At 35.4% G+C, this 72,089-nt stretch overlaps 1 protein-coding gene across 2 annotated transcripts; it reads left to right on the top strand.

Moving 5' to 3' along the window:
- Window positions 1-36,054: 36,054 nt before the first annotated feature.
- On the top strand, window positions 36,055-69,651 carry LOC131155087 (cyclase-like protein 2). 2 transcript variants are annotated; one of them, XM_058108007.1, is made up of 6 exons: window positions 36,055-36,679; window positions 47,990-48,034; window positions 50,563-50,635; window positions 52,395-52,492; window positions 55,698-55,768; window positions 69,356-69,651. In XM_058108007.1, the coding sequence occupies exons 1-6, from the start codon at window positions 36,307-36,309 to the stop codon at window positions 69,479-69,481; spliced, it is 786 nt and encodes a 261-aa protein (XP_057963990.1). In that variant the 5' UTR covers window positions 36,055-36,306; the 3' UTR covers window positions 69,482-69,651. The 2 variants fall into 2 exon arrangements, with proteins under 2 accessions (XP_057963990.1, XP_057963991.1); XM_058108008.1 differs by lacking the exon at window positions 69,356-69,651 and adding an exon at window positions 57,363-57,930 and having other exon boundaries at window positions 36,205-36,679.
- Window positions 69,652-72,089: the final 2,438 nt, after the last annotated feature.

Genomic DNA, 72,089 nt, shown 5'->3' with positions numbered 1-72,089 from the left:
TGAACACCCACAAACACACACACTGAAACACCAGCAAATATATGTAAAAATGTTTATTTTTTTTTGTTTAGTTATCCACATATTTATTTAATTTTATTATCATCTTGTTTTTTTTATTATTGTAAATATTAACCGGTTTGCTCTCATTATTGTAGGATGTTTTATTTTATTTTATTTTATTTTATTTTATTTTATTTATTTTTTATTACGGAGGAATTTTAAGGTCATAATATTCATGCATGTTTAAATTCTTTTTGTTTTTTTTTTATGCATTTTAAATAATAAATATTTTTATTTTCCTGTAATAATATTTGTTCATGTGGTTAATATTTGTGTTCATATTTTTTTTTATTGTAAAGTTTTGATTATAGAAATTGGTTAAAGTTCAGATTTTCACTACATATATAATATTGTTGTATATTTGTTTAAAGTACTTATATTATCGTTGTATTTTTTTTTTTTTGTTTGTAATCATTTTTATTGTTACATATTATTTAGGGTGTTTGTTTTATTGTCTAGACATTATTTAGGCTTTTTGATGTATTTAGGATATTTATCATGATTATTGTTTATGGGATATTTAAGGATTTTGTGTATTATTGTTCATTATTTAGGATTGTAATATTTATGTATGTTCATGATTCTTGATTATTTACATTATTTTCACGATATTATCATTTAAGATTTTGGTTATTGTTTTATGTTAGGGTTTTGACTATTTTACGTTATTAGGGTTTGGAGTGGTGTTTTATCCGTCTCTATATTGTTATTGTGTACTAACTTTAGGGATTCCATACCATTGAATATTGATCTTAAGGGTTTTCATAAAATGTATATTACTTCTTTGACTTTTATATGACTTGGAAGAATTTGATTTATTTTCCATATTTATGTACAGCATTTCCATATTAAGGTATATTAATATTTTAGAGTTTGTGTATATTTTATAATAGATCCATGATGTGAATTATTGTCCATAATCTCATCCTATCTCTTTACATGTTTACAAAAAGTACATAATTTTTAGGGTTTGATTATTTCCATTTTAGAGCATATCATTAGGGTTTGATTATTAATACTTGGTGTCTTATGTTTGAAAATTTGACTATTATGATTAATAATATTTACGGGTTTTGATTTATATTTTAAGTAGTATATTATTTTTTGTTATTAGCTATTTGAAATTTTTGTGATATACTAAAAAGTAAAGAAAAAAAATAGAAAACTAAGAGAAAATTCTAAAAACATTTTTGACTTGACTTTCACTATTTTCTTTAATTATATATATATATATATATATATATATATATTATTTGTTATTTCAAAAACCTCCCAAGCTAGTAGTTTTATACTTAGAAAAAAACCCTATAAGATTTGAAATAATTTTGGGAGTGTATTTTTGTAAATTATTTTCGATTTTATCCCTATGATTTTATTGCGGGGGTATGAGCCTTCGGACATCACGTACCCTAAGCTCTGAGGGAATATATATATATATATATATATATATATATATATGTATGTATGTATATATTTATTTATTTATTTATTTATTTATTTTTTGCATGTATTTATAAATTCATAAAAAGGAGTAATTTAAAGAATTATTAGATTAACTTAGGGATAATTTCAAATTAATTAGGTACCGTTCGTAAGAACGGGCGCGTAGGGGGTGCTCGTACCTTCCCCTCGCGTAACCGAACTCCCGGCCCCAAATCTGGTAATGTAGACCGATTCTACCCCTAACGGGGTAGTAATCATGTGTTCTAACCGCACTAAAGGTTAGTGGCGACTCCGATATTCCATGTTTTTCCTTAAAAATTAAAATGATTTTTTTTTATTTCGCCGTCCGGGGCACACGCACTCCCGGGACGTCGCGACAACGACTTCATGGCATCCTAGTCTCTATAGTTTCAGATCAAGATCCACGGTTCACCTCTCGATTCTAGAAGAGTTTACAGGATGCCTTGGGATCTCAACTCACCTTCAGTACCGTGTTTCACCCGTAGGCAGATAGGCAGTCCGAGAGGACCATTCAGATTCTAGAGGATATGCTACAGGCATGTGTGCTCAATTTTGCTCGTAGCTGGATTAGATATCTGTCGTTAGTTGAGTTTGCATATAACAATAATTGTCAGGCCAGTATTGAAATGGTACCATATGAGGCTTTGTATGGTCGCCAATGTCGATCTCCATTGTACTGGGATGAGGCAGGTGAGCGGTAGGTTTTGGGGCCGAAATTAATTCAGCAGACCTCTACAAAGGTCAAGACTATCAGAGAGAGGATAAAAGCAGCTCAGAGTCAGTAGAAGAGTTATGCAGATACTTGCTGATGAGAACTAGAGTTCAAGATCGGGGATATGGTATTCTTGAGGGTTGCTCTAATGAAGGGAGCCCTCAATACATTGGGCTGTTTGAGATCTTGGAGAGGATTGGTCTAATTGCCTATCGAGTGGCGTTACCCCCAGCATTTTCTAAAGTTCACTACGTCTTCCACGTATCAATGCTAAGGAAGTATGTGTTAGATCCTTCGCACATGATCAGCTATGAACCCTTAGAGATCAGTGATGTTTTGACTTATGAGGAGGTACCAGTTCAAATTCTGGATCGGAAAATACAGGAACTACGTACTAAGGAGATATCGTTAGTGAAGGTGTTATGACATAATCATGTAGTCGAGGAGGCTTCATGGGAGTTAGAGACAGAAATACGCCAGAAGTACCCACAACTTTTTAGAGAGGATCAGTATTAGACATACTAGTATGGTTGCACGAGTGGGTGTTAGTTTTATTTGCAGGTAAGGTAAGGTAAGTGTGCTTAACTTGTTAGTTGTTTATAAGTTTGTGTATGGATGGTCTCTGGGAGGGTTTTGTATGGTATTGTAAACTCCTGAGATAGTATAAGTAACCATGGTATTCCTCCATCATAAGTGAAGGTAGTTAATAAACTTGGGACGGGGGCGCTATGTGGGTGGCTACTGACTCTTCGGTAGAGATGGAAAGTGAGATAAGGACATGATAGAAATTAGTTAGCAAATTTCGGGTATGAAATTTTTATAAGGTGGGAGATTGTAGAAACTCGAACCCAGAAAATAAAGGAAATAAAAAAGAAAAGAAGAAGGGAAAAATAAAAAGGGGCAAACAGCAGGATTCATCGATGAAGCCCCTAATTTCGTCGACGAAGGTTCTTCTGTGGCTCGTCAATGAAGTTCAGAGCGTTGTCGACGAAGAAATCCTGAGCGATAGGAAAATATCAGATTTTAAGTTCGTCGATGAAAGCGCCAATTCGTCGACGAAGATGATTAGGTCAACAACTTATAAAAGGATTTTTGGGTTGCTTAATCATTAGGAAACTTATTTTTCTCACTCTCTCTCTCTCTCTCTCTCTCTCTCTCTCGCCAATGCCACACACTCTCTCTCTCTCTTAAGTTTCTTCGTCATTCGTAGCCCGAATCGGCGATCGAAAGTTACCACGAGGATCAGAGGGAAATTCTCTACAAATCTAGAGGAGTAGATTCTTGAACGGGGTCTTTCCAGGCACCACTCAAAAACCAGGGTAAGTTGGTATTATGGAGTTTTAATGTTATTTTGAAGTATAGGGGGGCCTAGGGAGCATTTAATGAAAAGTATTATATGGGTTAGGATGATTAATTTGGGGAAAAATATGTTTCAGGGTTTTGAGCTTTGAATGCCGTAGGACATGGATTAAATGCGTCGGAAGGCTTTTCTGTAAGTTAGGTAATGAGATTAAGTTAAGTTAGAAGTTTCATTAAAGTTGAACCTAATAAAATGCCATATATGTATATTTATATTTTCAGTTGTTATTTCGAAAACCAATCGTTCAAATGATCTTTTCAAATCTAGGATATATGATATGGTATTTTCAGTAAAAATGAATAGTGGGAAGTATAGTTTGACGTTATAAATATATGGAAAATTGTGTGGCAGATGGATGAAATTGGTTGTGAAATACTTGGAATGTTTGTGAAACACTAAAATATTTGTGACATACTATAACTATTTGTGAAAATGCAGGGAATTTTTTATGGTGGCTACAAGGGTCGAGATTATGTTTAGTGGTTTTAAGCCGAGTTTAACATGATGGTCGCGAGGGCCGAGTTTTACATGATGGCCGTGAGGGCCGATTTTTATATGGTGGTCGTGAGGGCCGAGTTTTATAACATGACAGGTTTTATATGAAATGGGTTGAAATGTAGTTTTAATTACTTAAATTGCATGATATGCTTTAAGAACCCTGAGGACCAATTATGTTAAAGTCACGATACTATTGCTAGAGTTCCAATATTAGACCATGTGCGCCCACACTGTTCGCGAGGAGGTGTAGGGTGGTCTCAGCAGATTAGCCTCAGTAAAGGGGATACCTTCCCTGGAAGACCAGACTTCCAAGATGTGGTTGGGCAATCGGACCCCCAAGAAAGTTGTGGATGCCTGCGTAGTTGTTGTAGATGCAGATGTTTGTTTTGACTTAGTCTGGGTTGATATCCCCTAGGGCTAAGTCTAGCCTTCGGACCGCACAACCCTTGCCATGGGGGAAGTAAATGACGTTAGTCACAGGGATGGTCTCTTATGCATATTTGTAGATTTATGTAAATGATACAATTTATTTTACTGAATTGTTTAAGCCATGGAAATGAGATGAGTATTTTTCAACAGTATAAAGAGAGTACAATGTATAAATGTTATTTTTAGTTAAATGAATGATGGATGTTTTCTACAAACACTTAATGCATGCTGACCACACACTGATATTAACTTAATCTTCCTTACTGAGAAGCTTCTCACCCCAATATACAAATTATCTTTTTAGGACCATCTCGAGGCCAGGTTTAGTGTAGTCTGGGGCGGGTTGATAGCCAGATAGATTTTTGTGAGTGTCAGTAAGAACTCTGTTGTATGTAAGCTGGGTTTGAAGCATTGAGCATGTACTATGATTGTATAGATTGAGATGGGTTTTGTTTAGTGTTGTCCTAAACATGGCTTAGGACTCTTAATTTTGATGATAACGAAGTAAGGTTATTTAATTTGCTTCAAAGTTGTGGTGTTTTAGGAAAAATACATATATTGAAGTCTAGCATACTTCACAAGGAATCATTTGAAAGCTTATATCAAATTTAGGTGATCAATATGGAAAGCTCAAGGATCAATGGAGCTCAGAATTTAAAAAAATAAAGATTTGAAAGCTTATATCAAATTCAATATTGAAAGATCAAGGATCATTGAAGCTCATAAACAAAGAGAACTCAAAGAAGCAATGAAGAGTCAAATGTGTCATTAGGGAATGCTTTGTAAGTACTTCAAGTATATTTCAAGTATGAAATTTTTGTTGAAGCTTATTAGGCAAAAGAGACTTAGAGACCTTATTGTAAACTTGGAAAATATTTTTCAAAGAAAACAAATTAACATTGCAAGAAATGAGGAGCAAAGAGAGGTAGTTCAAGTATATTTTGAAAACCATAATTTTGTCTTGACAGAAGCCTGACTAAACTTGTAATAACCCAAGAAATTCTTCCAGGCCTCATCGACGAACATAGGGGTTTTGTCGACTGGGGTTCTTCAGGATCTCGTCAATGAGAAGATACTGAGAGAGGGTTTAAGGCATACTAAAACTCATCGACGAGGGTGTAGGTTCGTCGATGAACTTTCTACAAGACTCGTCAATGAGATGACGTGTCTCATCGATTAATCCGGCTCTATAAATAGCTGAAACTTGGATTTTTAACTCAATTTTCAGCGCAGAAAATTCCTCTCTCTCTCTCTCTCTCTAAAACGCACCCCTCCCCTTCTCTCTTCGATCTTGGCTCCATTTTTTGCCGGATTGAAGATCTGAGGTCACCACGACGCTTCTGGCGAAGTTCTTTGCAAGTCTTCTGGAGCTTATCGTTGGTGGAGATAGTTTGAAATTCATCACAGTTTCAAGGTATGACAATTTATTCAGGATTAGCTTTCCCTATAGTTATAAGAAATGTTGTATGCAGAAAAATACTGATATTTTGTTCTGGGGGATGTTATTTTCAAGATGTTAAGCAGGGAACCCTGCGGGTATAGGGCCAGAGTACAGTAGGGGTTCTCCAGAGTTTAGGTAAGGGAAATATGCTATGCTAGAAATTTCGTTATATATTTTAGAAGATTATGAATATGTATTTACAAGCATGCAAATTAGATTATTTTTCGAGAATAGCATGAATATTACTTTTATAGCAGAATTACATAAATTGAACAAGAGATTTTGATTACCCAGATGTGTGGCATGAGTTTATTACAGTATAGTATGTAGATTTTACAATATTACAGATATTCAGTTATACAAATTATAGCAATGAATAAGACTTACAGTATTTCTCAGAATAACATGATTTCTAAATCATTACACTCAGACAGTTTATTCAAACTGATTATACAATTATAGCATCAAGATGCTACAGTTAGATTATTCAGAGATTACATATATTATATATAGAGTATACAGATATTTTATACAAATATTACAGATAGTACATACATAAATCACAAATGATACAAATAGATATTATATATATATATATATATTAGTCAGATATCTCAGATAATACAGCTCAGAATTATAGTGTTATGGTTGTTTTGGAAATCATGTTAAAAGCAGTAAGATGATTATATATTTATATATGTATACAGTATTACACGATATCAAACCCTTGTGGATATTACAGATAAAGATATACAATAGAGCACGGTACCGTTGCTATTTCAGACACGTGCAACCACATGACTTAGATAGTATGTGGATTCCGTCTAACTGTGCGAGGAGAGATTGTAGTCTCCCCGGCATGCTGGGTTGAGGTAGCCGGTTAGATGATGACAGAGGTTAGAGATGGCCCGGAGTGATTGCAGTGGGCTAGATTGATATAGATTGGCGGATGTTAGAGATTCAGATTGACTTGCCTGGTGGGCCAACCAGAGTAAGTCCAGCCTACGGGCCGCATAACCCTATCATGAGGGGATATATCAAGATATACAGATCCCAGGGTATAGCAGAAGTTCCTATGTACAGATATATCACACAGCAGTAGTTTATACTATTATATTAGCAGTACCTTCAGATAGCAAACTCAGATACATAGCTATGTTTTAAATTATATTTCATATATTATGTACAGTTTATCAGTTTACTCAGATTACAATATTAGTACTATTTTAGTATTTCAAATGTGTAACTCAGCCGCCACACACTAGTAATAACATATTTCCACTTACTAAGCATTGTCTCATCCCAGTGACTTAATGTTTTTTAGGAGATCCAACTAGGCGAGCAGATCGGGCTCACAGGTAGAGGTTGTCTTGAGCTGCCCTTATGGGAAGGGTAGGTATATTTAAGATACCAGTATTTTGGGATAATTTTTAGATTATAGTGACGTCACTGGGTATTTTGTATTCTAAACATATTTTAGAGTATTATAGTTTTCTAGTATTGTGTATAAGACAGTGTACAGTTTTTCAATTACCGCTGCTTAGTTATATATGATATACAGAATTATTCTCAGCACTCCTCGGAGCCTGAGTTTATCACTAGTACTTTAGACAAATGACATTTATTATATTCAGATAGAAAGAAAAAAAAAATGTTAAATAAATAGCAGGTAGTTACAAAACTTGTCAGCCGGCTACCAACTTGAGGGTTTTTTAAATACACACATAGAAGGCCGTCGGCTACTGCGTGGACCTTAACAAGCGTTTGACAAGGTAATCTGAGAAGCCTGTCTAGGTTTCGTTAGGCTACTGTCACCCTACTGCCCGTTTTTTTAAAACTGAGAATTTCAGTGACAGAGGCGCCTGACCATAAGGTGATAGGTGACAGCCACCCTACTGCTTGCGAAAAATACCTGTGTATTTTATTGACAAGCGCCTAACCAAATTTCATCATGTTATTTCCACACGACAGATTTCAAATTTTATAAGAGACAAATTTTTGAAAAATTAGATTGCTTGGGGTTCACATTTGGTTAAAACTTGGACACCACTCCAAGTAAACTTGGGGAACAAGTTAAATGATTTTCAATATCTATAAATAAGCCTTAAAACCAATGAATTCAATACCAAGAAAAATTCAGCATTCAAACTCCCTCAACTGCTATCAACACTCAAAGGCTCTCTCACCCTCATCTTGTGCACGAAATTTTATGAGGCTTTGCTGATTCTAAATTAACAATCTTGTGCTACAATTCTGAATTCTTTCAATCATTGAAATAACTATTCGGCGATACACTCTCTTGAGCTTCAATTTAAGTTTCATATTTGAATTACTTTGAAGTATATAGATTGAATTTGTACTAATCAGCTCTTTTGAGAGCATCTCTTGTACACCTTCTTTTGAATCTTGTCTTGTAGATTGATTGACGGTTCAGGTGCTTGAATCGTTAAACCGAACGAGAGGATATCGATTAGATAGGCACACTCTAACCTAATTAAAGGAGTGGTTATAACAGTGTTGTTCCACCTGGAAAGGAACTGATACAGTGGAATCCTTTGGTATTTGCCAAAGGCGAGGACATAGGTTGGGGATAAGCCGAACCTCGTAAAAAGTTGGTGTTCTTTTGTAACACCCTAACCCTGAAGGGTCTGAGATATTTACTTTTTACTATTGATTTACAGCGGAAGTAAATAAACTCAATTATTATTAAACCAAAGCACTAATTATCCATATTACAATCATTTATTTCAAAAGAAGAAAAATTACACAAGCATAAATATCTGACATCATACTAATATTTCTAATAAATCTTTATTTTTTCTATCCCCACCCACATGCTTGTTAAGCCTGATTTCCGACCTGCCCTTCAGAGTTATCTGAAATAAAAATATAATTGGGGTGAGACGATGCTCAGTAAGTAAATAAGATTATTATTAGTGTGTGGCCAAAATGAGTTTTTAAAAAATTTCGTAAAACAATATTTAATACTACAACTTCAAAACTGCTTTCTAGAATAAATATAAATTTAAAAATTTTTACATAAAACTTTTACCATCAATTACAACAGTAAAACTTTATAATCATATACTATAACTATTAAATTAAAATTTTAACCTTAAAACTAAAAAAATATTTAATGATAAACATACATATACTTTTCCTTATACGTTTTCCTTAGATCGTCATTTAAGCACCAGAATGATCCTTTCCATGTAAACTTACACTTTTCCTTCAAATCTTCAGTAACTTTGTACACGTAATTAAATATGTATAAACATATATTGTAAAAACCACCCTTAGGCCTGTTTATCGTAAGTCATATTTACCCCCATAACTGGGTTGTGCGGTCTGAAGACTGGACTTAACTGGCTGGCCGATCAAACTAAATCAATGTACGTAAACATTAAGTGAGATTTTCCTTATTAAGTCCTGGTCCAAAACCAGGTGTGCACTCAGGAGAAGTCCACTAACATAAATAACCACTCTGTAAACAGTGTGAGTGCACTCTGATCCGTATAAACTTTAAGCTGCGGTACCAAGCATCTGTAACTTTGAACTTCCTTTGCCATAAGAGTTTTTAAAACCATCTTATTATAATTTATGCAAATTAAAATAATCTCGTGAAAATCTCATCTTTACTCATATTTTCATAAAAAATGTAACGTTAAAATAAACTCATGCCACACAACTTTTGTGTTAAAAATATATATAATTTTTGTTTTGATTAGAAAGAAATGCTGAAAATTTACCTGAGGGTATTAGAACATTTCTTAACCCAAAAATAAATGCAAGTATATTAAAAATAGAATTAGTATAATTAAATATTCGTAAAAATAAACTCATGGAAATTTATGGAACTAAGTAACATAATTGAAATTTACTTACAAAATAAACTCGGGTATGAATTTTAAATAAAAAAAGAAACTAACATAATTAAATTTACTTACCTTCTTTTTTTACCTTGTGTTACGAACACAATAACTATCTCTAAGAAATAAGTTCGGAAAGAGTGGGTGAGTGAGAACTTACTCAAAAATTCTCTCTCCACCACAAATTCTTTTACTCACTAATCCTTCTCTTCCTTGAAAAAATTGTTGTGAAAAATGAAGGCTGAGAGCTCCCTATTTATAGGAAAATTTTGGGGAAGAAATGTAATTTGTAAAAGTGTGGGAGAGGGGTGAAATTATAATTTTTTTTAAAATTATAGAATGGGCAAGGGATGAGCAAAGTATGGGTTGAGTATGAGATGGGGATGGAGGCCATGTGGGAGTGCTTGCCACCATTCCCAATAAATAAATTTTTAATTAATTACTTACCTAATTAATTAATCAATTAGTTAATTAATTATTTTATTATTTTATTATTTTATTATTTTTCTTAATCATTATTATCATTATTATTCTTATTGTTATTACTTTTAAACTATTTTTAGTATTCATTTATTTTATTATTTATTTTTTAATAAGAATTAAATTTGAATTTTAAAAACTCATATGGGCCCCACATGGTCTTGTAGGCCCCACACAACTTCGAGACCCAAATGGATCCTACGTAACTCGAATAATTCTCATACGATTTTATGCGTCCTACATAACTTTGAGACTCGTGTAAACCTCTACATGGCTTCGGGACTCATGTGGGCCCCACACAGTATTGTGGGCCCCGCATAGGATACTTAAATTATTATTATTTTATCATATATTTCTACAAAATTTGTCAGTCAAAACATTATTTTATGTACTTATTTACGTATATAAACAGTGTCTACCCTATTTTATCCTATGAAATTCCATTTTGACCAAGTCGACCTCCAGGGAGCGACTGAACCGCAATGGTCTCTGAGCACTCGCTTAAACAAGGTCTTTCTTAGGCATCAAACATGGAATCAATGATCCTAACAGAGAAACATTTTCGTTTTGATACTAACTAAATTACCATCATTATTATTATTCTTTTTTTTTTTTTTGATTATTACATCTTCTCTGCCCTACTCTTTAATTTCTACACTATATTTATATTTTTGGATGCTAAGTACAGGTTGCAGGGCTTAAACATTGAAATTCAAAGAAGATTCTTAATTTTAGAAAGTATGTTTCAATTATTCATTTATGGAAACCCACAAGAGAGTACGTTGATTAATTTGCGGAAATCTTGATTAAGAGAATGCAATACAAACCAAATCAAAACAGAGCTTGCATTCATATTACAGGGCTATTACCAAAAAGCTGAAAGCAATTCAATAAGTTGCAACCTCTTGGTTATTTTGGTTATTAGCATTGATCATTGTGTGGTTGGTTTGATTGTTTAAATTTTCAAGCAAATTGTTGTGTGTTTTGGTTTTTGATTGTTAATTGATTGAGTTACTTAAGTTTTTGTTATAAAGTACTAAACAAATAAGTAAAGGATTTAAAAAGAACTTAAAATTTTTAAAAAGCCCAATTCAGCCCCCTCTTGGGAACACTATTCTACTTTCAATTGATATTAGAGTTAAGTTGTAACAAATCCTAAACAATAGTTACACAAAGATCTACATGGCAAACATAGGAATAGCTCCCTTCGGAGAAGGTCAATCATTAACCCGACCACCAATCTTTTGTGAACTAAATTATACTTTCTGGTAATAACGTATAAGAATCTACCTTCAAACTATGGATTGGAAGGCTTGGAAGGTTGTCACGGATGGTGACTTAATTCCTACCAAATTAGTAGACGGAGAACGAGTTCCTAAAGAAGAAAAAGAATTAACTAAACTTGATCATAAATTGCTTCAAACAAATGCAAGTGCAATTTATACCTTATATTGTGCACTAGATATCAATGAATTTAATAGAGTCATGGCTTGCAACTGCTAAAGAAATTTGGGACAAACTGAAAGTAACCTATGAGGGCACTAAAGATGTTAGAGATAATAGGATCGACATGCTAACTAGTGAATACAAAGCTTTCAAAATGAATCTGGATGAATCAATCACTAGTATGTATACTAGGTTCGCCCACATAATAAAATTTCTTAATGCATTAGGGAAAACATACTCTACCTATGAGATGATCCGTAAGATTCTTAGAGGTCTTCCACCCATATGGGAACCAAAGGCTACGACCATAACTGAAGAAAGAAATCTTAAAACCACATCTCTAGATGAACTCACAAGATCTCTACTCACTTATGAAATGACCTTAAAAGAAAGAAATCCTGAAAATAAAAATAAAAAATCCATAGCTCTAAAAGCATCAAAAGAAAGCTCAAATAATGAAGATAGTGAATCAAGTGACTTACATCAAGATGAACTAGCTTTTATCACTAAAAGACTTAGAAAGTTCTATAAAAGAAACAAGAAATTCTCTAGAAAATTCAAAGGTACAAAAACCAAAAAAGGTGAAATAAGTAAGAAAGAAAACAAAAACAGGATTGATCCACCTACTTATTATCACTACAAAAAGGTAGGACACATCAAGCCGGATTGTCCTCATTTCAAGAAGGAGAAGAAGAAGAAGAAGAAAACAACAATGATAGCCACATGGGATGACACGAGATCAAGTGAATCAGATAACGTAATTAGCGAGCAAGAGATGGCGAACCTATGCTTTATGGCACACAACGAAGAGGTAAATTCCTATTACTCCTCCTCAGAAGAATCAAGTAATGAGTCATGCAACGATTCTTGTGAAAGTATGCCATCTTACAAGGAACTTCAAGCTAAGTTATTTACTCTTCATAAAAGATTTATAAAAGTTACTAAAAGGAATGTAGCGTTGAAGGAACAAAATGAAAACCTTAAGAGCCAACTAGAATCCTATAAATCTATTGAAAAAGAGAAAGAATCCCACATTGAAATTCTAATGGAGAAAATAAATGTTATGTCACAAGAATTAGACAAGTTACAAGAAAATGATCAAAGCAAGAGAGATTTAGAAATAATTGATCTTGAAAAGACAATTGAAGATAAAGAGAAAATAATTTATAACTTTACTAAAGGTAAAGAAAATTTTGAAAAGATGGTTGGACAACAAAGAATGCATGGTAATAAAAAGGAATTGGTTTTAATGGAATCACTAATAAAAGAAAGAAGAAATTGTTCATGGGGTACTTTGTAAAAGAGGCAAAACACTATGCTAGTACATCCTCAACTAATATACATAAGCATACAACATCCAACTTATGTAAAAACAAGGGACATATCATGTTTAATTGTCCTCTTAAAAAGATGTGTAAAATTAAAAATGAATGGAAAGTAAACAATGGAACTAGATATAATTTAAAGAAAGTTAAGAAAGTTTGGGTTCCAAAGAGTAACACCATGAATCCTTTATTGTAGGTATGCTTTAGGACAACACCATTAAAGGAAAAGTGGTGCTTGGACAACGGGTATTCGAGACATATGACCGGAAATAAGTCCAAGTTCACTACATTAGTACAAAAGGATGGGGGATACATCACCTTCGACGACAATGCTAAAGGTAAAATTGTTGGAATTGGTAAAATAGGCAAAGAACCCTCACTCACTATTGATGATGTGTTGTTAGTAGATGACCTAAAACATAATCTTTTGTGCATAAATCAACTTAGTGACAAAGGGTTTGACATAATCTTTAAGCAAGATAAATGTTTAGTTCAAAACCCAAATAAACAAGAAATCCTTTTTACAACTTATAGGGTTAATAATGTGTATTGCATAAACCTTGACAACCTAGTTGATCAAAGTGTAACATGCTTGGCTGCCATGAATGAAGCCATTTGGCTTTGGCATATAAGACTAGGACATGCAAGCATGGAGTTACTATCCAAATTATCTAAAAAGAATTTGGTCGAAGGACTACCTAATTCGAAATTCATAAAGGATAAAATTTGTGATGCGTGTCAACTAGGAAAGCAAATTAAAACAAGCTTTAAAAAGAAGAAACATATCTCTTCAAGTAGACCCTTAGAACTCATCCATCTAGATTTATTTGGTCCCACTAGAACTCAAAGTTTAGGAGGTAAGCAATATGCCTTTGTAATAGTAGATGACTAGTCTAGGTACACTTGGGTATTATTTTTATCCTCCAAAGATGAAGCTTGTCACTTACTAATAAACTTATGTAAAAAACTTCAAAATGAAAAACAATATAATGTATCAAACATAAGGAGTGATCAAAGTAGAGAATTCAATAATAAGGATGTTGAAAGATTTTGCAATGAACATGGCATCAATCATAATTTTTCAGCACCTAGAACTCCATAACAAAATGGAGTTGTAGAAAGAAAGAATCGAACACTACAAGAAAGGGCTAGAACTATGTTAAATGAACATAATCTACCTAAATATTTTTGGGCTGAAGCAGTAAACACAACTTGCTATGTAATTAATAGGGTATCCATAAGATCAAAGTTAAATAAAACACCATATGAACTTTGGAAAGGTAGAAGGTATAATATTTCACACTTTCATGTGTTCGGATGTAAATGCTTTGTATTGAACGATAAAGATAAGTTAGGTAAATTTGATGCAAAAGATGATGAAGGAATATTTTTAGGATATTCATTAAAAAGTAAAGCCTTTAGGATATACAATAAAAGGGCACTTAATATTGTTGAATCAATACATGTCACTTTTTGATGAAGAAAATCCTTTCAATAAAACACCAAAAGCTGAAGAAGGACAACCTACTCAAAAATCAGAAGACTTAGAAATAGGTGAAGCAAAAGAAGAAGTAAAAGAAAAGGAAAAAATCATTGAAAAGACTCCAAATGATAAACCTATAGAAAATCTTGAATTACCAAAAAAATGGAAATATGTTAAGAATCATCCAAAAGATCAAATAATTGGAGAACCATCAAGAGGTATAACGACTAGATCATCCTTGAAAAATTTATGCAATCATTATGCATTTTTATCTCAAGATGAACCTAAAAATATAGAAGAAGCATTAAATGATGATTCATGGATTATGGCTATGCAAGAAAAACTTAATCAGTTTGAAAGAAGTCAAGTATGAAAATTAGTACCCAAACCTAAAGATCATTCAATCATAGGAACTAAATGGGTCTTTAGAAATAAGAAGGATGAAAATGGGATGGTTGTTAGAAACAAGGCTAGGCTAGTAGCTCAAGAATATAATCAAGAAGAAGGTATCGATTATGATGAAACCTTTGCCCCCATAGCAAGAATGGAAGCAATTAGAATGCTTTTAGTCTATGCAACCTATAAGGAATTCAAGTTATATCAAATGGATGTAAAAAGTGCTTTCTTAAATGGATATATAAATGAAGAAGTATATGTAAAACACCACCGGGCTTTGAAGACTTAAAGTATCCCGATCATGTATTTAGGTTGACTAAAGCTTTGTATGGTTTAAAACAAGCTCCTAGAGCTTGGTATGAAAGACTAAGTAAATTTTTACTTTAAAATTATTTTTTTAGAAGAAAGGTAGATAGCACTCTATTCAAAAAGACTAAAAACAAAGATATGCTAATAGTTCAAATATATGTAGATGATATCATATTTGGTGCTACAAATGAAGAACTATGTAAAGAATATGCTAAATGTATGCAAGAAGAATTTGAAATGAGTATGATGGGAGAGTTAAATTACTTTCTAGGGTTACAAATCAAACAAGCCAAAAATGGAACATTCATAAATCAATCAAAATATATTAGAGACATGCTGAAAAAGTTTGACATGGAAGGAAACAAACCTATAGGAACCCCTATGAGCACCTCAACAAGCCTTGATAAGGATGAAAAGGGAAAATTAGTTGACACAAAACATTATCGAGGAATGATAGAAAGCTTATTGTATTTAACAGCTAGTAGACCTGATATTATGTTTAGTGTGTGCATGTGTGCTAGATTTCAATCAGCACCTAAGGAATCTCATCAAGTTGCTCTGTCAAAAAAATTCTAAGATACTTGATAGGAACCCTTGATCTAGGATTGTGGTATCCCAAGGAAACTGATTTTGAAATGATTAGCTATTCAAATGAGTACTATGCCGGATGTAAAATAAATAGAAAGAGCACTAGTGGTACTTGTCACTTTCTACAACACTCACTAGTCTCTTGGTTTTCTAAGAAGCAAAATTTCGTAGCATTATCCACAGACGAAGCTGAATACATAGCAACTGGGAGTTGTTGTGCACAAACACTATATATGAAACAATAGCTAAAAGACTTCAATCTTGAATATCAAACAATCCCAATTAAGTGCGACAACACGAGTGCTATAAATATTTCAAAAATCCTATATCTCACTCAAGAACAAAACGCATTGACATTAGACATTATTTCTTGAGAGATAATGTTCAAAAGGAGGAAATAACTCTTGAGTTTGTCAATACAAATGAACAATTAGCAGATATATTTACAAAACCATTTTCAGAAGATTGATTTGTATTTATTAGACCAGAATTAGGTATGTTGCACATTTGAGAAGTTAATTAGAAGAGGAAACAAACAATTTTGCAAGCCGCATGCTTGGCAGGCGACTACCAGCTGCTTGTTGAAATATAACTCAATAGGCCCCTGACACTTCTAAGAAAGGCACCTAACAAGTGGCTGTTCAGTTTTAAAACATGCGAAAAACACATCTTTTTAAACCTCAGCCACCTATCTACTCTTTTCCACCTCTTAAAAAATATTTTCTCTCTTTCCTTCCACTCAATCCTCCTCCTCAAATCCTTTCCTTACTCATTCTCCACTTCACCACACCAAAACCATAAACCTTCCTAACCTAGGGTCTTAGGATTCCAACCAACTTCTCAATATGCCGAGAACAAAAACAACCGCAAACAAGGACAAGGCTTCCTTCTCACGTCAAGCAAGTAATGATGAAATCATGAAATGACTGACCTCCTCGCACGAAAAAATCATTGTATCGAAATCACATTTCGACCATCGATCCAAAATTCAATAAAGTCCTAGATATCCCTTTCAATCCGATTTTTTTGAAATCTTAGCATTATTCAAAGACATTGGTTGAGATAAATTTATTCAACACCAAGCCAAGGGATACTATCTTGATTTGACAAAAATCTTCTACTCAAACTTGGTGAAGAAAGAAGTAGGCATTTCCACCGACCTCCTATAACAAACAATTACCCTCACACCTCAATCGTTGGGAATATTACTTCGCATAAAAAGCAGTGAATTTCACTGCAATCCCATTGAAAAACAATGGATTATGGAGCAAGGTTTCACTCCACAAGAATTTTTTCCGCTTGTAATGAATGATCCCCCCGTATACTTTTGAAATCCTCCTCTCTACAAGCAACTCAATTTACAAGCCTTAATCCGACACAAGCTCATTGCCTATAATATCCTTCCTAGAGCAAGCTCATATGACCACATTTCCTTCTTGGATTGTTTTGTAAAGTGGTGCCTGCTCAAAGGCAAGAAATTGGATTTGGCGAGCTTAATGTTTAAGTGGATGGTTATGGAGATAGAAGCTCCTCGACTTGTACTTCCCTATGGAGGAATTTTATCTTTGGTCTTTGCACATTACCAAGTCGTCGCACCCTCTTCCAAATTCATGAAAAGAACCCATTATGATCTATTCTCCTCCACTACTCTCAAATTAATGGGTTATAAAAAATACACCCAAGGATGGCTTTATAGAGGAAATAGGCCTGCTCAACCAGAACCAAGGGACCCTAATCTAGTTCCAGAGGAAACCTATATGCCTGCATGGTTCCTCCCTTTCTACCAGCACTATTCTAGCTTTAGCTCTGACATGAGAACTGGACTCACTTCCCTTCAGGACAAAGTCACTACTATGGAAACCCAATACTCTTCACTGAATCAGCACCTTGAAAAGCTAGAACAACATCTCACTAGTTCCTCCCGGGGTGCAACTCCCATGGATATCACTTTAGCACCTCTTAGTGATGTTGAATCCGATGAAGAATCAGAGGAAAGTGATGAAGCTTCCAAAGAAAAATCTGATGAGGAGTATGAAGACACTGAGAAAGAAGATTAAGCTTCTAAGAAAGGCTCCAAAGAAGAAGAAGATGGTGAAGATAGTACTACTAGATTTGATGCTTGATTTTGATAGTCTATAATGTTTTGTAATTGTTAACACTATGAATTTTTGTTCACATTTTTCTGGATGTATGGTACACTTGGTCTTTGTATGTTTGTTATATGATTAAAATTCTCCTTTTTGAATGACGTCAAAAAGGGGAGTATGTTTATGAGCAAAAGATGGTATGAGAGAGTATGTTTATGTTTATGATATCTTTTATGAAATGATGATTATGAATGAGCATGCATGATGTTTAATGACTATGAATGAGCATGCATGATGAAATAATGAATTTTTAAATATGCATTGTTGGCCTTACAAGGCTTAAAACCTTGTTATCTTGTTTTGATACTAACAAACAAGTGAAATTTAATGTATTTGTGTGAGTAATGATGTTTCAGGGCTCATATATGAGAAAGCAAAGGTCAAAGTGCTCAAGAGGATCAAATGAAGCTTAAAAGAGTTCAAGCATGGATTTAAAGATGATATATTGAAGAATATAAAGACATGAATGAGCTGTTGAAAGCCAAGGCATATTAAAGTCCAAAGAGCCAAAGAAAAGAAAAGTGATAAAGTTCAAAGAATATGAAAGCTTGAAGCTTGAAGAAACAAAACATGAAGACTCAAGAACCTAAAATGAGAAAAGTTTTAGAAGTTTTCATGTAAGTACTTTAAATGTTTAAAATATCGTTTGCAATATTTTGAAGCTCTTAGGTTAACTTCTTGGACCTAAATACCTTTTAAAATATCTATAAAATAATTTTATACAATCAAAAATTATTTTAAAAGGGTTAGAATCATTTTTGGAATAAAAAGCACCAAAAAGGGTTTTTCTGTTTACTGTCAATTTTTATACAGCCGTATTCAGGTATATTTTTCACTATCAAAACTTAATTATTTTAAATAGTGATGAACATAAAAGTTTTAGGATTTTCTCTTAGCTTTCTTTTGACACCAAGAACACCTAATTTGGAGTTATATATAAAAAGTTATAGCTAAAACACTGAAGTGGGGTTACTACTGTCAGTCAACTGAACACTGTCCACGGAGGGACTTCAGATGACTGAACAAATGACTTCAGAAGACTTAATATTAAGTTCAGTCGACTGAAGATTTTTTGGATAGAATATACAACAGGCAGTAGCAGTTCAGATGACTAAACTTGTAGCTTCAGTCAACTGAACACTGTTCAACGGGCAAAATTTTTTTTTCTCATGTTTTAAAATATAGCCGTTTGAGCTCTAAACTTTCTAAAATTTTCGGAAACTCTCTAAGGAAACTTTTGCAACATGGAAACAAGTTTGAAAGCCTATAAATACATGGTTTTGCAAATCAAAACTCATCCAATAATTGAAAAATCTGCTTGTAAAGGTGAAAGCACTCTTGTTCTTCCAAAAGCTCTCTTGCTCACTCATTGCAAATCTATTTTGCTGAGAAATTCTGAAGTGCTAACTATTCCTCCTTTGAATTCCTACTTCTAATCCTCTTCTAAGAAGGATATTGGTGAATTCTACACTTGAGCTTCATTGTATTTCATATTGGCATTTTACATTCAAAGTATATAGTGCTGAAATTGTACTTGTATGTAAATCTTATCTTATGTTTCTTATAGTTCTTTGACGTTCCAAGGATCATTTGGATCGTTGGCTAAGCAAGGCGATATTGCTTATAGAGGCGGACTCTAGCCTATGTAAGGAGTGACCAAACGAGGGAATATCGTTTGGAGAAGGCGGACTCTACCCTTAACCAAGGAGTGTTGTAATCGGCGTTGTTTCACCTGTCAACGAAACTGAACTAGTGAATCCTTTGGTGGTTTACCAAAGGCGAGGATGTAGGCTGGGTATAAGCCGAAACTCGTAAAAATCTCCGTCTTATTCTCTCTTTCCCTTACTCTTTATTTTCAGTATATTTAAATTGTGTAGATGGTTTAAATTTGAAAATCATATAAACTACATATATTTGGAAATCAAACAAACTTAAGGTTTAATTTTGATTTGGGTTGCAGAAACCGAAAGGGAGTACGTTGGTTACACCATATCTTACGGAAACCTTACGGGAGTACGTTACTTGGTTAACATCCCAAAAATAAATTTACCAAGAGTTTATTTGAGTTCTAAATATTTGGAAAGAGTGATTTGATTCATCTATACAGGGCTTTACATCAGCAAACATAAATTTTCATTCATTATAGGGCTTGGTTCAAATTTGGCAAATATAAACAAACAACCATCTTGAGTTGTTATATTACCAAAGTGCTGAATACTTTATATCTTGGTTTGGTTGTTTGTTGTTTGACTTGTACTTAGAAAGTAAATTGATTGTTTGGTTTGAAGATTGTGTTTAATTGATTGGTTGTTTAATTAAGTTGTTGTGTGATTGGTGAAATTAAACAAATAACTTAAAGAATTGGTTAAGTGTTTAAAGAAGTTAAGGATTCTTAAAAGAAGTTAAAAGAAAGTTTTAAAACCCAATTCACCCCCCTCTTGGGAAGCTATTCCTAATTTCATGCATGATAAGCATAAAACCTTTTGAGTTTGTGAAATGAATGATATAATAAAATTATGAAGTATATGAAACTATGCTATAATGTTAACTTTGAAGTTTTATGCTTATTGTAAGGGGGAGCCTTTTAAGGCTTACCTATTTTTGCTCCTTATTTATCATCATAAAAAATGGGGAGATTGTTGGCCTAAACATGGCTTACGACTCTTAATTTTGATGATAACAAACCAATGTTATTTAATTTGTTTCAAAGTTGTGGTGTTTTAGGAAAAACATATATTGAAGCCTAGCATACTTCACAAGGAATCATTTGAAAGCTCATATCAAATTTAGGTGATCAATATGGAAAGCTCAAGGATCAATGAAGCTCATAATTTAAAAAAATAAAGATTTGAAAGCTCATATCAAATTCAATATTGAAAGATCAAGGATCATTGAAGCTCATAAACAAAGAAAACTCAAAGCGGCAATGAAGAGTCAAATGTGTCATTAGGAAATGCATTGTAAGTACTTCAAGTATATTTCAAGTATGAAATTTTTGTTAAAGCTCATTAGGCAAAAGAGACTTAGAGACCTTTTTGTAAACTTGGAAAATATTTTTTAAAGAAAACAAATTAACATTCCAAGAAATGAGGAGCAAAGAGAGTTAGTTCAAGTATATTTTGAAAACCAGAATTTTGTCTTGACAGGAGCCTGAATAAACCTGTTAGTCGGCTGCCAACTTAAGGGTTTTTAAAATACACAGACAGAAGGTCATCAAACTACTACCTGAACCTTGATAGGCGCCTGACGAGGTAATCTGAGAAGCTAGTCTAGGTTTCATCATGATATTGTCACCCTACTGCTCGTATTTTTTTTAATTGAGAATTTCAGTGATAGACGCCTGACCACAAGGTTACAGGCGACTGCCACCCTACTGCTTGTGAAAAATACCTATGTATTTTATTGATAGGCGCCTAACCAAATTTCATCAGGCTACTACCACGCGGCAGATTTCAAATTTTATAACAGACAAATTTTTGAAAAATTAGATTGCTTGGGGCTCACACTTGGTTAAAACTTGGACACCACTCCAAGTAAACTTGGGGAACAAGTTAAATGATTTTCTACATCTATAAATAAGCCTCAAAACTAATGAATTCAATACCAAGAAAAATTCAGCATTCAAACTCTCTCAATTGCTCTCAACACTCAAAGGCTCTCTCACTCTCATCTTGTGCATGAAATTTTTTGAGGCTTTGTTGATTCTAAATCACCAAACTTGTGCTACGATTCTGAATTCTTTGAATCATTGAAAGAACTATTCGGTGATACACTCTTTTGAGCTTCAATCTAAGTTTCATATTTGAATTACTTTGAAGTATATAGATTGAATTTGAACTAATCAACTCTTTTGAGAGCATCTCTTGTACACCTTCTTTTGAATCTTATCTTGTAGATTGATTTACGATTCAGGTGCTTGAATCGTTGGACCGAACGAGAGGATATCGTTTGGAGAGGCACACTCTAGCCTAATTGAAGTAGTGGTTGTAACGGTGTTGTTCCGCCCAAAAAGGAACTGATATAGTGGAATCCTTTGGTATTTTCCAAAGGTGAGGACATAGGCTAGGGATAAGCCGAACCTCAAAAAACTTAATGTTCTTATCTACCCTACTCTATAATTTTTGCACTATATTTATATTTGTGGATGTTAAGTGCAGGTTGTTGGGCTTAAACATTGAAATTCAAAGAAGACTCTTAATTTTAGAAAGTACGTTTCAATTAACCGTTTATGGAAACCCTTAAGGAAGTACGTTGGTTAATTTGTGAAAATCTTAATTAAGATAACGCAATACAAACCAAATCAAAACAAGGCTTGCATTCATATTACAGGGTTGTTACCAAAAAGATGAAAGCAATTCAATAAGTTGCAACCTCTTGGTTATTTTTGTTATCAGCATTGATCATTGTGTGGTTGGTTTGATTGTTTAAATTTTCAAGCAAATTGTTGTGTGTTTTTGTTTTTGATTGTTAATTGATTGAGTTACTTAATTTTTGGTTATAAATTACTAAACAAAGAAGTAAAGGATTTAAAAAGAACTTAAAATTTTTAAATAACCCAATTCACCGCCCCCCCCCCCCCCCTCTTGGGAACACTATTCTGTTTTCATTTAGTATTATGGATTGTAGTATGAATGTTTAGAAACCTTTACGTATAAAGGGAATTTAGAACTCTGGTAATGTATGTTTAGAGAATGTTTCATTATTCCCGCTGCATTTATTCTGATGATTATGGTATCAGGTACTCAGACATCACTAAAGTAGCACCCTGGGCCCATGTGGCGGGTTAAGGCATTACAGAAATACTGTTGCTAGTTAATTGACCTAGGTGAGAAAAACTTTAAAAATCCAATTCACCCCTCCCCTCTTGGGATTACGGTAAAGTCAACAGTTTTATTCAAATATGCAATTTTATTTAAATTTACCGAATATATATATTTATAAGGATTTTTCGAGAAATTCATAAAATAGTAATTATTATATAAATCATGTGATTAAGCATGTTGGGATTTTACAAAATTATATTTATTATGTGTTTTATTGTGAATTTTACGGTGATATATTTACTATGTGTTTTATTGGAATAATGATGAGAGTTTATTATGAATTATAAGTTGAGAAAATGAGGATATAATTATACCGTGTTATTGCATAAATTGCAATTATATGTTTTAAGAACCTTGATAGGCCGGATGTGGTGGATGCTCAGTACCGTAGCTAGAGATGGGTATTAGTGCAGCCACACTGTTGTGGAAGTGCTGGCGGTGGACAGTCTATTTGGCCTGAGTAGAGATGTGGAATACCCACCTATTTCTGGATTAGGATGTAGTAGGCAAATCAATCTTACAGACATATGATATTTGACTTAATTTGTGAAATAAGGAATAGCTTCCCAAGAGGGGGGGTGAATTGGATTCTTTTATAGTTTAATGATTTTTAAACTTTTGATTTTAATACCCAGAAAACAAAATATATAAATGATAATCACACTTTAAAAATATTGAAATTTAAATTCACAAATGAAATCAAAGTAATTCAATCACTCAATCAAGAATATTAGAGCTTTTGTTGATTTCCCTATAAGCTTTTAGTATGCACTTTACTTGATCAAGATTTCCGCAGATTAATCAACGTACTCCCTTTTTGGTTTCCGCAAACAGTTAATCAAAACGTACTTTCTAAATAACAAGTACCTTTATTTCTTTCTCACTTAAAAACTTGCAACCTACACTTTTAAACCATACAACAATAGCAAGGAAAGAATATAAAGTAAAGTAGAGAGAAAGACACAAGATTTTTACGAGGTTTGGCTTCAACACAGCCTTCATCCTCGCCTTTGGCAAAACACCAAAGGGTTCCACTATATCAGTTCTGTTACCGGGTGGAACAACACCAATTTACAACCACTCCTTCTGTTAGGTTAGAGTCCGCCTCTCCAAAACGACAACCCCTCGTTTGGTCCAACGATTCAACAGCTCTGAATCGTCTAAGAATGAAGATAACAAGATTTTGTGTACAAAAGAAATACTCTCACAACAGAGTAGATTAGTACAATAATTAACACAATGATACTTCAAGGTAATTTAAATATAAAAGAATTTGAAGCTCAATACTTAGTATGAATCATCAAATAATTTTCAAAAATAAGAGATTCTGACTTTTGAAAACTTTGCCTCAAAGTATAAATCATCAGTAAATCATCAATTTGAACACAAGAGACTTTTAGATACTTTGAGAATTTTGAATGCTTGAAGATTGCTTGATCTATAAACCTTGAAGATTGCTTGATCTATAAACCTTGAAGGTTGTTTGATCTAAAAACTTTTGAAAATTTCTAGATCTGAAAACCCTTGAGATTTCTTAATTTCAAAAACCTTTGAATATTACTTAATCGTGCATTGAACCTTTGAAGATTTGAGCTATTTATAGATGTTTAGAAGCCATTCATTACTCCCAAAGATTCCCAAAAATCGTTTCCAATTATTTTAAATTAATTATATCCAAAGACGTGTTTAAAAAATCTTCCTGTTGAGAGATTAATGCCAACGTTCGAGTGGCAGTCGCCTGCCACGACTTGACAGTCGCCTGTCACAAAACAAACTCTCAACACAGAATGCTGGCAGTCGCCTGCCAGAACCAAGGCAGTCGCCTGGCTTGTTCACGCAGGGGCCTGACATGTTTAGGCAGTCGCCTGTCTAGCTACTGACTTTTTGAAAAACCTTTTTCTTAATGTGGGAGTCGCCTGCCATATCATAGCAGTCGCCTGACCCTTCAATATTTGAAAATTTTCTTTTTCAAAAACTTTTCTTTTCATTGTTTATAAAAATATTCTTTAGAGTATATACATATATATTCTTGAATTTCCAAGAGCTTCAAACCAATTTATACTTGAAAATAACTTTGAAGTACTTGCATCTAGAACATCCTTAAAAATGTAACTCTTTGATCTTAAATCTTGTTCTTCCATCATCTTTGTTGTTCCAATCTTTTCTTTGAACTTTTCACTAGTATAACTTTATTCCTCATGCTCTTTGTAATCCATAAACTTTACTTTGTGTTCTTCAAGAATTCTTTTGTAATCCATAAGCTTCCTTATGCACTTGAGCTTTGTCACTTTCCTGAAAAACTTTTACTTGAAACATATTAAACACATCATTGATTTGTTATCATCAAAATAAGATTTGTAAGCCTTATTAGGCCAACAATCACCCCCTTTTTGATGATGACAAATCAAGAGCAAAAATAATAAGATTGTAAAAAGCATGGCTCCCCCTATCAATAGGCATGATGTAATTCGTGTATATAAGTCCAAAAGATAATCCATGAATAAACCATACATACAAGTACAAAGATAATCTTCATAAAAGACCCATCCATCCATTTAAAGTTTTACAAACCATGATATATCATATTTTTGCACTCACCTTATCGTATTTTTGCACTCACTTCTCTTAAACATTTCTCCCCCTTTGGACATCAATCAAAAAGGAGAAAGAAATACAAAAATAGAGAAATGCTGGAAGACAAAGTACTATTTTTAGAACATTAAGAACAGCCTATCCGATAAAGCTTAAATTTACATAAGCACATAAAAATGATAAATATCTTATAGATCAAAACAGATCAATCAGAAGCTTCCATAAATCCACTTTCATCATCATCTCCTTCCTCTTGTTCATCAAATTTATCATCATCTCCTTCCTTTTGGTCACTAGATTCATCATCACTGGATGTAGCAGAACTGATACTTATAGGAGATTTTCCTTTAGAAGAACTGGCCAACTGTCGCTCAATCTTATCAACTCTCTTATCAATATGTGAACAATGAGTTTCTATAGAGATAACCTTCTCTTGTAGAGTACCAAGGCCAGATTTCATTCCATCACTGAAAGTCATATAATGATTAAAAAATGGAACAAACCATGAAGGAGTATCTGGATCAAGCTGAATTGAAGGTGTTGGGATGGAAGATAAAGGAGGTGGTGGAGCAGATGAGACATTTCGATGTCCTTTATGAAACCACCCTTGAGGAGAATTCTTATAACCCATCCGTTTAAGAACGGTATCAGAAAAGATATCATAATAAGTCTTGCTAGTGAAGTTGAATGATGGTGTTAAAACATTAAAATGAGCAAAAACCATATTCAACATCCCAGCATATGGTAGAACAATGCGAGGAGCATCGACTTTCATGATAATCCACTGGATAATCAAACTTGGAAGATCCATCTTCTTTCCTTTGAGAATACACCACATTACGAAACAATCCAGAAATGAAATATGATCATGAGAACCAGATCGTGGTAAGATATTGTTTGTAATGAGCTTGTGCAGAATCAGAACATTCAGATTAAACTGCTTATAAAGAGGAGGATGCCCAAAGTTAACAGGAGTTTTAGTCATGACCAGAGGCAAAAAATCTTGTGGAGTAAAACCTTGAGAAATAATCCATTGCTTCTCAACAATATGAACCTCAAAATCCCCTGGCTTGATTCAAAGAATCTTTCCCAAGGATATGGAAGTTAAATGGATATTTTGCCTAAGCAAACTGGTTTTGATCCCATTATCACATCGTTCCATGTTTGCATAAAAAATTCGAACAACATTGGGATAATATCATTTAGCTTGATAGGTAATAAACTTATCCCATCCAATGTTCTTAAAGAGTTCCATGATTTCAGGAAAATCGAAATTAAAGAATGTTACGTCAAGAACCTTACCTAAAATAGGTTCAGCTGAAGCAATCTGATTCCGGTAAAATTGCTTAGCGTGTGGAGTCATTAACTATTTCTTCACCTCATCGTTATTCATCCTTGTTGAAGATAAGGACCCCTTTACACCAACGGTTTTGGATCGAGGCATATTTGTATGGAGAAGAAGGAAAACAAGGAAACCCTAAGTTAGGTTTGTGATTTGGTGAGTAGGAAGGATTTGAAACTTGGTTTCAAGATGATTTGAACGGGATATGTGTATGGAAAATGATAGAGGCAAAAGATTTCAAAGAGAAAGATGAATGAGCAGGCGCCTGGTGGGTTTTAAAATGACTTAAAATAGGGTTTTAAACCCTACCCGCCGCGAGGCAGTCGCCTGCTTGAATGTGGCAGGCACCTGTCTATGTGGAATTTTAAAAGACAATAGCCTGGTAGTCGCCTGGCACCTTGGTGGCAGTCGCCTGCCAAACAGAACAATGTTTAAATTACTTCATAACTATGAAGCATGTCCAATTCTCTTCTTATAAATATGAATCTTTCTTCCGATAAAGGTTTTGTGAAAATATCTGCTAATTGATCATGTGTATTTACAAATTCTAGCATTATATCTTCATTTTGCACATAGTCTCTCAAGAAATGGTGTCTTATGTCAATGTGTTTTGTTCTTGAGTGAGATACTGGATTTTTTAAAATATCAATAGCACTTGTGTTGTCACATTTGATAGGAATAGTTTGATATTGTATTTGAAAATCTTTTAGTTGCTGTTTCATATACAATGTTTGAGCATAACAACTTCCTACAGCAATGTATTCTGCTTCTGCTGTGGATAATGCTACAGAGTTTTGTTTCTTTGAAGACCATGAAACCAAAGAGTGTCCTAGAAAATGACACATTCCACTTGTGCTTTTTCTATCGATTGTCTGCATCTGAGTAACCAATCATTTCAAATTCAGATTCCTTTGGATACCATAATCCTAGTTCAAGTGTGCCTAATAGATATCTAAGGATTTTTTTGATTGCTGTTTGGTGTGATTCGTTAGGAGCTGACTGAAACCTTGCACACATACATACACTAAACATAATATCTGGTCTACTTGCTGTTAAATAAAGTAAGCTCCCTATCATTCCTCGATAGTACTTAGTATCAACTTGTTTCCCTTTTTCATCTTTGTCAAGACTAGTTGAAATACTCATAGGAGTTCCTATAGGTTTACTTTCTTCTATATCAAACTTTTTTAACATGTCTTTAATATATTTAGTTTGATTTATGAAAGTTCCATTTTTTGCTTGTTTGATTTGTAATCCAAGAAAGTAATTTAATTCTCCCATCATACTCATCTCAAGCTCTTTTTGCATACATGTGACAAATTCTTTACATAGATCTTTATTTGTAGCTCCAAATATAATATCATCCACATATATTTGAACTAATAGCATATCTTTGTTTTTAGTTTTAATGAATAAGGTACTATCAATCTTTCCTCTTGTAAATTCATTTGTAAGTAAAAATTTACTTAACCTCTCATACCAAGCTCTTGGAGCTTGTTTCAAACCATAAAGGGCTCTTGTTAATTTGAATACATGGTTTGGATTTTTAGAATTTTCAAACCCTGGAGGTTGTTTGACATATAGTTCTTCATTTATATATCCATTTAAAAATGCACTCTTCACATCCATTTGATATAACTTAAAATCCTTATGGGCTGCATAGGCTAAAAGCATCCTAATAACTTCCATCCTTGCCACAGGTGCAAAAGTTTATCATAATCAATTCTTTCTTCTTGATTATACCCTTGTGCCACTACCCTAACTTTATTTCTTACGACAACTCCATTTTCATCCTTCTTATTTCTAAACACCCATTTAGTTCCTATAATTGATTTATCTTTGGGTTTTGGTGTAAGTTCTCATACTTGACTTCTTTCGAATTGATTTAATTCCTCTTGCATAACTATAATCCAAGAATCATCATTTAAAGCATCTTCAATATTTTTTGGTTCATCTTGGGATAAGAAAGCATAATGATTGCAAATATTTTTTAGTGAGGCTTTAGTGGTTATTCCTTTTGATGTTTCACCAAGAATTTGTTCTTTTGGGTGATTTTTCTCATATTTCCACTCTTTAAGGAGTTTCAGATTTTCTAAAAAGTTTTCATTTAGAGCATCATTATTCTTTTCTTCTTTTATTTCAAGAACTTCTTTCTTTTGTGAAGTGACTTCTTTTTCATCATTCATATCTTTAATGTCATAATGATTTGATTCATCAAAAGTTATATGAATTGATTTCATAATTGTAGAAGTTCTTTTATTATAAATCCTATAAGCTTTACTATTTGTAGAATAACCTAAGAAAATACCTTCATCTGTCTTTGCATCAAATTTTCCTAGATCATCTTTAGTATTTAATATAAAACATTTACAATCGAATACATGAAAGTAGGATATATTCGGTTTTCTATCTTTCCAAAGTTCATATGGTGTTTTATCTATTTTTGATCATATTGATACCCTATTTACAATATAACATGCTGTATTTACAGCTTCTGCCCAAAAATATTTAGGTAGACTATTTTCATTGAGCATTGTTCTTGTCATTTCTTACAAAGTTCTATTTTTCCTTTCTACAACTCCATTTTGTTGTGGAGTTCTAGGTGCTGAAAAATTGTAAGTTATTCCATGTTCATTACAAAATTTATCAACTTCCTTATTTTTAAATTCTCTTCCTTGGTCACTTCTAAAACTTGTTACATTATAGCCTTTCTCATTTTGTAATTTCTTGCATAAGGTTACTAATTGGTTACAAGCTTCATCTTTGTTTGCTAAAAAGATTACCCAAGTAAATCTTGAAAAATCATCTACTATTACAAAAGCATATTGTTTTCCACCTAAACTTAAGGTTCTAGTTGGACCAAATAAGTCTAAGTGTAGGAGTTCTAGGGGTCTTTTGGTGGATATGAATTTTTTCTTTTTAAAACTTGGTTTTACTTGTTTTCCTTTTTGACATGCATCACACATCTTATCTTTTATGTACTTAATATTTGGTAATCCTTTTACAAGATTTTTCTTAGATAATTTATATAGTAGGTCCATACAAGCATGTTCTAGTTTCCTATGCCATAACCAACTTACTTCATTCATAGCTGTTAAACAAGTTATGTTTTGATTGGCTATTTTCTCAAGATTTATACAATAAACATTATTTATTCTATGAGCCATAAACAAGGTTTCTTTATTTTTGGGATTTTGGATAACACATTTTTCTTTCATGAAAATTACTTCGAACCCTTTATCAGTTAATTGACTAATACTTAAAAGATTATGTTTTAATCCTTCCACTAATAGCACATTATCTATAGTGAGTGACGATTCTTTACCAAATTTTCCGATACCAATAATTTTGCCTTTGGCATTGTCGCCGAAGGTGACGTATCCCCCATCCTTTTGTTTTAAGGTAGAGAACTTGGTCTTGTCACCGGTCATATGCCTTGAGCATCCGCTGTCCAAATACCATTTGTCTGTTGTCGTTGTTATTCTAAGACAAAACTATAATAAGGGACACTATGTGTTAGTTTTTGGAACTCAAATTCTTTTGACTTTCATTGTTTTATTGTTGGTTCCACTATTTGTTTTCCATTCTCCTTGAACTTTAACCTATTTTTTCTTTAATGGGCAATTGAACATCACATGACCTTTAGTCTTGCACATATACCAAGTGGTGTGTTCATGTTTGTTATTTGATGAAGTGCTAGCATAAAACTTAGCTTCCTTAACAAAATATCCCATGTATAGTTTTTTATTCCTTTTATTTGTTTTACCGTTGTAGCCTATTCCTTCTTTGTTTCCATGAAGCCTTTGCTGTCCAATCATTTTTTCAAAGTTTTCTTTGCCTTTAGTAAAATTATAGACAATCTTTTCTTTATCCTCAACTATCTTTTTGAGTTCATTTATTTCTAAATCTTTCTTATTAAAATCATTTTTATGAGTTTTATCTAATTCTTGTTTTATTTCTTCTTCCAATTTCTTAATATAAGTATTTCCTTCTTCTGGAATACCTTTCAATGATTCTAGTTACTTTGCTAGTTCTTGATTCTGATCTTTCAAAGTTATATTTCTTTTAGACACTTTTATAAATCTTTTATGTAGTAAAAATAATTCAGTTTGTAATTCCTTATAAGAAGGCAAACTATCACATGACTCATCACAAGACATATTTTGAGATTCTGTTGAAGAGTAATAAGAATTTACCTCTTCATCATTTACCATGAAGCATATATTTGCCATATCTTGTTCACTTGATTCGGTTTTAGTTTCGTTGGAGCTTGAGTCGTCCCAAGTGGCTTTCATTGCTTCCTTCTTTTTCTTCTTGTCTTTCTTGAACAATGGACACTTCGGTTTAATATGCCCTGGCTTTTTGCAATGATAACAGATTGGTAGTTCATTCTTACCTTTATTTTCTATCTTACTTGTATCTCCTTTTTCAGTTTTCTTTTTATTAAACTTTCTGGGAAACCTTTTATTTCTTCTATAGAATTTTCCTAATCTCTTAGTAATGAATGCCAATTCATCTTGATCTAAGTCACTTGTTTTGCTTTCTTCTTCACTAGTGCTATGGCTAGATACTTTTAGAGCTATGGATCTTTTATACTTTGGTTCAGGATTCCTTTCTTTCAATGCTATTTCATATGTAAGAAGTGACCCTATAAGTTCATATAAAGAAGTAGTCTTGAGGTTTCTACCTTCCGTGATAGCTGTGGCCTTTGGTTCCCAAATAAAGGATAGGCCTCTTAGAATTTTTCTGATCATTTCATATGTAGTATAGGTTTTCCCTAAGGCACTTAAATCGTTTATTATGTGGGTAAATCTGGTATACGTGCTTGATATCGTTTCATCAGAATTCATTTTGAATGCTTTGTATTCACTTGTTAGCATGTTTATCCTATTGTCTCTAACATCAACGGTCCCTTCATAAGTTACTTCTAGTTTATCCCAAATCTCCTTAGCTATTTTGCATACCATGACTCGATTAAATTAGCATCTAATACACAATATAACGCATTTATAGCACTTGCATTTATTTGAAGCATTTTATAATCTAAGTCGGTCATGTCTTTCTTTTCTTTTGGAATATGTTTTCCATCAACAAACTTAGTGGGAATAAGATTTCCATCCATAACGACTTCCCAAGCTTTCCAATCCATGTGTTGAAGATATATTTCCATTCTCTTTTTCCAAAAAGTATAATTGTGTCCACAAAAGATTGGTGGACGGGTTGAGGATTGTCCTTCACCAAAGGGTGCTACTCCAACGTTTGCCATTAGATCTTTTTATAGTTTCTTGTTAGGAATTTCTATAACTAGGCTCTAATGCCAATTGAAATAAGGAATAGCTTCCCAAGAAGGGGGGGGAGGGGTGAATTGGATTCTTGTATAGTTTTAATGATTTTTAAGCTTTTGATTTTAATACCCAGAAAACAAAATATATAAATGATAATCATACTTTAAAAATATTGAAATTTAAATTCACAAATGAAATCAAAGTAATTCAATCACTCAACCAATAATATTAGAGCTTTTGTTGATTTCCCTGTAAGCTTTTAGTATGCACTTTACTTGATCAAGATTTTCGTAAATTAACCAATGTACTCCCTTTTTGGTTTCCGCAAACAGTTAATCAAAACGTACTTTCTAAATATCAAGTACCTTTGTTTCTTTCTCACTTAAAAACCTGCAACTTGCACTTTTAAATCATACAACAATAGCAAGCAAAGAATATAAAGTAAAGCAAAGAGAAAGACACAAGATTTTTACGAGGTTCGGCTTCAATACAGCCTATGTCCTCACCCTTGGAAAAACACCAAAGGGTTCCACTATATCAAATCCCTTACTGGGTGGAACAACACCTATTTACAACCACTACTTCTGTTAGGCTAGAGCCCGCCTCTCCAAAACGACAATCCCTCGTTTGGTCCAACGATTCAATAGCTCTGAATCGTCTAAGAATGAAGATAACAAGATTTTGTGTACAAAAGAAATACTCTCACAGTAGAGTAGATTAGTACAATAATTAGCACAATGATACTTCAAGGTAATTCAAATATAAAAGAATTTGAAACTCAATACTTAGTATGAATCACCAAGTAATTTTCAAAAGATAAGAGATTCTGACTTTTGAAAACTTTGCCTCAAAGTATAAATCATTAGTAAATCAGAAATTTGAACACAAGAGAGTTTTAGATCCTTTAAGAATTTTGAATGCTTGAAGATTGCTTGATCTAAAAACCTTAAAGATTGCTTGATCTATAAACCTTAAAGATTGCTTGATCTATAAACCTTGAAGGTTGTTTGATCTAAAAACTTTTGAAAATTTCTGGATCTGAAAACCCTTGAAGATTGCTTAATTTCAAAAACCTTTGAATATTACTTAATTGTACATTGAACCTTTGAAAATTTGAGTTATTTATAGATGTTTAGAAGTCATTCATTACTCCCAAAGATTCCTAAAAATTGTTTCTAATTATTTTAAATTAATAATATCCAAAGACGTGGTTTAAAAAATCTTCTCGTTGAGAGATTTAATGCCAACGTTCGAGTGGCAGTCGCCTATCACAGAACAAACTCCCAACACAGAATGCTGGTAGTCGCCTGCCAGAACCAAGGCAGTCACCTGACTTGTTCACGCAGGCGCCTGACAGGTTTAGGCAGTCGCTTGTCTAGCTACTGACTTTTTGAAAAACCTCTTTCTTAATGTGGCAGTCGCCTGGCCCTTTAATATTTGAAAATTTTCTTTTTCAAAAACTTTTCTTTTCATTGTTTATAAAAATATTCTTTAGAGTATATATATATAAATATATTCTTGAATTTCCAAAAGCTTCAAACCAATTTATACTTGAAAATAACTTTGAAGTACTTACATTTAGAACATCCTTAAAAATATAACTCTTTGATTTTTAATCTTGTTCTTCCATCATCTTTGTTGTTCCAATCTTTTCTTTGAACTTTTCACTAGTATAACTTTATTCCTCATGCTCTTTGTAATCCATAAACTTTACTTTGTGTTATTCAAGAATTCTTTTGTAATCCATAAGCTTCCTTATGCACTTGAGCTTTGTCACTTTCCTGAAAAACTTTTACTTGAAACATATTAAACACATCATTGATTTGTTATCATCAGAATAAGATTTGTAAGCCTTATTAGGCCAACAATTTGGTTAGTTAGCCGGCCAACTGGTTAAGTCCAGTCTTCGGACCGTGTAACCTGATCATGGGGGTTAAACATGACAGACACAGGGCAAAGGGAGTCTTTTATACATAAATATATATTTATTTGATCAGGGCCATTTATTAGGCATAAGTTATGATTTGAAGGAAAGTAAGTTTAATTTTATACAATTGATTTACAATTATTCAAATTCAGTTTGAACTGTTATTATTATTAAATTATTTTTACACGAAAACTCATTTTAGTCATACACTGATAATAATCTAATCCATACTTACCGAGAAGTGTCTCACCCCAATTATTTTCATACATTTTAGATACCCTGAGGAGCTTAACCGAAATTAGAATAGCATAGCGGAAGCGTGGGTAGGATAGAAGAGTTGTTTAGAATAGATCTTAGATTAGTTGTATTTTTTTAATGTTTTAGAATTTTACGGATGATAATATTTGATATTGGAGATATTGTTGTAATAAAAGGTTTTTAGTACTCTGGTAAATATATTTGAGATCTTTCGCTGTGCAAATATTCGGGTCGTCACACCTAGTACCAACATGATTAAAATATGAGAATTGAGAAACATTTGTTGATGAATGAATTCCTTAACTTAAAGACTAGCTAAAAAGTTAATAGTAAATAAACATTAAGGGGGATATGTTTTAAGCCCTTAATATAAGCTACTAATGATGACAACCCAACCTATGCGATTGGAAATCCCATTAATTAGGTTCAATGGGTAAAAAACAAGTCATTAAATAGTTTGGTGATCACTATTATTTGTTTTAATCATCTCTATGGTGTTTTAAATGGTGCACCTGTAACGATTGTAAGGTTGAGTTTACCTTTTAATAAATTCATATTCTTTGTTAGGTGACATGTTTAATTACATTTACACACTTATGGAAGTGAGGTTGCTTCCTATGAAACTTTACTGGACTAAAACTTTCTAGAGTACTCATAAATATCTAGGTATGATGCATGACCTATTCATACCAACCCGTAGGAGTTTTGTATTTAGAAATGTTATGTGAATGATATGTATATAGTGTTATGTTAAAAGAATTTGGTTCAAAAATTTTAAGTGCAATTCAAACCAAAAGGTATTGTCATCCAATGCATTACATCTCATAGTTACTAAATGCTAATTTTTTTTATCTTTCTTTGATTTTTTTTTTAAATTTGAACCATGTGGGAGATTGTTGGTATTATTGTATTAATGTTGAATGTTTCAAATTTAAAAAATATCTATTTAATAAATATTATATAACAGTCATTAATTTTATTTTAATTAAGTATAAGTTAAATTTAATACATTAGTTTTAATGTTTTTAGAATATTAACTACTATTTTAACGGTTTCTTATTTATGATGTTGAAAGTTATACTTAATTTTACCTATATAAATTGTGATCCAACTTCATTTCAAAATACAATTTTTTTGTTCAAAATTACTTTATCTTCTACTCTTTCTTAAGATTTATATTCTATTGGTTCTGTTGGGTAACTAAATGACACTACATCTCCTATAACTTTGGTATTTGTGAGCGCACACAAAACTGAGCCAGCTGAGTAATACAGGAGATTATGTGCACAGTGGCTATATGCACTAAGAAATATTCTTTATAGGTACGAAATCAGCTTTACGGATAGTGGTCATTTCACACATCAACTTTTGATAAGTATTTGTATTTTTATTTAATATTAATTTTATTAGTACGTATTTTTTCTTCTATTATATTTCTAACACACAAAAACAAAATGAATCAATTAAGAAGGAGCTATCAATTCACTCATTAAGTGGATAGAAAAAGTAAAGGTATGATAGATTAAACTGTCAATTAATTATTGATAGATTGTGGGTCAAGAAAGAAGATCCATTCAATATATTTAGCTTGATAAGAGAGTTGAAGTAATTTTATAATCAGCAATTAAGTGGCGGACGAGATATGAGATCAGTAGCATAATTGACTTAAGTGGCATAATAGTAATGATTTAGAGAAAAAACTTTAAGCCTTAAGAAGTAATGAAGACGACCAACATCCTCCGTAGCTTTTAAGGATTCCTTAAAACAAAAATACCTTTAATGTTATCAATATACAGAAGAAAGACACTATAATTGCACAAGGAAGGAGAAACCCCAAGAGCTTCATCGTATTAAGAGATATATTTTGGTGAATAGATACTGTAGCATAGCGGTGAAATATGTGGCCTGACTAATTTTCGGAGTAAAACGAAAAACAACGAAAGAATAAATCTCACAATGCTAATCATTAGTCAGCAGACTGACCGCCGAGGCGCCAAGCCAACAGCGAGGGAGTATCCTTTCCAAAGCCAAAGCGATCACAAACCTGAAACCACAGACGTCACACTCACTCCATGGCAAGACACCGGGAATCGTTATTGCCTCTTCAAGTTCTGCTGTGCGTTGAGTTGCTCGCCCTCGCATCCTTCTCCCTGGCCTCCGGCGACGGCGATCTCGTCCCGGAGAGAAGAGAAGTCTACGACAATGGACGAATCTTCGATATCAGTCACAGGATCACCCCGGACCTGTCCTATTGGCTCTACGAAGATGGGCTCGGTCAGTTCCTCTGGCTGCAGAAGAGTATGAAGAACGGCTCTCTCGCGAACATCTCCGAGATGAAGCTCCCCACCCACATCGGCACCCACGTCGACGCGCCGGGTCACTTCTACGACGACTACTTTGACGCCGGATTCGATATCGACACTCTCGACCTTGGAGTGCTTAACGGTAAGGACTGTAGTTGTCTGATATTTTGAACTTTCGGCGTTCGAATAAATTCCTAGCCGTGTTTTGGAAGAGGTTCACTGCGTGTAGCTAGAGTTTGTTTTTCGTTGGATATGTACAGTTTTAGTTGACGAAATCAGGTAACCATTAACTATAAGCAAGTTGAAACCATGGAGGGAACACATTAACACTCCCCCTCAAGCTGGAACATATATATCATATGCTAGCTTCTAGCTGGAACATATACATGACATGCTTCTAGCTTGTTACAAATGAATTTCACAGAGCACCTCCCTAGGCTTTAGTGAACAAATTAGCAAGCTGAAAGTCAGACTTCACATGAGTGGTCGTAATGAGCTTCTCTACAAGTTTCTCTCAAAAAAAGTGGCAATCAACTTCAATATGCTTTGTTGCTCATGGAAGACAAGGTTGGAGGTAAGATGAATAGCAGCTCGATTATCACATGTCAACTTCATAGGCTAAGAATGTGAAAAATCTAGTTCTTTCAACATGTTCTTCAGCCAAACAAGTTCACATGTAGTGTGCGCCATAGCCTTATACTCTGACTCTCGACACTCGACTTGGCAACCATAGTTTGTTTCTTACTTTTCCAAGACACCAAATTACTACTGACAAAGATACAATACCTAGTTGTGGATCTTCAATCAGAAGGTAATCTAGCCCAATCTGCATCTCTATATCCCTAAATATGAGTGTGACCCGATCCTGATATAAGAGACCTTTCCATAATGCACCTTTGAGATATCTTAAAATGTGAATTACTGCATCCCAGTGACTTGTTTTTGGTGAATCAGGAAACTGACTTACAACACTCGTTGCGAAGGATATATGTGGTCGGGTAATTGTGAGATAGTTCAAATTTCTAACAAGTCTCCGATATCGACCTAGGTTAGGTAACAAATCAGCCATATCTGGCATTAACTTACTATTGGGATCTATAGGTGTATCAACAGATTTGGATCCCAACAGCCCCATCTCATCTAAAAGATCAAGAACATACTTCCTCTATGATAAGATAGTTGTTGTACAAGATCTCGATACTTCTATACCCAAGAAGTACTTCAATAGCCCCAAGTCTTTGGCCTGAAACTTACTCTAAAGAAAAAGCTTTAGGTCCTAGATGCCACGATCATCATCACCAGTGATCACAATGTCATCCACATATACAATAAGCAAAATACTGCTTGATGGAGTATGACGATAAAATACAAAGTGATCTGTTGCACACCGATGAAGGCCAAATTTAAGTACTACAACACTAAAATGGCCAAACCATGCTTTTGGAGATTGTTTTAATCCATACAATGACTTCTTGAGCCCACATAATAAGCCTGACTCCCCCTGAGCAACAAACCCAAGGGGTTGGTCCATATATACCTCCTCGTGAAGATCACCATGTAGGAAAGTACTCTTCACATGCTGAGGCCAATGACAAGTGGTGGCTAAAGAAAGGAACAAACGTATTGAGGCAAGTTTAGCAACCGGGGAGAACGTGTCTGAATAATCCAAACCATACACCTAAGTATACCCTTTAGCAACAAGGGGGACCTTCAGACGAGCCATAGAGCCATCAGGATTGACTTCACATTGTACACGTAGCAACAACCAACCACATACTTATCAATAGGAAGAGGTACCAAATCCCAAGTATCATTATCATGTAGTGCACGCATCTCTTCAATCATTGTCATCCTCCACCCAGAATGGGATAGGGCTTCAGAAATAGATCTTGGAAGAGCAACAAAAGATAGAGTACTAAAAAAACAGTAATAAGAGGGTAACAAGAAATCATGAAAAACAAAATTAGAGATCGGATGTTGGGTACAAGTGCGTTTACCTTTTTGAACAGCTATCGGAGGATCAACATCACGAGAAATAAGATCATCTGACAAGGGAACTAGAGGTACAGTAGTAGAAGCTGGAGGAGGCACTCCCCTTTGAGTCGTCGTGTGTATTCCTGCAAATTGGGATGATTTAAGCAATGAGAAGGACTCTAACTAGATGAAGATGTAGAAGGATTGGACACAAATACTAGGTTTGAATTTGGAATGCAAGGCAGAGGAAGGTACTCATCAAGGTCAACAAAACTCAAGGAATCAAATTAGTATGGTGTAAACTCGAAAAAGGTGACATCAGCAGAGACAAAGAATCGATGTAAAGTAGGACTATAACATCGATATACCTTTTGAGTATAAGAATAGCCCAAAAAATTACATTTGATGGCACGAGGATCCAACTTCCATTCCTGGAGATAATTAATGGACAAAGGACACACAACAAAATATTCCAGAAGGAAAGGAGAACAAATAAGCCTTAGGAAAGATAACTGAATATGGGATTTTACCACCAAGGACAAAGGATGACATTTTATTGATGAGCGAGCAAGTTATGAGCACAACATCACTCCAAAAGACTTTGGGGACATTCATTTGATACAATAGGGCATGAGTGACTTCAAGAATATGTCTATTTTTCTGCTTTGGAACTCCATTTTGTTGTGGAGTGTTGGCACAAGAGGACTGATGGATCATACCAGAGTTAGTCATATAAGTACTGAATTAGGCACTGAAGTACTCCTTAGCAATATCACTGTGAAGTATCCTGACTGGCATGTCAAATTGACTCTTTATTTGGGAACAGAAAGCACAAAAGATATCAAAAAACTTGGAAAGATCTTTCATTAAATATAACCAAGTCATCCTAGAGTAGTAATCAAAAAATGTAACAAAAACTGAAACTGCAATTTTGATGTCACACGATTGGGTCCCCAAGTATCATAATGGACAAGCATGGAAGGCCTAACTACCCGTTTGTTGACCATGGGGAGCAAAGAGAACACGGTGATGCTTGCCCAATTAATAGGACCCACACTCAAGATGGACACAAAACTCAATGTAGGAATTAGCTGTTTCAACTTGTCCGAGGACGGATGACCAAAGCAACAATGGATTTGAAGTGGTGTAGCTGTGACTGTGCAGGCAATGGGTGGAGATGGTGACTCAAAGTAGTAAAGTCCACAAGTCTCACATCCTATGCCAATTGTCTTTCCCGTCTTCAGATTCTAAATAACCACAATATCAGGAAGCAATGTGATAGAACAATTTAGTGACTTTGTAAGCTTACTAACTGACATAAGATTGAAAAGAGATTTAGGAATGTATAAAGCAGAAAAAAGAGAGAAAAAAGGAGTAGGATTTACTGCTCCTATCCCTTTAATAGCAGTAGTAGACCCATCAGCAAGGGTAACTTGAGGGAGATTTTTAGGATATTGGAGATCAGAAAAGAAAATGATTGGACCTGTTATATGGTCAATGCTAGCAGAATCAATAATCCAAGGGCTAGTAGGAAGGTACCAGATGACATGCAGACTGTAAGACTACCTTTCTAGGCAAAAGAAGCAATGTGATAAGATGCTTGTTGAGACAATTGATATTGTAGAAATATTGAATACTCCTCCTCTGATATAGTCATAGTACGCGGTTCACTCAAACAAGTGACTAACAAAGGAATCATACTTTTGGGATTTGCAAACATCATGCCAACATTCGCAAACTCAAACCAATGATCATTAGATTAATTGTTGGAACAATTGGAACAACCACGAACAAGGTGACCCGCCATGAACAAGCCGCCGATAAATCAGTACGAGGCTGCCATAGCACCGAGAAACTCACACGCAGCCCCAAGAAAGCAACACTCAGCACTGGAACAATTGGAGAGGTAAACCACCGAAACTACCATGAACAAAATACCAACAACCTCAGATGCAGCCCCAAGAAAGCAACATTGCCACAGCCTCACACAAAAAAAAACATCTTATGAGCATTGCCACTGATCCAAGAAGGTCACCAATGACCTTTACTAACACTGAACAACTAACGAATTACTGTGAGTGCCTTGTCACAAGACTCACAACAAATATTGGATATTGGAGCAAAAACACATGCCTAACAGCTTGATATTTTGGTATATGGAAGGAAGTATAATGAATCAAAAAACACAGAAAATCCCACTGTTTTCAGACTCAATAAACTCATTAACAATTGATAAACAGCTTCATGAAGCATCAAACAACCATTCCTTAGGTGCCGCATTACTACGGACGAGGTGAACAATTCACTGACGGATAAAGCACTGCCACAGCCTCACAACTGTACATATGAATGCTGCCACTGCTTCAAGAAACTCACAAAGAAGCCTTCACAAGTCTTGAATAGACATTAATAGAATGCTCCGAGTGCATAGTCGGAAAACTTTGAATTTTTGAGCAAAAAACTGACTTAACAGCTTGATAATATCATCTAGAGAAGGAATCAGAGCATGGCAGAGAAAGAAAAAAAAAAAAAAAAAAGGTGGCCGAAAATTCACTTATGTGCCGGCGCATAGGGTTGGCCCAGCTGGCGTTTGGCCAGCGCAGGGCGGCATGTGGGGGCTCCTCCTGCGATGGGGTTTTGTGGGGTGAGTCGTCGAGGGGGTTTGTTTATGGATTTATGGTTGGTTTTGTGAAATAATATGGGATGGAGGTAAATCTAGGGAGGACAGCCGCGGGAATGGTGTTTTCCAGTGACGATTGAGGAGAGTAGTGTTTAGTTTGGATCACGCTCTGATACCATGTTGAGTAATTGGGTAAAATGGAAGATCTAAACTCAATGATAGGTCTCTTCCTGTATTTATAATATATGTAAGTACAATGGGAATGACCGTAATACCCTTACTAACTCACACTTATTACTAACAAAATAATAATAATAATAATAATAACCATTAACAGTGACCAAGTATGAGCAGCTGCATCAAATCCCCAAACTAGTCATCCTCCATGATCCATTCTATAAAACTATGAAAAATGGAGATGTTCAAATCTCCTTCTTGAACGATCATGAGTCTCCATCAAGCTTGTCTTCTCAACATGTCTTTCCTACCATAATGTTTCAACCTCATCATGAACCATTGGCATCGACATCTCCTAAAGAGCAAAAGGTGGTGATCAAACCATCCACCAACACCATCGACCTAGCTGATCCAACATCTCTAGGATCCCAGGTTCCAATCATGTACTTAAGGAAGATGGCCTTCTAGTCTACAAGCCCATAACCAAAAATGGCCATAAGTGGTTCGATGTTGACCGTACGTGCGATGAATGCCTTAATGATCCCATCTATGAGTCTGATGAAGAAGAAGTCAGAGGAAGACATCAAAATAAGAACAACTCCTAGCAGAAACTCAAATAGAAATATGAAGATGGAGATCTAACCGTTGGCTTGTTAGGCGAACCATCAGGCAAATTTGGCTGCTATGTCGAATACGGAGGAAAAAAGGAACAACATGATAATCTTAGATTAACATGCTATGACCTTCAAACTGTGATGGTGATTTTCCACCATTAGAGTACGAAGATGGGAGTTCTCAAACAAAGCATTCCTGGAATATTATAGATCCAATTGTTGTCAACCCAAATGGATCCACTAAGCAAGTGTCTCAAGCGGAGGCAACTTTTAACTGGCAGTCAGAACATGCCCTTGCCCATAATAGAATGCTACAAAAAATTGTTGATAACCAAAGGGAGCTGGCCAACAAAGTTGAGGATAAGTTTGACATCACATCAATCCTTATTGATAAATGCTAGAATCACATCCATATGTGCATGAGGAGCTTATGTAAATGATCAAGCATATGTTGACATTCTCTCCTGTTTTCAAAAAGAAAGAAGCATAAATGCAACATCTCAAGGCTTAACTGAATTCTCTCAAGAAAAGCCAACAACAGCAACATAGACATGCAAGGATTGACCCTTTATTCCCGCCATCCACTTTGTCTTTCAGCTCTCCTCAACCAATGTACCAGCTTATATTGATGCAAGCATCCTTCCGAGGAAGTGACCCTTCCTCCATCTCAAAAGAGGCAGCACTCTCAAAGGTCAACCCAAACCTAAAAAAAATTGAATCAACAGCAGCCTCCACTGCTCAGAAGAAGGATAAGCAAAAGATTGGAGATTTGAGCATCCTTGATCGTGAACCACATATTGGAGTTTTAGAGAAAGAAAATTATATCTCCAATATTCTTACTGAATTGGTTTATCCCTTGCAGCACGATACTGAGGAAGCACAAAAAGAAGAAACTTCTAAATCATCACTTCTTATCATATCGGATGATGATCATCTGAAGGAGAGATGCAGTCTCCCAAAGCTACGATGATGACCCAACCATTTACCCATAGATTGGAGTACGACAATCCCACGGATGATGAGGAAATAGATGACGACAACAATCTTTCTGAAAACGTGTCATCTGCCATTTCTATGCAAAGCCCAAGCAATGCTAATGGAAATGGACCAACCATTTGATTAGAAGGTATTCCTCCAAACCAATGGAGGAATAAGATCCTTGAGCTCCATGCTTGGTGTACTACAGAGCTGATGTACTACAGAGCTAATGAAAGAAAGGATCTCACTTAAGGAAGTCATAGGAAGGGTTGTTTCCAAGTTCGTCAAAAGACTCAAAATTTGGTGGATAAATCTTGGAGATTATAGGCAGTTGTGGATTTTGCAAGTTCCAAATCTTGATGTAATTGGTGCAATCTCAAGAAGTTGGGGGGGGGGGTTTGAATTGGATATTTAAAATTTTTAGGTCAAGTCTATTCAATTTATATCCACAACCATTATAAATCAAGTTAGGGGCTTTTCTAAACTATTTCCAATTCAACAAATACAAGGACGTTCAGATAAGCTAAACAGATAAAACAGTTCTAGTATTTTTGAAACAATCACAAATATTTATCTAAATACTAGTGCAATGAATCCAGAAGATAAAAATAAGCAAGCAAGCACAAGTATGTAAAGAAGATAAAGGAATAGTCACACGATATGTTATCAAGGTTCGCCAACTGTGCCTACGTCCCCGCCTCTAGCTAACCAGCCCGAGAATTCCACTAATGCTCACTTACGGGTGGAGCGTCACCGGTTACAACCTCCTCTCCTTACTGGGCGAGGAATAACCCAACTCACATTCACAGGGTTGAGCCCAAACTATACAACCTCTCCTTCACAGGGCGGAGAATACCCTCCTCAGACCATGCCTAGAATACAACAGTTAATAAAAAATTTGTACAATAGAGATGCTTTTTACACAAGCAGATATGTACAACAATTCAACCAATTCACTCTAGTATGATAAGGATTAATGCTCAGTAGAGTTTATGTGAGATATCTCTCAAAGATATAATTATGAAAAATGAGAGAGATAATGATCTTTGACTTAAAACAAATTTATATTAAGAACTCTTCAAAGATCTAAAGCTCAAAATAATATCTCCAAAAATATTTTAAAAATAAAGTGTAGGAGATGTTGGATAATAGCTCTCAAAAGATTTTTAGCAATAAGCACAGATTGAGCTCTTGAGTCTTGCAATGAAAGTGCACAAAGACTCACAAGCTAAGAGGAGATTTTCCCAATAATATTTATCAATAAGAAATAACATAGGAAAAATCTCAAAGCAAACTCTCAAGAATGATTTTCAAAAACAAATGGATATGTGAGAGAATATGCTTTAGAATGATATATGAATAACCCCACAACAATCAAAGACTCTTCAAGTTGCAAATAGTTTGCAAATGAAGAGTATGAAAATGATGCTCTCTTCTCAGAATGATTTTAGTAAGAAAGAATGAAAGAGAGAGTATGATATGCTTTGTATGTGAAAGATGTAAGTAATAATAGTACAAGAAATTTTTGAGAGAATTTTTGCTAATCTATTATCTAATTATGCTTACAAAAGGGCTATTTATGGACATCCTAAGATTTTTGACTGTTGGGGACATGGAGGGAATTTTAGAAATTGTTTAATTAAAAATTTAACCCGGATTAGCTCAATAAAAATTCGAGAACCCGAGAGGTTCGGTCGATTGGTGCTAGTGCTGGTCGGTTGACCCGTTGAAATTTAAAGTAGACCCAAGAGGGTCAGTTGACTGAGCACAAGGTTGATCGACTGGCCTCTTTGTAATTTTCAAAATAATTCAAGGCTCGGTCAGTTGAGGATAGAGCCGGTCAGCTGAGCCAAAGGCGAAAACCTAACTTACGTACGTTCGGTCGGTCGGGGTACCTTTAGGTCATTAAGACCGGTCGACCGAGTACGCTAAAGAGGTCGTGTGTAACGGTCGGGTGACCGAGGAAGATATGTTCATTTTTGGTCGGTCAGCCGAGGCCCTTTAAAAAAATGCCAGATAATAAAGTCAATCGGCCGAGGCATTTTGAACATGCATGGGTCGGTCGACCAGAGCGGTTTAAAATTAAAGATTTTGCCCTGCTTTGTCCTTAAACTTTTTCAACCCTGTGTGAATAAGTTATGGCATTTTTATTTGAAGGGTTTTGGATCCTATGGTCTTTGAGCATTAAATCCTATCATGCATGCATTGCATTATTACAGACCATATAATTATTACAGATCCAAAAATTTAATGCAATTACAATTGACAAATTTGGTCTTCATTCCTCTTGCTCTTTAAATGGCATCATGTGATGAGAGCTTTGAGTTCCTTATGGCTTCTATTGTGTCCTTATCATCCGCGCGTGCTAAGAGTTAATCTTATTCAAATGCTCAGTGCACGGGTAAGATACAAAGTGATTTGTCATTATCAAAACGGGATCGGACTCAGAGTCAACACATATCAACTGTATTAAGGAATTTTGTGGTGCATGGGAGGATCATGTTACTTAAGCCAAAGAAGAGTACATGAAGATTGAATGCTGCTCACTTAAAAGAAAAGATGTGGAGAAGCATTATAATCTTATCTTTGAAAGATACTGCACTCTCTGTGGCCCAGATGACATCAACCTCAAGCAAGCATACCTTAATGGCCTACCTGATCCACTAGAAGAAGAAGTTCCCTAAAATCATCAAATGAGTGGAAAAAGATTTGAAAACACTTCTCTTGGTAAACTTTACCAAAGTGCTCTTATGAATCTAGATGCGCTTTGCAGAAAGTATGACATGTACAGAAGAGTCCAGAATGTGGCCATGAAGATAACCATAGAATGTAAAAGGAAGGATCTTCTCATCAAATGCAAGGGAGACAAAAAGTGCTCCTGCTCAACAAGAGAAAGAGAAGACATTCGTCTTCCCAGAAAGTCCAGAAGATCCAAATACAAAGACAAATGTTGGAAATATCTTAGAAAAAAGAAGCATAGAGAAGATCCAAAGGATCATCGATGTTACATCTGCAACCAAAGGGGGCATTATGCAAAGAAGTGGCCACAGAGAAGAAAGAGATCGAGTTGATTCAAATGCTACGCAAAGTTTCAGACTAGGATTCAGATGATTACATCGTATCTATTTTCTCTATGGACAATTAGCAAAATGAAGAATTCATACTTGCCTTCCAGCAAAGTGATCAAATGGATCTATCAGACCCTTCAAACGAAGAAGGTGAAGATCTTGAGTGCTATCAGGCCAACCCAGATTTGAAATGTTTCCATATCCAGCCCATCAACAATGAATGTTATCTAGTGGCATCAATAGAGGAAGAGGTTCATAATCTCTGTTCTATTCAAAAATCATTATCAGCATAGTTCAAGAAGGAAGATTATGTGTCACCCTCTGCTCCAATCTAGGTACTAGTTGATAAGTACTCAAAGCTAATTAAAGTTGTTGCATTTTTTGACACTGGAGTAGCATGCAGCTTCCTTAAGCCAAGCATTCTCCCAGAAGACAGATGGAAGCCTTGTAATTAAGGTTTCAAAGTGGCAAATGGCGAGCATTTTCAAGTCAAGCTTGAAATTTGTCGATTTACATTAAACTTCATCCTGAATGCTTAATCAAGTCAACACTCTTTGGGTCAAGCCTTCCTAACAAAGATCTCCTCCTTGGGTTTGACATCATCCAACACTTAAGCAAGGTCCAGTGGACGAAGCAAGGATTAAAGTTCAGATCATATCTTTTGCAATGGACTAAGACCCCTAATCTCTTCCATATCACTCAACCCTTAGAAGAAATTAAGGGCCAATTAATCCAGGCAAACTATGCGGACAGCCATAGTGAATTTTTAATGAAATGTTCAAAGCCACTGTGGAAGAATCTTGAATTCTTTGTCAGCCTTCCTTTCAAAAAGAATGAAGATATCAACCCTACAAAGGCAAACCATAAGGGAATGAATTCGGAGCACTATTCACGAGCCCAAAATGAATTGGTTCAACTACAAGAAGAAGGAATTATTGAGCCCACTAGGTATCAATGGGCCTGCGAAGCTTTCTATGTCAACAGAAGGGTTGAACAAACACGAGGTAAACTCAGACTCGTCATCAATTATCAGCCTCTCGACCATTTTCTTTCAGATGAAAAATTTCCATTATCAAATTGGGCCAACTTGCTTTCTCAATTATCAGAAGCTCAAATCTTCTCAAAATTTGACTTAAAAGCAGGCTTTTGGAAATTGGGTATCCATTCAAATGATAGGCCTAAGACGGCTTTCTGCATTCCCAATTTCCACTATCAATCAATTGTCATGCCATTTGGGCTTAAGGTGGCCCCATCTATTTTCCAAAAAGTAATGATTAAGATCTTCCAACCCATTATCTATCATGCCCTTAGCTACATTGATGATATTCTGCTGCTTTCAAAGGACATAGCATCCCATGCTAAGCTCCTAAATCAATTCATGGAGATTGTTGCATGTTATATAATCATGTTATCAGAAAAGAAGATGATAATTGGTGTTGAAGCAATTGATTCCCTTGGGATGAAGATAAGCCAAGTAAAGTACGAATTACCGCCACACATTGCAACACAGCTTAGCACTTTTCTAGACACTCGGATGACAACAATATCACTTAAGGAAGTCATAAAGCTCAACTTAATCATTGATTTTAGGAAAATGGATGACATCCATTTCCTACCATGATGTCATCCATTGATATTTCGATGTTAATGTAGTTCTTAGCTGGTTTATGAAATTGTGGGGTTTTAAAGTAAGTCTTCTTAGTACAGTTCAGATTTTAGAATGACATAACCATTGAGAGCACAAAAATATCTTTATAATCTTAATAAGACATTTGCTCTTATGGACTTATAATTTAAGTGCCTTTTGGAGTCAACCCTCCATAGCCTTCTCTCCAGTTTTCAGGCTTTTCATCCTTCTCTATATATGACTTCTTGTCTATTATTTGTTCTAAATTACTTTGATACTTTGTGTGTAGTGGTGGTTCCCCAATTTTTGATTTATTTCCTTTATAGCAAGATTTTATTGCTTATTATGCTTTTATACATTTATTTGTGAGAGACATAATATTTCATTTTAACAGGTCCTGCATTGTTGGTTGATGTTCCAAGGGACAAGAAGATAACTGGTATAATATTAATTTCTTTTAAACTTTATTATTCTATTTTTAGTATACTATTTTTTTTTAAAAAAATTGCATGTCCTTGTGTGGCAATTCTAGCTAGGCTCTTAGCAAAGAAGAGAAAACAGTGGTCAACATCATTGCAATATGACAACCTTGCATCATGTTTTAGAATGTTTCATGCACTTTCAATTTCAGTGCTAATGTTATGCATTTTTGGAGTTTGATACACTGTTAGGATGGTCCTGATGCAATTCTCAGTTTCTCACTCAGTGTGAATTATGAAATGATCTAGCTTCTCTAACATTTATTGCTTGTAATACCCCTTTGAGTTTGTAACCACCAAAACAAAACAACTGTCTTGTAATAAATTTATAGGACGCTCTCCACATTCACAATGTCCAAGTGTCAGCATCTCACTATCTCCATAAATATGACCATGTAACTCCATACTTTATAAGACTTCAGAACTGGGTCCCTTTCTTCGCAGTTTTATGTCTCCATAAATATGGTCATGTAATCCCCAATGACCTAGGAAAGTACTAAATGCCTCACCTTGAGCTGGCCTTGAATGTTTCTCCAATTCTTGAATAAGCACAAGTTCCTTAGAAATTCCTTCTTTCCATTGGGAGAGGGCAAATTAAACAATGTTCTCCCTACTACTGAAGCAAGGACCTCAATTTTTCCCCTTTTCTTTGGGGGTATGAGGGTGTGTGTGTGTCCAATAGCCCTAATTATGCTTCTGTATAAGCAGTACCACATTGTTTTCATAGAAGAGGCAATTAATCTGAGTAGTTTCTTTGATTTGTAGCTCCATTGGTTGCTTGTTTGTACTTCTTCCATCTCTAGAAAATTGCTCACTTGCTCTTTTTTCCCCCCAACTTCCGTCAAATATTCATATAGCGGTTGATACAATGCAATTGCTTATTTTTCCCTAAATTTATTTCTTAGAATAAATGTAAAATTTCAAGTTTAAGTGCCCTAAAGAGTAATAATAAATCAAAATGTAAAACTGATGCTAGATTTAGGAAGCCACTTCCGATTAAATGAATTGTTTAGTAACTTCTTGGCATTTGCTATCATTATTTTCCTGTTAGCATTTTCATAGATTTACTGTTCATATGAAATGCTATTGCTTTGTCATATTGACTCTGCTATGGGCCTTGCATTACTAATCTAGGTTGGTCTAACAAAAGTGGGAATTTTTTTTGTTGTTTATAGAGTACCTAGGGAAGTTCTATGGTGTTTTCTAAAAGAAAAAAAAAAAGGGAGTATTGAGTTGGTATACTGATGTCATTAAGGATATGTACGATAGGGTGTAGATAATTTTCAGTCACAAAAGTTGTGCACTAATGATCTTCTTTGAGTGCTTATCTTTTTGCACTATTGATGGATGAACTTACTATGAGTGTCCAAAAATGAGGTTCCATGGTGTATGTTGTTGCAAATGATATTGTCTCGATTGATGAAACTAGAGATGGACTATAATCTAAGTTAGAATTATGAGAAAAGCTTTAGAATCTATAGATTTTAGGATAAATTGAAATAAGACATAATATATGAAATGTAATTTCAGTATGTGTAGGAGGAATAATAGAGAAAAGATTAAACTTGATGGTCAAGAAATTAATAGCACAGTAGATTTTGATACCTTGGATATATTATGCAAGTCGAAAGAGAAATCAAAGAAGATGTGGCATTGAGTTAGAGTAGGTTGGTTAAAATGGAGAAGTGCTTCAGGCGTATTGTCTAATCGTGGAATGCCTTAAAATTTTTATAAGAAGACTGTAAGACCATCTATGCTATATGGATCAGTATGTTGGACAATTAAAAGACAACATATCCAAATAATAAAGGTTGTTGAAATGAGAATTGTTAAGGTGGATGAATGGTATAACATTTAAAGATAAAATACTAAAAGAACATATTTGCGGTAAGTTAGACATAGCCCCTATAGGAGATTAGATAAGGGAGGGTTGCACAATGTAGGTCAAGTAGTGCGCCAATGGAGTGGAGTGAGCTAGTTACTATTAGTGATAGTGGAAGGGTAGAGGTAGACCTAAAATTACTTGAAATGAGATAGTTTATAAGGATTTAAACACCCTCAAATTGTCATAGGAAATCGCCCATGGCTGTAAATTGTTGGAAAAGGATCCATGTAGCTGACTCCAACTAGTGGGACTTGAGGCTTGGTTTGTTGTGCTTTTGCATTGTGCTAGGAAAATGATTATGTTTTTTTGGCATGCATGCATTTTGGTAGTATCCTGCTATAATGGCACGCCAATTGACACACCTTATTTTAAAGAAGAACAGCTTGTACTGGGTTAAGGCCCCTCTTGTGTCTTGCTGTTTGGAGTTTCTTACAAACATTGATCTACTTACGTATGGCAACTAGCATTATTATTAGTTTTCCTTTTTCCTTTTTCGACTCTTGCAAAAAGAAAAAAAAAATATAACTGAGTAAGAACATTTATTTGTCATCCATTGATTCTAACTAAAAAAAAATGAGATTTATCAATTTCTTCTTCTTACAGCTGAAGTCATGAAGTTCTTAAACATTCCTAAAGGAGTCCAACGCGTGCTTTTCAGAACATTAAACACTGACAGGTAAACTTGTAATCGATATAGTTTTTCAATAGCCATCATTACGACCCACATTCAAATTGTGGCTTTTGTTAGATTACCACTTTACCTAAGAGCTTGAGCTGTTAGGTTTTTGGGCCAACAATATGTATGAAGCCTTAAGGCCCTTAACACTCCCTTTTGCTGTCCAACTGCATATGGAAAGAGAGAAGCAAACACCGCATAACACCCATTATTGGGAGCACAGTAATTTTTAAATTTACAATAAAGATGGGAAATAAGGTTAGAAACTAAAACCTCCTGGAAACCATGGCTTTTTGATACCATGTTAGATTACCACTTTATGTCTTTACCTAAATTGTGGGCCAACAATGTGTGTCAAGTATTCACAGTTTTAACAAACAATTTAGGTCTATGACATTCAATACCATACATAAGTCATTTTGGATTTTGATTCCCTCACCACTTTTGCTTGAAAGCTTAAGCTGTTGGCTAGGGGTCAGCAATCTATTTCAAGCTATCCAACACTCCCCTTCATGTGCGACCCTGTCTTGCATGTGGAGGCACATATATCAAACTTGAACACAAACAGAACAAAGTGCATTGTAACGGGCATAACAGGACATGAACTGAATCAGACCTGCTAGATCAGAGCTGCGATATCATGTTAGATCACCACTTCTCTTGGAAGCTAAATTTGTTGGTGGGTAATGTATATCAAGCTATCCAACACAGTTGAATGTAAGCCTTGCGTTTGTCTCTTCAGTCTATAATTTTTTACAATCATGCTCAAGAATTTAAATTTGGTGTCACCCATGAAATAGTTATGATGATTCTAACTACTTATCATTGATCCCGTCTGACCATGTTGGCCTGGTAATCATGTTGGTAGTGGTCCATCCTAAATTCACATTTTAAATTGCACACTTCGTAATGTAAGATATCTTTAGTTTGCACAGAATGCATATGCTTCATAAAAAGGAAAAAAGAAAGATGTCCACTCAAAGGATAAAACCATTGTGATCTGGGAACCGTTCTATGATTTATGAGTTCAAAGTATGATCTCTTAATGTGAAATTGTTGCTGAAGGATTGAATTGGAAATGCATCTTTTCATTGAGAATCCAGCACTTCTGAACTTTTTTACTCTTCCCAAGTGAACCGTGTGGGGGAGCTTTGGCTAGTTCACTAAATAATAGATCTCTCAATTATTTGTGCTCCTTTTGGAAAGAAGAAATTAGGACAGACATCACCATGTAAGTAACACAACCACAACAAATAATAAATCAGTAAAGGAACCTAAGGAAATTGTTTGCGCACACCACATATTTTCTGAAAACTTACCCCTTTTTTGTTCCCATAAATGCCACTTAATCCTAGTGCACCTTACTAAGTAAGATTTGAGCCAAAAAAAAAAAAAAGAGAAGAAGAAAGGCAACCATGATGGTTGGGTGGGCCCAACTCCTAACTTCATAATATGTCATTTGAAGCCTTCCTCTTCAATAATCTTCTTCAACCTCTCTGTGACACTTACTATAAAAGATTGGCATACTTGCTTCTTTAACGGCAATATTATTGTTGGAAAGCCAAAAAACTTTATTTGGGGGATATTGTGTAGATATATATTTTTTGTTTTGAGTGGTTTTCTCACCATATTTCTTCTTACTAAAACTGATTGTACTACCCTAATTAGTTACCATTTAATTATTGTAGTAGCCATTCGCAAATCTTAACAGTCAACATTTGAAGAAATTTTAAATGATAAAACTTTTTTTCCAATTCAGGCAGCTTATGCAGAAAAGTAAGTATGACACAAGCTATGTGGGATTCATGGAGGATGGTGCAAAATGGTTGGTAGAGAACACTGAAATTAAACTGATTGGTAAGCTACAGATTGCCATTTTAATTAGTTATTACTTTGCAGTACAAAAGGACACTCCTATATTTGCCTTTTTTGACGCATTAGGTATCTCTTGTTTTTGTTGGATGCCAAGTCTTATGTCTCTTTTTTTCTTTTTGTGTTCTTACTCCTATATTCTTGTTCATTCTCTCTCCATCATCATAGATATTGCTTGTTATAAAGATCAACTACTACGTAGATATCGTACACATTTTATAGAACTTCATTTTGATTGCATATGATTTCCCCATCTAGTGCAATCGAACTGAACTAGGGTCACTTTTTTATCCCTTTAAAAGAGATATGTAGCTTCATAAAGAATAGGAAAAATTAACTCAAAAGATTCAACTTTTCATGATCTGTCAAGTGTCAACAACTATATGGTTGGTCCAAAAATATTTTCAAGGGAGGTTGATGGACTCAAAATAACAAAAAATGTGAGCCCAACACCAAAATGACAAAATATCCCTGCACCTTGCTATTTGAAAATGATCTTTTTTGGGTCAATTGGGAGGCCCATTGGGCCTAAGCTACACAAAGGGGTATACCCATCCCTAACTCAAACCCCTTCTAAAGAATAGAACCTAAGACCTCCAGTATAAGTCCTAAATCCTGACTATAGGGATGTCCCTTTTCGGACGTTTGAAATTGTTGTTTCATTCATAGAATAACTGCTTATGTACTTATAAAGAAAAGCATCACTGTTTGTGTCCCAGTTTACTAATTTCCTTTCGGATTTGGATTCAAATTATCAAAAGCAAAACAACCAACAATTGCACATTGTGTATGCTTTTTAAGGCATATGCCATATTTTCTTTTACTTGCTTAAATTAATTCAATTAAGTTAGAGTTCCAACTTTCAACCAACTGAAGGAAAGAGGTTTTGGTGGATTCAGGAAAGGTAAAAATGGAAATTTATCTTTAATTCTTTTTCCCAAATGGAAAACCAGAAAATAAACTGGCTTTACAAGCTTGTACTCTAGGAAACATTTCTCTTTTTCCAATTTTTTTCAAGTTTATTTCTCAAGTTTGTTCCACCACCACCCGAACTGCCTGCCACCGCCATCGCCACCACAACTGACGGACTACCATATTTACTTGTTATCTCTGCTGCAGCTGCCACCACAATCATTAACCACCACCGCTTTCATTGCCCCTGCCCTTGCCCCACCTGTCACTGCTGCCATCACCACCACCTCCTGCCAATGTGTCTACCTTTGCCTCCACCACTGCCCTTTGCCACCCCCAACATGACCGTCCCCACCACCATAATCACTTCCTGACATTGATGTCATCACCACCAACACCCACCTGCTGACATCATCATCACTGCTGCAACTGCCACTATACACCACGTACCTCTTAATCCTACCCTGTTGAAAAATAACTTTTCATTTCAGAAAATGAATGCATTCTGTGTCTTCAAACTTTTCCATAGAAAAGGAAAACTTGGAAATGAAGATGAAAACTGGAAAAGGAAAATAGAAAATGTTTTCTACTAGAGTTTCTAAGAAATGGATGGCAAAATAACCAAAAGAATAACAACAAGGCACTTAGCCTTAGTAGCTAAGGCAGTCCAAACTTACGTGCTTTAATTAGAATGCATTTGTTTGCATGGTGGCTTGGATCAGCTGGGCTATAGACTAAATACCCTTAGAATATTGTTGGAGCAACCATGGTTTTAAATAACGGCCGCGACCGTTACGTAAAGGCCGCTACGGCCGCAACCATTACGTAAAGGCCGCTACGGCCGTTACGTAACCGCTATAGGACTGTTACACCATAAAATTATTTTATTTTTTACTTTTTCTTCTCACTTTTTCCCTCTCTTTCATATGTCATTCTCAATATACCAAGTGGCAAGAGGAGGAAAAGATTATAATGAGGATGACAATGAGACAAAATTTACTATTTCTTTAAATACTCACAATAGATGCATTAATTAACAATTTGAAAATACTAACTTGTTAGGAAAACATTTTATTTTGATAATATTAGTAATGTGATATTTATGTTCTATATTTTTCAACTTCAACCTTCTTTCTTTTCTAGCTATTTTATATTTGTATTATTCGTATGTCTTATGTGTCTAATAGATTATTGGAGTGTATAATGTATTTTGTTTTATTAATTAATTTAGCACACATAAGAATTTATCACAGATAAGAACAATGAGAAGTATAAATACGCACACACGTAATTTTTCTATCAATGGTGGTTTAAAACAAATGTAAACTTGTTGCCCTTACCAAATAACTTAGTTACTCGAACTAAAGGATCCAAAATACACTAAAACTCTTTCTAAGAGGGCTAAAAGCTTAAAACATTGAAGTATGCTAATATGCACAAGGTTGTGCATGCTTCAAAAAAATTCACGGCCATTACACCCGCTTCCTGTTATGTAACATCCGCTACTCCCACTTCCCGTTACACCCGTTACCATTATGTTACGCTACCCGCTACCACGATTTAAAACCATGGGTGCAACAAAGGTGTGGGATGGTATAGGACTGGCTAAGAGGGAGGGGTTTAGCTTATTTACATGACATAAGGTTGAGCGGTTTCTCTCCATGGGCTAGGAGTGGGTAAGCAATAAAAGGAGTCGACTGCCCTTTGTTTTTTTGTTTCTTGTTATATTGTTCTTTTCATTTAGGGTATTTGGTCTTTTACCTTTATATGTAGCAATTCAAACTTGGAATAGGATAACTTTCATAGCCAATCTAGTCCAGTCCCATAAGCCTTGGCCATCAAAACAACACGCCTTTTGTATAAAATAAAATTGAACCCTCTTTTTTTGTCTCTTAAGAAGTAAAAGAATTTTATTGAATTAGATTCCTTACAAGCAAGGTGCTTGAAAGGATTACAGAGCTTACATAGACTTACAGACACTTACAAGCCGATGGTTGAGCAAAGACTAAGAAATCCTCACCAATTAAGTGAATAAAACAAAGGACATGTTCTGGACCAAAAAAAGAGATTGCAGAGTACTTTTCTGTAGACTAACTGAGCTGGGTTGGATTCTGCAGTGGATAAAATTGAATTCTCTGTTCCTGTCCTTGCACCAAAGAGAACCTTAAGCATATCGCTTTGTGGTTTATAACATTGCATTTGTGTGGATTATGACATTGCATTTCTGTGTTTTGAAAAACTGATGCTTTTACTAACACTAATTTGTTATGAAATGTAGGAATTGATTACTTATCTGCTGCAGCGCACGTTGATTTGATTTCTTCACATCTTATTTTTCTGAAAAGCAGGGTAAGAAAATTTTTATTCCTTATTCGAGATTGTTCTATACATTCAATGCTTTATCACTTGGTAACATGATTTTATATTGTTTTGGTTGCTAGCCCCTACTATTTGTCTTCCCATTAACTAACTTCATAATTTTAATTTTCTTTGAGTGAGAGTGCTGTTCATGGCTTTCCAAACTTTCCTATACAATATTGGGAAACTGGGAAGTAAGATGGTTTGTTATTCTTTGAAAACTGGAATGGAGGATGATTACTATTTTCTACTGAACAGGCCCTTGGCCTTTTCAATTTTGTAAAGAATACAAGTTGGATTTTCCATCCAGTTAGGAATTGTTTCAAACCACTAAAGGAAAAGTGCTTTTCTAGAAAGAAAAAAAAATACTAAATTTGATGAGTATTGTTGAACTAGAGAAGTACTGGAAGTCATGAGTACCGTTATAAGTACTCATGAAATAAGTGATACTTGGATAATCACTTATAATTATGTGAATCTATATTATTATTTTATGAATAATATTATCATATTTCAACATATAATTGATATATTATATTACATAACAAAGTAATATATAAAATAACAATAACAAGCCTTAGACCCCAATAGGTGGGGATAGCAAAGTAATATGTGATTATTGTTTTTTATCAATAATATTATCAAATAAATTAGCATCTTTTCATATTTTCCAATTACTTTATATGTTAATTAACATTTTGAATATGTATTTTAAATAAAATCATATATAATTATTATTTACTCAACAATAATGTATAATGGTTATTTGGTCATTTAGCATTATTAGTTTGTGTTAAGAGTTATGTCAGCAAGTGTGTGTTAGTAAGGTTATTATGGTCATTGGTATTGTACTTGGCATATATTATAAATAAAGGGAGATACCTATCATTGATGTCATGTCTTCCATTTTACCCAATTATTCAACATGGTATTAGAGCAAGATCCGACATAAACCCTCATTGCATGACCGCCACTAAATCAAACAATATCATAATACCACACAAACCTGCTGCTGTAGAAGGATCATCAGCATCACCAAAGTCCAGGAGCAGGCCCAGCAGTCACCATAAAAAGCTGCAGTTGCTGGAAAAAGCCTGGATGCTGCTTTCCTCTTCAAAACCTCTAGAAATACCTCATCTTTTGCAAAACTAACCACAGAGCAAGCCACAGAACCTGCCGATCTGCCAGCCTGAAAAATTTCAAAGCCATAGAGGCCCCCATGGGCTGCCATGCACTGGTCGAAAGCCGGCAGCGCCAACCCCATGTGCCAGTGTGTGGGAGTCTTTTGAGTGGCCATTTTTCTCTGATTTCAAATGTCTTGAATCTGTCCTTACACCATAATACAAAGTTGTTTGTCATTTTTTTTATCCAAAAATACCACTTTTTTAGTTGCTCGTGTAAGGCATTCTGGGAATGATTGTTTGCTAATGCGCGAAGTTGTTGGTCAATGTTTATTGAGTTCATTGAGGCCTGAAACAGTGCTATTTCTTTGTTCTTGATTAGGTTTCTATCTTGTACATTGTGTGCTTGTCATTTGATCCGACTGTTAAACATTGTGTGTTGGGATGGTGTCCATGAATTCCAGGAGGATGTTGTTCGCTGTGTATTTCTGCTTTGCTACTGTATAGAGGCTGTTTGGTACTGTTAGAGCTGTGTGCTGGTTTCTTGGGGCTGTGAGGAAGTTTCTTTGGTGCTGTGGAAGCCTTATGCTGGTTAGTTGCGACTCATAAATGGTGGGTCACCTTATTCGTGGTTGCTCCAATTGTTCTGGTGTTGTGTGTTGGTTTCTCGAGGCTGTGTCTAGGTCTCTTGGAGGCTTGGAGCTGTGGCAGAGTTTATACATTGACTTTGTAGGGCTGTGGAAGTGCTATTTTTACTTCTTGGTGACTCATTCATGGTTGAATCAGCAGTTGACTCATTTGGTTTTGTTTTGGTTGGTTCAGAAATTCACTTGTGGTTGTTTCGGTTGGCCCAGAAGTTTTCTTTTGGAATCCCAAGAGCATTTTGTTTGCTGTGATTTTCTGATTTGCTGCTGTATCGAGTTTTTGTGCATGTTGGGATGGCATTCTCAAAGCCCCGTTGGTCAATGTTTATTGAGTTCATTGAGGCCTGAAACAGTGTTATTTCTTTGTTCTTGATTAGTTTTTTGTCTTGTACATCGTGTGCTTGTCGTTTGATCTGATTGCCGAACATTGCGTGTTAGAATGGTTTCCATGAATTCCAGGAGGATTTTCTTCGCTGTGTATTTCTGATTTGCTGTTTGGTGTTGTTAGAGCTGTGTACAGGTTTCTTGGGGCTCTCAGTAAGTTTCTTTGGTGCTGTGGAAACCTTATGCTGGTTTAGTTGCGACTCATAAGTGGTGAATCACCTTATTCGTGGTTGCTCCAAATGTTCCAGTGCTGCGTGTTGGTTTCTTGAGGCTGTGTCTAGATCTCTTGGAGGCTTGGAGCAGTGGCAGCGTTTATGCATTGACTTTGTAGGGCTGTGGCAGTGTTATGTTTAGTTGTTGGTGACTCAATCGTGGTTGACTCATTTTTTTTTTTGTTTTGGTTGGTTCAGCAACTTCACTTGTGGTTGTTTCGGTTGGTCTAGAAGTTTGCTTTTGGAATCCCAACTGCATTTTTTTTGCTTTGTATTTCTTATTTGCTGTTGTATCAAGGTTGTGTGCTTGTTTGATGGCATTCTCAAATCCCAAAAGTGTGTTTCCCTCATCTAGCATTTGTTCTGGTGAATGGCATACTATTGCTATCATGGGGGAAGAGTATTCAAGGTTCCTATAGCATCAAGCATCTCATCACATTGCATCTTTTGCTCAAAAGGGTAATCCTATAGTTTTTATGTCATCTGGTATCTCTCCACTTGTCCTTGGATTATCAACTTTGCTGCTACTAACCATATGAAGGTGTAACCAACTTCTTTTCTGCCCTCCAGTACCCTAAAAATCTACCTCAAGTTACTCTTGTCGATGGGTCCACGACTACAGTTAAGGGGATAGGAATAGTAAATTCTACTCCATCTCTCTTTCTTCTGTTTTGTACATTCCTAAGTCACCTTTCAATCTCATGTCAGCTAACAAAGGCACTAAATCGTTCTGTAACCTTCTTTCCAGATTCTGTGGTTATTTAGGATTTGAAGATGAAGAAGACAATTGGCACAGGTTGTGAGGCTCATGGACTTTACTTCTTTGAGTTGCTCTCTTCTCCCATTACCTACATAGCCATTGCTACATCGTTGCACATCCATTTTTGCCTTGGTCATCTGACTTGGACAAATTGAAACTTCTGGTTCCTTCTATGAGTTGTGTCTCTAGCCTTGAATATGAGTCTTGTCAATTGGGAAAACATCATTGTGTTCCCTTTGCTTCCCAGGTCAAAAAAGGGGTAAATAGCGCTTTCATGCTCGTCCATTCTGATGTTTGGGGTCCTAATCATGCCACATTGAAATTGGGGTTTCGGTACTTTGTTACATTTTTCAATGACTATTCTAAGATGACTTGGTTGTATTTAATGAAAGATCGTTATGAGTTGTTTAATATCTTTCATGCTGTTTGTTCTCAAATAAAAAGTCAATTTGATACACTAGTTAATTGCTGAGTCAAAGTATAGGGATATGGCTCACACTACATGTGAACTTGTTTGGTTGAAGAACATGTCGGAAGAATTGGGTTTTCCACATTCTTAGCCTATGGAGTTGATGTGTGATAATCGAGTTGCTATCCATATTGTTCCAACCCAATCTTCTATAAGCGGACAAAGCACATTGAAGTTGATTGTCACTTTGTTCTAGAGAAACTTGTACAGAAGCTCATTACAACCACTCATGTGAAGTTTGATTTTCAGCTTGTTAATTTATTCACTAAAGCCTTGGGAGGTGCTCGTGTGAAATTCATTTGTAACAAGCAAGGAGATATATATGCTCTAGCATGAGGGGGAGTGTTAATGGTTATTTGGTCATTTAGCATTATTCGTATGTGTTAAGAGTTATGTAAGTGTGAATTAGTAAGGGTATTTTGGTTATTGGATTGTTATTGACATATATTATAAATTGAGGGAGAGACCTATCATTGATGTTAGGCTTCCCTTTTACCCAATTGTTCTAGAAGTACTACTAAGTCATTTGGTCAAGATATCAGCAAATTGGGCACAAAAGCGAACAAAAGGAATGCAAATCTGTTGCCAACCCAACTTCTCTTTGATGAAGTGGCTATCAATCTCAATATGCTTTGTATTGTCATGTTGTACATGATTATTAGCAATGTTTATTGCTGCCTTATTGTCACAAAACAAGAGCAAAGGAGGTGGGAGAAGTTGTAATTTGCTGAGCAATTGTTGTAATCACAACAACTCACATACACCTTGAGTCATGGCTCGATATTCAGTTTCAGCACTAGAACATACAACAAAATCTTGTTTTGTGCTGCACCAGGTATCAAAGTTACCACCTACATAAGCACAGTAACCAGAGGTGGATCTACGATCATCCAATGATCCACCGCAGTTAGCATCAATGTATGCTTCCACCTTCAAGTGACTATGCTTAGAGAACAATAAACCTTGTCCTGTTGAGCCCTTTTGAAACCTTAAGATATGATTAACTGCTTCCTGGTGACGTTTACGTGGATCATGCATGTATTGGCTAACAACAGTAACTGCATAAGCAATGTAGGGCTGAGTGTAGGAAAAAGATAAGTGAATTCCCCTACTAAACGTTGGTACTGCTCACGATCAACTGGGGTGCCAGCATTAACAATAATGCGATGATTATGTTCAATTGGTGTAGCAACAGGACGACAATCCAACATAGTAATCTTAGTCAAAAGATCTAACATGTACTGTACTTCCTCTAGGATATGAAAATACCTCGTGAAGACCTAGCAACTTCAAATCCAAGAAAATAGCGGAGTTTTCCAAGGTCCTTCACTTTAAATTCTTTTGACAACCTCTCCTTCAAACGTGTGATAATGAGATCATCACCTATTTCCACAATATCATCTACATACACGATCAAGACAGCTACCTTCCCCCAGTTGTGTCGAAAGAATACAGTATGATTAGCATTACTTTGTTGGTAATTCATGGAAAAAATAACTCGCCTAAAAAGATCAAACCAAGCCCTTGGAGATTACTTCAAGCAATACAAAGAGCGGCGTACCCTACACACTTTGCTAGTATTAGAAGGGCTAGAAAAACCAGGTGGAATCTCCATATAAATTTCTTCTTGCAAATCTCCATACAAAGAGGTGTTATTGACTTCAAGCTAGTAAAGATCCCAACCACAATTGACTGCACAAGAAATGAGAGTACGCATAGAATTAAGCTTCCACAGGAGCAAATGTCTCCTCATAATCAATCTCATATGTTTGCGTATACCATTTGGCCACCATTCGAGTCTTGTTCCTTTCTACATTTCCTTCGGGTGTTTGCTTTACTTGAAGATCCATCGACACCTAACTGGCTGTTTTCCCATAGGTAAAGAGACAAGCTCCCATGTCTTGTTCTTTATCAAAGCTCCCATTTCCTCAAGCATTGTTGTCTTCCATCTTGGATCAACCATAGCATTCTTCCAATTGGAAAGGACTCTAATAGCAGATAATGCAGCTAGAAAGCACATATATTCAAGAGAGAGAGACTCAATAGGACACAAAATTTCCTATATCATGTACATATCTTGCAAGAGGATTACGAGTGCGAATACTTTTTCTCAAAGCAATTGGTTTATCCAAATCAGAGATAAAAGGAGAGGAAATAGGTGAAATATTACCATCACTCTCAGAAGGAGAAGAAGAAGATGGAGCAGAGGAAGGAGAACTTGGAGCTTCTGTAGGTGGAGTTGGGGTTGATAAAATTAGGGTTGAAGAGTGCATGACTAGTACAATCTATATTGTAAAGATTGCCCTTGAATTATATTATCTCTAACACCACTATCAGAAAAGCTATCGGTCGGGTTTTTCAACTTCTCATTATTATCAATTAGCTCCTCTTGACCAGAACTAGTCTCCCCCTCTCAATTGATTGCACTAGAAAAGAAATTAGGAGAGGCGAGAAATTCATAATATTTAACAAGTGAACTGGTAAAGTCATCTATAAAGCGGTTACTGAAGCATGCCTTCGATTCCTGAAAGGTGACATCCATGCTAACAAATATCCGTTTCTCAGTAGGATAATAACACTGATGTCCTTTCTAAGTAGTAGAGTAGCTCAAAGCTCGGGGATCCAATTTGCTTACATTGGGTCTGTGGTCTCGAACAAAACACACACATCCAAAGATTTTAGGAGGCATAACAAAAAGTAATATCTCCCGTCAAGCATTGGATATGTGTTTGAAACTGTTAGGCTTGAAGTGGCATTCAATTAATCAAATAAGCAATAGTAAGTATAGCCTCACTCCATAAAAACTTTGGTACATTCATGAAAAAAAGAAGTCACCGGGCTACCTCTAGCAAATGTTGATTCATTCATTCGGCAATCCCATTTTGAACAGGCGTGCCAGCACATGTTGTCTAATGGAGTATACCATAAATCTCTAAGCACTCATGGAAATCCTGATTAGTATATTCGGTGCCATTGTTTGTATGAACCAATTTCTCCTTATCACAGTGTGCATAATGCGAGGGAAATAAATGAGAAGGATGATGAAAGAAATATGTCCAAGCTGACGGTGTTGCAGTAGCGATTCTTGAAGAGTCGTATCAGAGGAAGATGACGCAGTCAGACCAACCAACTCGGGACCATTCTTCAATGGTTTATTTTCCACGTTGGATAGGCCATCATGCACTTTACCAACCCCAAGTAGGGGTGGTAAAACAGGTTGACGGGCCGAGTTCGGGCGGGTTATAAACAGGTCAGGGTTAAACGGGTGACTAATAGGTAATCCCAAACCTGTCCGTTTAATAAATGGGTCACTTGTTTTAAAATTTAATTTATTTTTTTTAAAAAAAATTTAAACATTTCAGGCCTAGGCTTGCCCTCAAATTCTCAAATTTCCAAAAGCAATCGACCAAACTAGGGCTTATTACAGTCGTTTGCGCGACACTCAGTGCGACGGAGTCATGTTCTCATCATCAAATGGGCAAAATGGTCATGACTCATTTTTCTCTACTCATCTTTGTCTTCCTCCTCACCTTAACTTCTGTTCAATCCAAGCCCTTCTCCGTTCTCACTTCCCCATACCTCTCATCATCCACAATCAAATAAGTTGGGCTTCATCCCATTCCAACCAAGCCCAACTCATTTCCTTTAGACTAGTAGCCCTCGTTTCTACCATGTGGGGCTGTTTAGATAATCACATGGAAAGCAGTCGCCCTCTTGTTTTTGGAATCCATTCCTTCCAAAATTCAAATCCTGCCTGCTTTCTCTTTGTAAATATAATCACCCCTACAAACCTAAACACCCAATTGATCAACAAACATGCACCCTCCTTCCCTGCAAAATAATTTTTTCTCCTCTCTCAAACAAGTACGCATTTTCAAACTTCTTCTTCTTCTTCTGTGTAGTTTAGTTTTTTATTCATCTTAATAGGTGGAGAAAAGGTTGAAATTGGAAAACCCTTTGCAACCACAATAAAACAACCAAACATTAACAGAGTCTCTCTTCCGGTAGAATCTCTCTTCCACGCTTCTCTCCTCAACATCCCCTTTTTGACGCAAAACCCTAATGAAGCCCACCTCTTCTTCGTCCTCTTCCCCTCCTCCCTCTCCCCTCACTCGATCTCGCGACCCATCAGAGGCCTTTGCGTGGACTTCCCCTACTAGAACTGCACCCTTGGAGCCGACCATTTCTACGTCTCCTACTCCGACATTAGCTACGATTTGGCGTGCGGATTTGGCTAGGCAAGTTCCATAAGGCGGAGGCAGAGGCCACTCAGATGGGGATTGGGGACTAGGGTTTCATTTCGTTCTATATATAATAACTTAAATGGGTCACTCGGCGGGTACCCGACCCGAACCCTCCTATTCGTTTAATAAATGGGTCTGGTTTGGGTTGACCCATTTATAAATGGGTTAGCTTGTATTAAATCCAAACCCGTTTTAAATAGGCGGGTCATGGGTCACCTGTCGAGTTTCGACCCGTTTTTCCACCCCTAACCCCAAGTATCCTTCCCGTGGTTAGCTCTTGAAAATAACAATGATTTGGGTGAAAGTCAACATGACAATTAAGATCTTTAGTAATAAAACTGATGGACAACAAATTAGTGGGAAAACTTGGGACATGGAGGATGGAGGAAAGACTGAGGTTGGTGTGCATTTGATATTTCCTTTACTAGAAACAGAGGTAAAGGTGCCATTAGATATATGAACTTTATTCCTATCATAACATGGTGAGTATGACACAAAATTATTATACCGGCCTGTCATTTTGTTTGAATCACTTGAATCAATGACCCAAGGAGATGCAATCGACACACTACTCTATTGCAGTTAAGTGCATGATGTCTAATACATGACTGTGCATAGTTACCATAATGAAAAATAGTGGAATTAGGCATCAAGTCAGTTGAGGCTGCAGAAGGAGATATACTCGAGTACATATCTACTCGAGCCAGATATTGACGTAGGTTTTGCATTTCCTCTGCAGAAAGTGGTCCAGTGGCTAAAAGTACCTCAACAGATGCATCATCACTTGACAACTTAGTCAAATCTACCTGTCCAGTCCGACTATTACTACTTTCGTTGTGAGTACCACAACTACTTCCATGGCCTATACCATGCTGTTTAGGAAATTTTGTGTCCTATGAGTCTCTCTCTTTCTTGAATATAGGTGCTTTCTAGCTGCATTATCTGCTATTATAGTCCCTTCCAATTGAAGGAATGTTATGGCTGACTCAAGATGGAAGGCAACAATGCTTGAGGAAATGGACGCTTTGATATAAAACAAGACTTAGGAGCTTGTCTATTTGCCTATGAGAAAACAGCCGGTTGTGTGTCGATGGATCTTCACAATAAAGCAAACATAGGTAGAAAGGTACAAGGCTTGATTGGTGGCCAAAGGGTATACGCAGACGTATGGGATTGATTATGAGGATACTTTACACTAGTGGCAAAGCTTAATTCTGTATGTACTCTTATTTCCTGTGTAGTCAATCGTGGTTGGGATCTTTTTCAGCTTGTGTCAAGAACGCCTTTCTGTATGGAGATTTGCCAAGAAGAGGTTTATATAGAGATTCCACCTGGTTTTTCTAGCCCTTCTATTGCTAGCAAAGTGTGAAGGTTGCACCGCTCTTTGTATGGCTTGAAGCATTCTCCAAGGGTTTGGTTTGATCATTTTAGGCAAGTTATCCTTTCCATGAATTACCAACAAAGAAATGGTGATCATACTTTGTTCTTTCAACACAACCAGAGGAAGGTAGCTATCTTGATCGTGTTTGTAGATGATATTGTGGTAACAGGTGATGATCTCACTGAAATCACATGTTTAAAGGAGAGGCTGTCAAAAGAATTTGAAGTGAATGACCTTAGGAAACTCTGCTATCTTCTTGGATTTGAAGTTGCGAGGTCTTAACGAGGTATTTTCTTATCTTAGAGGAAGTACGTGTTAGATCTTCTAACTGAGACTGGTATGTTGGATTGTCGTCCTATTACTACACCAATTGAATAGAATCATTGCATTATTGCTGATTTTAGCACCCCCATTGAGCGTAAGCAGTATCAACGTCTAGTAGGGAGATTAATTTATCTTTCCTATACTCGGCCCAATATTGCTTATGTAGTTAGTGTTGTTAGCCAATACATGCATAATCCACGTACACGTCACTAGGAAGTAGTTAATCTTATATTAAGGTTTTGAAGGGCTCTCCAGGACAAGGTTTATTGTTCTCCAAGCATAGTCACCTGAAGGCGGAAGCATACACTGATGCTGACGGCGGTGGATCATTGGATGATCATAGATCCACCTCTAGTTATTGTATTTACATTGTTGGTAACTTGGTCATCTAGTGCTGCAAAAAACAAGATGTTGTTGCTCGTTCTTGTGTTGAAGTTGAATACCAAGTCATGGCTCAAGGTGTGCGTAAGTTGTTGTGATTAAAACAATTGCTCAGCGAATTACGATTTCTCCCCCCTTCTCCTTTGCCCTTGTTTTGTGACAACAAGGCAGCAATTAACATTGCTAATAATCCAGTACAACATGACAGGACAAAGCATATTGAGATTGATCGCCACTTCATCAAAGAGAAGTTGGATAGGCAACAAATTTGCTTTCCTTTTGTTTGCTCCTGTGACCAATTTGCTGATATCTTGACCAAATGACTTAGTTCTACTATGTTTTCTTCTATTTACAGCAAGATGGTTCCCATCTTGAGGGGGAGTATTGGATGAATAGTTAGTGAATAGTGTGTGTGTATAGTTAGTCCCACATTGGCTAGGCATTAGAAGTCCTCCCCATTCCCTCACCTATAAATAAGGCCTTATATTGTATAGAAAAGGCAAGGAAGAAATATTAAGAAATCTTATATTTCTCTTTCAACATTGTTGGATGAATAGTTAGTGTGTATAGTTAGTCGCACATTGGTTAGGCAATAGAAGTCCTTCCCATTCTCTCACCTATAAATAAAGCCTTATATTGTATAGAAAAGGTAAGAAGAAATATTAAGAAATTTTATATTTCACTTTTATATTTCTCTTTCAACATGCTATTAGAGCCACATTAATTTTTTTTTTCTTCCCACCTCTCTTGATTGCTTTTGTTATACCACCTTTTTTGGCTAGTTTTGTTATTATTTACTGCCTCTCTTGGCTGGTTTTGTTATTGTTTACCGCCTTTCTTGGTTGGTTTTATTTCTCTTTTATTTGTCTTTGTGGTGCATTTATAACTCATGATTTACTGTATTGGCACTATTTTTTTTTTCTCTATTGTGAGAGTGCCATGTCAGCGCCACAACATTGTCACTTCATTGCCACGTCAGTGCCACTTGATTGCCACAGCAGTGCCACGTCATCGATATGTTAGCGCCATGTCACTACCAGGTTGCCGCCACATCAGTGCCACGTCACTGCCACGTCAACAAAGGAATAATGTCACGTCATTAACATTCTTTTCCTTCTTTCAGGCTGTGAGTTATGGCACAAGAGAATTCATTAACGCTTGACAATTTGAGGATTGTGCTGATTGAGTTAGCCGATGGTCAATCGAGTAGTTCATCTAGTGAGAATACTTCTTTCCGGCAGGTAACTGTTAAACTTGATAGACCTGCAACCTATTTGATGTGCTTAGAAGTATACAACTCATTTTGAAAGGAAAGGGCATGGAAGGCTACATTACCGAAAAAAATATTAGACCTACTGATGAAGCGGTTCTTGCACGTTTGGAGGAGCAAAACTCTTAAGTAATGACATGGTTACTTAGTTCTATGAGACCCGAGGTGTTGGGTTACTTGACACTGCTCAAGAAATTTGGGCAGCAACAGCCTAAACCTATTCTCAGAGGGGAAATACAGCACAAGCATATGGGATCCAACTTAAGTTGCGGGAACTACGTCAAGGAGATATGACAGTTACTACTTATGCTGCTGAGATGAAAAGGTTATGATCCAAACTTGATTATTATCATTCTTTCACTTCTTCCAACCCAGATGATGTGACTGCTTTTAAAATATATATAGAGGAAGAACGTGTTAATGACTTACTTGGCAGCTTAAATCCAGAATATGATTTCATCTGTGTGCAGAAATTGGGTCGAGGAGACCCTTCCTTTCTCTTAATCACGTCGTATCTGTTGTTCTAAGTGAAAGGACACGTCAGCATGCTATGTTAGCACCTTCTAGTGAGCGTATTTGATCAGCTCTTATTGTTCAGCCCAGTCCTTGCGGGGCAGTGGTGATTCTCACTTATGTGCCCATTGTCGCAAGAGTGGTCATGTGAGTGACACTTGTTGGGTACTTTATGGTCATCCTCAACAGCATGGTTTAGGCCATGGAAGTAGTTGTGGTACTCACAACGGAAGTTGTGGGAGTTGTGGTGGTTGGACAGGACAGACAAATTTGACTAAGTTGTCAAGTGATGATGTATCTATGGAGGTACCTTTAACCACACTACTACTGCACCGCTGGGATTGGGGCTGAGCAATAAGAACTGATCAAATATGCTCACTAGAAGGTACTAACATAGACGTGTCTCTTTACTTAGAACAAGAGACAAAACGTGATTAAGAGAAAGGGTAGGGTCTCCTCAACCCAATATCTGCACATGAATGGCATCATATTCTAGATTTAAGTCGCCAAGTCAATCATTAATACGTTCTTCCTATATATACCTTTTAAAAGCAGTCATGTCATCTGGGTTGGAAGGAGTGAAAGAACGATAATAGTCAAGTTCGGACCATTTTCATCTTAGCAACATACTAACTATCATATCTCCTTGATGTAGTTTCTACTACTTAAGTTGGATCTTATATGCTTGTGTTGTATTTCCCCTCTAAGAATAGGTTTGGGCTGTTGCCACCCAAATTTCTTGAGCAGTGTCAAGTAACCCAACACCTCATGCCACCTCGGGTGTCATTGAACTAAGTAACCATGCCATTACTTGAGAGTTTTGCTCCTCCCAACGTACAAGAGCTGCTTCATAAGTAGGCCTAATCTTTTTCCTGGTAATGCAGTCTTCCATGCCCTTTCCTTTTCAAAATGAGTTGTATACTTACTGACCATATCAATTAGGTTGCATGTCCATCAAGTTTAATAGTTACCTGCTGGAAAGAAGTATTCTCACCAGATGAACTACTTGATTGACCACAGGCTAACTCAATCAGCAGTCCTCAAATTGTCAACCGTTAATGAATCCTCTTGTGCCATAACTCACAGCCTAAAAGAAGGAAAAGAATGTAAATGACGTGACACTATTCCTTTGCTGATGTGGTAGTGATTTGGCGGTGACGTGGGGCTGATGTATTGGTGACGCAGCACTGTTGTGGTGATCAAGTGGCAGTGTTTTTGCGCTAACGTGGCGCACTCTTTCACAGTGAAAAAAAATAGTGTTAATACAGCAAATTATGAGTTATAAATGCACCACAAAGACAAATAAAAGAGAAGAAATCCAGCCAAGAAAGGCGGTACATAACAAAACCAGCCAAGACAGGTGGTAACAAATAACAAAACCAGCCAAGAGAGGTGGTAAATAATAACAAAACCAGTAAAAAAGGCAGTATAATAAAAGCAACCAAGAGGTGGTAAAAAAGCAAATAAATAATTTGGCTTTCATACCATCTTGAAAGAGAAATATCAAATTTCTTAATATTTCTTCCTTGCCTGTCCTATACAACATAAGACCTTATTTATAGAATTATAGGTGAGGGAATGGAGAGGACTTCTAATGCCTAACCAATGGGACTAACTATTCATCCAACAGCAGGAAATTATTTAGTTGAATTGATGATGACCAGATCTGTTTCTCCATTTATAATTTGTTTCTCTTGCTTGTACCATTTTAATCATTCTTACATAAATCAAATGACATTCTACATGTAGGTTTTAGTTATTATTCGGACCACAAGTGACAATTTCAAACCTAGTTGCTAACTTGCACTTTGCTTTACTGGTATTCAGAGTATGGCGGAAAAAAGCTTAATTCATTCTCTTCTTAAAATGCTTCAGGAAATCATTCTTGTGGAAGGCTTGAAACTTGATGGCATCCAACCCGGAATATATACAGTTCACTGCTTACCCCTCAGGTTGGTTGGTGCTGAGGGTTCACCCATACGATGCATTCTCATCAAATAATATCCTTGTAAGCTATTATATGCTTGAAGTGATTTATAAGGTTACAATTATCTGGAAGTACCTGGTATCCTACTGTATATCTAACACTGAAAAACTGTAACATATTGCACGTATATAGTATTGTAATAGTATGTTTATTACGTAAGAATGGAATAAAATCGAATTTATTACTTGATTTGGTCACACTTTTCATTCAAAATTTCATTCCATTTCTTTCCTACCCCATCACCATACCCCGAACCAAGCATGTCATTAAGTGTTTAGTTCTATAATTTATCCAGTTTATAGGAAGAACCTAACGGTTGTGTCAGCTAAGAAATCAAGCACAGATTCTTGCATTTTTAATGAGTTGGGACTGCCAAGTTTCTCCTGTTTGATGAGGATGAAAATTGTAGGAACCTCCTTTACAGCATATGTTAACATATTTGTTTATGTATTAGGAGCAAGGATGTGCCTTTGAATCTATCTTAACAAATTGAATGGTATCAATGAAGTTGAGCATGGATTGCTTTGAATTAGTATAGATTTAAATGACACTCAACATAATTTTTTATAATGTTTTATCAAAATTCACACAAATCCAAATTTGAGGTCTTGCATACGCAAAATGAATGTTGATGAAGTGGGAAAAAAGTGTTTACAATGCATCCCAGTTCCGCACACTCAATGAGAGTAATATCGTCGACGATTACATAGATAGTTTCAAATAGAAACAATTCCAAAGCAAATCGTCAAGGGTTACAATTGTCCACTGTAGATTTAAATGATGAATATCCAAGACTTATCATTACAATAAAGACTAAGGAGCGTCAAAGAGCCCAAAGTCAATTTTCTGAGGATCACATATACTAACAAATTAGAGCTTATTGATTCAAAATGGGCACACATGTCAACAATGCAGATGTTATCTTAGATTTCATGGGATTTATGATATCTCATTTAATGTTAACTATATCTTGTAGACTTGTTTAAATACCCTAGCAAGTATCCTCCTTAAGCACGTACGTTGTGTTCATGGCTCAGTTTTGGAATAAAAATACCATTTTCTTCATGTTTCAGTTCCCTTAGAAAGAATAAATTCTTGAAATACATTATATTTATTTGTTTATTAATTTTATTTTAAGGGAATTTTTATGAATTTTTAGTCATTTAAGATTGTTTTATTTTAACAAAAGGGGTTTAATTTTATACATACCCCAATTTTAACCAAGTCTCCTGATGAAGACCCGGTGTAATAGAATTGATTTTGAACCTTGAACAATCCTAAGTTTCAAAAAAATAAGCCCTTTGAGTCCTAGGTTTTAAATTTGAGTCTTGTTTTTAGAATACCGGTTTATTTCAAAATTGTCTTTCTATTTCGAGTCCGAGTCCCTTTTTAATTTTCAATTTAAACCAAAATTTTCTATTTTTAGTTGATGTACCATAACCTCTTTCATTAGGCTAGGCTTTGTGAAATAAGTTTCGTATTTCCAAAACTTTGAATTAAAAGAAGCTAAGTTCTTCAAAATAGTCTTTCTATTTCGAGTTTGAGTCCCTTTTTATTTTTCAGTTTAAACCAATTTTTTCTATTTTTAGTCGATGTCCCGTAACCTCTTTCATTAGGCTAGGCTTTGTGAAATAAGTTTCATATTTCCAAAACTTTGAATTAAAAGAAACTAAGTTCTTCAAAATAGTCTTTCTATTTCGAGTCTGAGTCCCTTTTTATTTTTCAGTTTGAATCAATTTTTTCTATTTTTAGTCGATGTCCCGTAACCTCTTTCATTAGGCTAGGCTTTGTGAAATAAGTTTCGTATTTCCAAAACTTTGAATTAAAAGAAACTGAGTTCTTCTAATTTTTAGTTGAAATCCTTAAATCTCAAAAATTGAGTTTTGTTATCTTTCGTAGGAAAATTGAGTTTTTAATTTTCTAGAAATTTTCTTTAATCGAGTCAATCAAACTTTTGAATTGAGTTTCCAGATTTCAAAATTTTAAGATTAGGCCTTTTAATTTCAAAACAGGAGTTTGGTTAGGTTTTAAAGTCACATTTTATTACTGGTTGCTTCTTAGGTAAGGTTGACCAACTTTAAAATTGCACTGAGTCAAAATTGGAAAAATGGATAAGGTCACACTTTATTAAAAAGGGAGGAACACGTGCCCCATTTTAAAACTTTAAACTTAAGGCCCATTTTCAATATGACCTGAGGCCTCACTTTCGAAAATAACCCCAAGCCCAAGGAGAAAACAACCCCCAAGCCCATTTTAATTTTCACCCCAAAGCCCATTTCAAATTTTAACCAAAAACCAAAAACTTTTTTTTAATTACTCTCAAGCTTGTTTTAAAATTTAACCCAAGTGCCATTCTGAAAAAGTCAACTCAAGCCCGTTCCAATTTTTAAACCGAGCCCATTTTAATTTTTAACCCAGCCTATTGGCAAAATTTTTTAACTTAGGCCCGCAACCATTTTTTTTAACTTACCTAGGCCCGTTTTAAAATCACCTCAAGCCCATGCACTCCAAACCAAGCCCATCTTCCAAAGGAGCTTGAAGCTCACACGTGCTAGGTCACATGCGTGACCCAGCTCACTCAGGTCCTCCCTAGTTCTCACAACTCATTGGGTTGACTTGTAC

The sequence above is a fragment of the Malania oleifera genome, chromosome 5, assembly GCF_029873635.1.
Source record: "Malania oleifera isolate guangnan ecotype guangnan chromosome 5, ASM2987363v1, whole genome shotgun sequence".
Classification (NCBI taxonomy): domain Eukaryota; kingdom Viridiplantae; phylum Streptophyta; class Magnoliopsida; order Santalales; family Ximeniaceae; genus Malania; species Malania oleifera.
Note: the sequence above shows the minus strand (reverse complement) of the source record. Positions and strands in the feature narration are given on the sequence as shown.

What these genes read in the sequence shown, in the direction of transcription:
- LOC131155087 (XM_058108007.1), top strand. Translation starts at nt 36,307, where the DNA reads ATGGCAAGACACCGGGAATCGTTATTGCCTCTTCAAGTTCTGCTGTGC. An exon ending in CGACCTTGGAGTGCTTAACG is followed by an intron (nt 36,680 to 47,989) that starts GTAAGGACTGTA and finishes TCATTTTAACAG; the next exon opens with GTCCTGCATTGTTGGTTGAT. An exon ending in CACTGAAATTAAACTGATTG is followed by an intron (nt 52,493 to 55,697) that starts GTAAGCTACAGA and finishes TATGAAATGTAG; the next exon opens with GAATTGATTACTTATCTGCT.